The sequence below is a fragment of the Dendrobates tinctorius genome, unplaced genomic scaffold (assembly GCF_039654945.1).
Source record: "Dendrobates tinctorius isolate UK_male_01 unplaced genomic scaffold, ASM3965494v1 ptg000258l, whole genome shotgun sequence".
Lineage (NCBI taxonomy): Eukaryota > Metazoa > Chordata > Amphibia > Anura > Dendrobatidae > Dendrobates > Dendrobates tinctorius.
The window spans coordinates 2,193,332-2,265,420 of record NW_027361925.1 but is presented as its reverse complement, the minus strand read 5'-3'; the positions used below and the strand labels follow the sequence as shown (position 1 = coordinate 2,265,420).

Below are 72,089 nucleotides of genomic sequence, written 5' to 3'. Positions count from 1 at the left end.
AACCGACCATCACAGGGGAGGGAGCACAGTTTAGCTTTAGACTGCAGGTCTCCTGCATTTGATAATCCTGCCGCCCTAGCCGACAACCTCATGGAATCCGCCGAGGTGTCTGCTAAAAAAGCTGCTGCTCCATGCAAGTGATACATATCCGCCAATATCTTGTCTCTTGGAAACCTTGATGCTAGCTTTTCCTCCAACTGCTGCAGCCAGATCATCAGGGAGCGTGCCGTGCAGGTGCCTGCTATTGCCAGTTTTAAACCTCCCGCTGTTGCTTCCCATGCATGCCTCAGATATGAGTCTGCTTTCTTGTCTAGGGGGTCCCTAAGAACCGTTTTTTTCTCTCTTGGAGCCCCCCAAACATAACGTCTTCTAGGGTTTTTGCCGTTTCCTCTTCCTGTAGGCCCATCGTTGTTCTAATGGCCTTTAGGAGAGCATCTGTGTCTTCCACCGGAAAACACGGCTTTCCCCGTGTCGCTGTCTGAGGGCGACTGTTCTGATTGAGACGAGGCCGAAGAGGAATCTGAGGGAGAGCTAGGGGGATTCTTCCTACCTTTTTTCAATAGGGTCTTAATTGAACCCTCCATTTCCGATCTAAGGGCCGATATCAGATTAGCCGCGAAACTAGGCGCTTCTTCCGCCATAGTTCGCTGAATACAACTGGCGCAGAGGTCTTTCTGCCAGTCTCTCGCTAGGGCTGATTTACATATAGCACAGTCCCTATTATTCTTCTTGCTTCCTGCTTTTTTGGGCCTTCCCTATGGGATCAAACCTGCACAGAGAAACCCTATTAACATAAATGCTAGCATTCACGAAGATCACTCACCACCCGTAATCAAGGGTACCGGACTAGGAGGCTGCGTCAGAGCACGTGAGCTGTGCTCTCTTGATCTTGATGATTCTCCCGACCTGCGGCTGGGGTGGCTGCTGCCTGAGCGGTTTCCATGTCTGCGGCCGGAGGGCTGTGAGGGAGGCAGAGACAAGGACCTCTCCTGCTCTGACTCCATACTTGCGCCGTCTGCTCTGCCGCTGCTCATTTAAATATGCCTCTCTTCCGGTGAGTGCCTCCGTTCAGCTGGCTCCCCTCCCCCCTGCGACCTCCGGCCGACCGCTTCAGGAAGCCAGCCGGCGTCGCACCCGGCGCCATGTTACCGTCGCCTACTGCTGACGTCAGCCGGCGCACCCACAATCCTTTGTGGCGCCGACGTCAGAGGCCGGAAGGTGCCTGTCTCTCCCCTGCCAGACACTTCGGGGATGGAGATACGGGCGTGCGCAAGGGGAGGGCGGCGCGGTGGGGGCTTCCAGGAGCTACCGGGGATCCCACCTGCACCCACATGAACCCGGAGCCCCGGGGACTGTGCCTCCAGCACCCGACGGCCGGCGGTACAGACAAGATACCCATTCTTCCTGTGCCGGGTCTTTTTTTTTTTTTTTTCGCCCACGACAGGCACGGTCCGACAATGGGATTCCTTCCAGGACAGGAACCCAACTGAAGCGGGGGGAGAGGTGCCGCCCTTATATCTTAGTAGGTTCCTATCCTGGTGGGGCGGATCCCTCTCTCAGGTGTGCTGTCATGGGTGAAGGGAAACCACTCCTTTATTGAGTGTGTCTTGATAATTACCAATAATTTCCATCTGTTGTCTATTCCATTTGCACAACAGCATGTGAAATTGATTGTCAATCAGTGTTGCTTCCTAAGTGGACAGTTTGATTTCACAGAAGTTTGATTTACTTGGAGTTATATTCTGTTGTTTAAGTGTTCCCTTTATTTTTTTTGAGCAGTGTATTTGTCAACGTTGCTTCTTTTTCTACTCATTGCATTTTGGTTAGTGGTTAATTTAGATCAATATTATTTGCATTTATGAAGACATTGAAAATCTGACGTTTGGTAAGCATCTTAGTATACAATTTTTGCAAAAACGTATCAACCAAATACCCTGTTATCTTTTTACTAGCACTTGCTGTTTACTGTTACTTTATTACAACAGAGTATTTTTATACGTTTGCTATACTGTGTTTCTGTTTCAATCAGTCTTTCTGACCATGTTTTTTTTTTCTACTTTTTTTGGCAATATGATGAAAAGTTTTTTGCAAAGGTTTTTTTACACTGAAGGGGTTAACTAGTGGGAGTGTTTTATAGATCATGCCATTCTTGACAAGGTGATACCAAATGTGCACGTTTTTGTTTTTACGTAAAATTTATTCTGTAATATTTTTACTTTTGAACCTCTACAGGACTCCTCTAAGCACTGTTAATACATTGCTTTATACCGGTCCGTGTTACACTTACAGAAGCCTTAGACAACGCTCCTGGCATGGTCTAACATGCCACCATAGCTAAACCAACCTGAAGGTCCTCATGACAACAGTGAGCAGCAGCCTCACAATGCCGATAGCATGGGAGATATGGAGCTCCTGTACGATCAGTATGTGCAGGGAGGAAAGCTCGCCCCAACACACAATGTACTCTCAGTTTCTGTATGTGCAGGAACGCTCAACCCTGAAGCTGTATAAAAAGATCCGGTGAGCCCAAGATCGTTACCCCTTCATAACTCACTGGTGAAGCCACATCTAGAATACGGGATCCAGTTTTGGGCTCCACATTTTAAAATAGATATTCAGGCGTCCGTTCAAAGAGGGCAACTTGATAATTACACGGGATAGAGACCTCTTATATGATAAAAGCCTGGAAAAGTTGGGCTTGGTTAGCTTAGGAAATAAGACATCTCCAAGATCTAATTTACATGTATAAATATATGTGCAGTCAGTACAGAGGACGGCGTACGACTTACTCTTTCCAAGGACTATACTAAGGACCCAGGGGCAATCATTACAGGTGGAAGAAAGGCGATTTTGACATCTATATAGGAAAGGGTTCTTTACAGTTAGAGCAGTCAGACTGTGGAATGCCGACCACAAAAGTAAGTAATGGCCGACACTAACAGCTTTTATACAAGGATGGATGGTTCCTCAAACATAAGTGTTCATTTAGTGACAAATGTACAAGCGGTGCAGGAAAAGTTGAACTTCATAATCCAGGGTCTTTTTTCAACCTATGTGTCAGTATGGGCAGGGCTGGGGAATTAGATCAAGCAGTGGCTCCAAAGCGCTGACAATCGGAATAAAGTATGTGGCGGAGAACGGAAATTGAGGGGGCAGAACTGTGCACCAGGCATTTGGTTGTGCCACGCGTGCACCGAGGACCGCTCATTTACATTATGTACTATAAGTAGAAATTAGTATATTTTATACAGAAAAAAAATAGGAGTGCAATATCACATGACAGGTCTAAAGAGTTCAATGTCAGTGTTGGCAACAGCCTGACTTTAGTGGTTTAATAGCCATCAGCGCCCTGCTCCAATCATTGCTGCTAGAGGCAGGTGCTGACCTGTGTCTGCGGCTCCACTCCCATCACTACAGCATCGTCTAAAGAGGTGGTGTAAAAGAAAAGAGAAGTGTACGGGGCTGAGGACAGTTTTCTGTGAATATCACCCAGAATGTAAGGACTATAATATCATCATTATCATCTCTTCATATTGCCTGCACATTACACAGAATAACCAGATCAGCAGCAGTCAGAACAAGGTTTTATTGAACAGTTTATGGATTCATCCGCTGGACTGCTTGGCCGCCAGCCTCTTGTCTCTCTCCTCAGCGATGGTCAGGCGGATTCCCTTTCCACGTGGCAATGACACCCAGGGCTTGTTACCCTGCAAAAGAATAACATTGTTTAAAGTATAGAAAACAGTCCCCAATGTCACCCCCCGCATGTATCACACAGGCATCAATAGAAAGAATGAAATAAGTGTGCCATAAAGACATTATCCATCCCACCATCGCCCATCAATTCCCAACCGAAACATTCAGACACACTAAAAGAGCAGACATGGGGGAAGAGGGGGATAAACCACACTACACATGCAGGGGGCACTGACAAACTACAAGTGCAGGGCGCTGACACGAAGCACGCAGACAAGCGGGAGGTAGCTGAAACCCCAGAGAACATGATTCAGGTCTGTTTTCCATTAATTTCTCTCCTCTGTTATGCTCTAGCATACCAGAGGAGAGATAAGTGTGGCCCCCCCCAAGATCTGCCAGCCTGTACCAGGCAAGAATAGATTTTTCTTGACAGGACCCTATCACAGTGATCAAAATAAAAAAAAAATAAATCATACCCCCCTTATATAAAAATAAAGAGAGACTTTGTTATCCCTCGAGACCGTGACATCTCACGGTCATTCGTGCAAAGGATCACTGGGACCGGAGCGTGGAGAGAGGCAGGATGGCGGATTCTATTTTTTACAGCGATGCCGGGCGCTCGGCATCGCCGTGCTGATCGCTGGTGAAGCTGTGTGTGACAGCTCACCAGCGATCACATAGCGACTTACCAGCGATCCTGACACCTTGATATCGGTGTCGGGATCGCTGGTAAGTCGCTTAGTGTGACGGGGCCTTTAGGGCTGTGTTAGGGTTGGAGTTAGAATTGGGAGAGGGGGGGGGAGGGTCCACTGTTTAGGCACAATAAGGGTTCTGCAAACATGACATGACGCCCACCATTGATTCCAGACAATTTTGAGTTCTCAAAGTCAAACGGTGTTCCCTCCCTTATGAGCCCTGTGGCAGCGCAGCCTGTGGGGGTCTTCATGTGATTCTCTGATTAGATAATAATGCAGACTGCTGATGGGTCACTGATCCCTCACTGGGCTGCCCCCTAGTATATACCTCCCCCACTCATATAATCCCTTTTACATATACACCAGTAGCTGCTACTGCGCAGGTGACATTTTCAATTTTTTTCCCCATTTATCAGGATAACCTCAACCATAATACTTATAAACAGTACACATGCAGTTATGCTGCAGCACAGGAGCCACAGCTGGCAGCCACCTGAACAAGGTTTTTTTTTTTTAGTTTGTACATATAATATTCATTAGATAAAAACTAGGGAGCAGGTCTGTGAGGGATCAGGGACCTGTCAGAAGCCATACTGATGAATACCTAATCAGAGCACCACATGAAGACCCCCACAGGCAGCCCCAGAGAATGAGCATATCATCTCAAAACTGAAAATAAAGATTACCGTGTTTTCCGGCATATAAGATGACTTTTTAACCCCTGAAAGTCTGCTTAAAAGTCAGGGGTCGTCTTGTACGCCGGATGTCGTCTTATACGCCGAGTGCATATGGGGGGAGGGGGGGGGGGGGGAATGGTCCCGATGAACAAGGGAGGGTGTAAGTGGTGTTATCCCCCTTTTACGTCACTGCTGGCAGTGGTGCGGCGGCTCCTCCTTCAGCAGTGTGGCGGCGGCTCCTCTTTGTCCAGCGTGGGGGCGCTGTGCTGGGGGTCAGCTGCGGCGGCTCTCTGTCCAGCGTCGGGGCTCCTCCGGCATTTCCCCAAAGCCCGGAGGCCCAGGCAGCTCCATTGCTGCGATGTGGTGGCCTCCGGGAAAATGGCCGCTGGATCCCACGCGAGCTCAGATTCAGATCTCGTCCCGAGATCTGAATCTGAGCATACATGGGCTCCGGCGGCCATTTTCAGGGAGGCCACTGCATCGCAGCAATTGGGAAATGCCGGAGGAGCCCCGACGCTGGACAGAGAGCCTCCGCAGCCACCCCCAGCACAGCACCCCCACGCTGGACAAAGAGGAGCCGCCGCCGACCCCCAGCACAGAGACCCGCAGACAGCGCTGCTGCCACCAATGAGGTAAAAGGGGGATGATAACTCCACGCACACCCTCCCTTTGTCATCGGGACCACTCCCCTGCACCCGGCATATAAGATGACACATGGCATATAAGACGACCCCCGACTTAAGAAAATTTTCTATTTTAGCTGGAAAAGTTGAGGGGTCGTCTTATACGCTGGAAAATACGGTACATAACCACAAGACGGATTTCATCACCAGGTATCAGTGTAAGGCCGGTTTCACACTAGCGCTTTTTCAGCGCGCGCACGGCCGGGGGTAGCTCCGCCCCCGAGCCGGCTCTCTGCCCGGCGTGCCCGCCCCTTCCTTGTAGCGCCGCTTCCTAGCGGACAGCGGCGCCTGCGATCGGCGCACCCTATCTTTAGCATAGGGTGCGCCGATCGTGCGCTAGTTGCGCTTTGACCTGCGCTGCGCACTTTTGACGGTGCGCCGTGCGCGCCAAAATCCGAAAAGTTTGATTTTGGAGCGCACGGCGCACCGTCAAAAGTGCGCAGCGCAGGTCAAAGCGCAACTAGCGCACGGCCTGCGCACGATCGGCGCACCCTATGCTAAAGATAGGGTGCGCCGATCGCAGGCGCCGCTGTCCGCTAGGAGGCGGCGCTACAAGGAAGGGGCGGGCACGCCGGGCAGAGAGCCGGATCGGGGGCGGAGCTACCCCCGGCCGTGCGCGCGCTGAAAATGCGCTAATGTGAAACCAGCCTAAGTCAGTATAACAGCGCCGACCCAACAGTAACTACTGAGAACAATCCTGCTGACAGGTTCCCTTTAAGATCAAAATTGGCTTGGTCACATAGGTGCTGTATATTTTAACCCCTAACGCAGGGGTAGGGAATCTTTTTCTGCCAAGGGCCATTTGGCTATTTAGACCATCCTTCGGGGGCTGTACAAACTCCACCCACCAAGTACATCCTGACACTGGTGTTAGGATGTAATCTTTTACTGCATGCCCTTCAGTGTTCATTACTAAACACTGCGTGTGTGTGCTAACAGAGCAAGAAATTAATGAGTTTGTGGCAATCAAAATACAGATCCCTGCCCAAGAATGCGGTCCCTGAGAATCTGCCCGGGGGCCTGATAAAAGGTCATCGAGGGCCGTAAATGGCCCTGGGGCCTGAGGTTCCCCACCCCTGCCCTAACGCTTCAATTTTTTAAAACTTGCAGCACTCCCCCTCCTGGCGTAAAACCCTTGCACAATAATGTGTACACTAAAGTAAAAGATTTTTTATATCCACCACAGGCCATGGCAATTAAAAAAAAAAAAAAAAATTTCCACAGTGCTAGATGTGCATGTATATAATCCAATAACTATAATATATGGAGTGTTATTGCATAAATTATATATACATCCATAGTACCGTGCAGGGTTTTTAGCAAATGCGAGGGGAGGAAAAAAAAAAAAAGAAAAAGTTTTTAACCCCTTAACCGCCGATACACCTTTTAACAAAAGCAGCTACTTATTCCTCAGTAACTGGAGAACATGACTCCGGTCGGTTTGTATGTTCTCCCCGTGTTTGCGTGGGTTTCCTCTGGGTACTCCGGTTTCCTCCCACATTCCAAAGACATACTGGTAGCGAATTTAGATTGTGAGCCCCATCGGGGACAATCTAATGTGTGCAAACTGTAAAGCGCTGCAGAATATGTTAGCGCTGTATAAAAATAAAGATTTCTATTATCATCCCCAGTGTTGTGATCACAGTTATTCACCGAACAGCGACCGCAAATAATAAAAAAAAAAAAGAGTCAGATTTCCCATTTATTTCTCTCTCCTCCGATATGATCTAGCACATCGGAGGACAGAGAAACGGGGTCCCCCGAGCCCACGCCCGGTGTCTTCTTCCAGGAAGAAAATGGTGGGTGCATGTACAGTTGCGCCCACCGAGATCTGTCGGCCGCCACCAATAGGAGATTGAGCCAGTAGGAACATTTTGATCACTGTGGTAGACCTTATCACAGTGATCAAAATAAAAATAGTAAATAAACCCCCCCCCCCCCTAATCACCCCCTTAGTTAGGTAAAAATATAATTTTTTTTTTACTTTTTCCATTTGGGCTAGGGGGGTGGTGTTGGGGTTCCACTGTTGAGGTACATCAGGGGGTCTCCAAACACCTTGTTTCCATCCAATTTTGTGTTTAGAAAGTCAAATGGCGCTCCCTCCCTTCTGAACTCTGCGTACTTAAGAGAAATTGCACAACAAATTTTGGGGTCCATTTTCTCCCGATACCCTTGTGAAAATAAAGTTTGGTTCCAAAGTAAATTTTTTCGAAGTAAAATGATCATTTTTTCCTTCCACATTGCTTTAGTTCTCGTGAAGCAGCTGAAGGATTAATAAACTTCTTGAATATGGCTTTGAGGGGTGCAGTTTTCAGAATGGTGTCACTTTTGGGTATTTTCGGTTACATTGTGCCCCCCCCCCCCCAAACTCACTTCAAATGTGAGGTGGTCCCTAAAAAACGGTTTTGTAAATTGTTAGAAAAATTTGAAATTGCTGGTCAACTTTTAACCCTTATAACTTCCTAACAAATAAAATTTTTTTCCAAAATTGTGCTGATGTAAAGCTGATATGTGGGAAATATTTAATAACTTGTGTGACACCACTCTCTGATTTAAGAGTAAAAAAAAAAAAAAAAAAAAGCTTGAAAATTTTCAAAATTTGCCAAATTTCCATTTTTTCATAAATAAATGCAAGTCATATCGAAGACATTTTACCACTATCATGATGTACAATATGTCACGAAAAAAATCTCAGAGTCAGAGGGATCCGTTGAAGTGTTCTAGAGTTCTAACCTCATAAAGTGACAGTGGTCAGAATTGTAAAAATTGGTCCGGTCATCAAGTATCAAATTGGCTTTCACTAAGGGGCTAAAACCAGAAGTGAAAAGGAGAAATTTGTTTTGTTTTTTTATTGCCATGTTCTGTTACCAATAGAGAGGAGCGAATTTCTTTGGCTCCCCCCTTCTTCGGCAAGCTATAGCGCTCATCGAATATGCTGCGTTGGGAACCTGGATACATGAAGCGCGCTGGCTGATCAGCTCCGCAGCTGCGTGTGTCACTGTCACAGCACATGCATGGAGAGCCCAACACAGGCTCTTCTCCATACGTGTCGTGACTGACACAGCCGCGACACAAGAAGCTGCAGAGCCAAACAGCTGATCAGCCGGCGCGATCCAGGTAGCCAGGTTCCCGACGCAGCTTATTTGGCAAGCACTATAGCTTGCCGAATAAGGAGGGAGCAGAGCAAATTTGCTCATCTTTAGTTACCAATGAGTGGTGAATATATATATAAAAAAAAGTGCATTCCCCATGTACTACAGTCTGCCAGACCTCTGAACCACACACACCAAGAACAGACTCCTGGGACTTTGTTACAGCGCATTACTTTAGACAGCAAAGAAATAAAAAACAACTATGTAAAAAGCGACACGACGCATTACAGCGCAGAAGCGAGAGTGTCACCACTCAGGAGAACTTACTTTGCCAATGACGAAAATGTTGGACAACCTTGTGGCAAAGCTGTTCCCATTAGCATCCTTCACGTGAACCACATCAAAGGAGCCCGGGTGCCGCTCCCTGTGGGTGATGACTCCGACTCGCCCCAAATTAGCACCTCCGGTCACCATGCACAGGTTACCTAGAAAAAAGCCAGGACAGATTAGCGGAAAGGGAGGAAAAGAGAAACATGCACAGCGCCGGAGAAGGAAACGTCACTTTCACAGTGTTAATGACCAAGAAGTCTATTGTGCTTGCACTTTTGTCTCTGTGCCACCTTTGATAGACAGTAACTAAGTCTCAGCCTCAAAGGAGGATGGAGGATCAGTGGTCACCGGCCACATAATATGGTCGACATCTGCTGTGTGAGGAGCCAGCTCGGCTCGCCGTCTACTCCCAAGATGAGGAGACAACGTCCTTCTGCAGGAAGGAGGGAAGAAATGTATACAGAAAGGTTTGTGTGGGGCAGAAACACATTGCATTGTCCGCTGCATATCCACCAGCTTAATCAGCTCCAGCCTGAAGCACCACCATCATGCACGAGATGAAGAAAGCCCAGGCTGCAAATCAGCAGTGTGAAAGGACCGAAGCTTAGAGGGTTTCCACAAATAAAGTTACTGTTAATCAATAGATCTTGGAATAATAATTTCCACAATTGGATGTGACAAATGAAATGTTCCTGTGCTGAGAATCTTTTAAATGTGCCCCTGCTGTGTACTGTGTAATGGCTGCATCTGACCATACAGGAACATGGTCTGATCATACCACAGCTCCTGGGCAGGCGAGGACACTCAGGATATGTGGTATGATGAGGAATTTAATATATTACATTGTAATCTTTGTTTCAGCATTCTCAAAGATGCTTTTTTTTACAAAATATTTTTTAAATTATCTTTCTGTTGATGGACCTGCTGCATAACTTAATAGTGTTATTAAGGGGCAGGGGTGTGGAAACAGATTTCCAAAACATCCAGAGGTGAAAGCACCACATCGGTCTCCATCTTCAGAAGGAGAGTTAAAAGGAAACTACTTTCAACAAACTCTGCATAAATCAATTGCATGGGCAAATAGAAGAAACTATCATGTATTCTCAGAAAAGTCTGAATTTTTCTCCACTTAGGGGCTACCTCTCCCCTCCTGACACTGCCGGCTCACTGTGCTGGAATCTTACAGACTATTATACTCTATGTGCTGTGTATGGGACAGATCAGAGCAACAAGTCTCTTCGCACCAGCTCAGAGTCTATAGCAAATAATACTAGAGCCCACAGAGGGAAAAACTGTTGAAAAAGCATGAGTCATAATGGACAATACTAGTGGAATTTCTCCTGCACACACGACCGCTAATTCTGAAAAGTTACTTGAAAGTACAGATACCCTTTAAGCCATCAAAGTAAAAGACGAGTCGTAGACGTCAAACCCCCAACACTAATGCTGACAAGTAGTAAAGCAGAAGTAGTACCCCCAACACTGAACAGTGGGCGACAGAGGCGGCCCCTACCTTATAAGCGCTCTTCTCTGGTTTATATACCACCATTTACAGCTGAACACCACTGTGCCACACTTCATCACAATAAATTGCCACATTTTTAGGTTTAACACCACAACTTTTTTGGCCCTCCACCAGGTCTCTGAGGTACCGGCATCAGCTTTTTTGGCATGGACCAGTAATACATTTGTCCAAAATTCATTCACACCCCCACCCATAAAACTTCCGACACATTTCTGGACAATGGCCATGAATGTGGGCCAATATCTGTGCCATCAGTGCCGCACTTACCAGTATCAAACTTGATGAATTCTGTGATCTTGCCAGTTTCCAGGTTAATCTGAACACTGTCATTGACCTTAATGAGGGGGTCTGGGTAACGGATGGTGCGGGCATCATGGGTCACCAGGTGAGGGATTCCCTTCGTTCCCATCCAGATCTTCCTCACTTTGCAAAGCTTGTACTGGAATAGGTAACAAACCGTTAGTATTATCGGACATTAGAGAATAGACCAGAACATACAACAGCGACATGCAGATCCCAACATGAACACTTTACTGAGAAAAGTGGAGAAACAAACGTAAAACCCAGGAGCATTGTCCTGCGGCAGAACAAGGAGGAGCACACAACATCAGACACTCAAAGCCAGTCATCAGAACATCTGCCATGAACACTGGGAGCACCGCTCGACCGGTACCAAACACAGCAAGTGCTTTATCTACACTTTGTGAAACAAACTTTTAGATGCAGCTAGATCAGAGCAATGTGACAGAATGACATCTTAGGGTTGTTACATCATTGAGACACCAAATTCCTAAAGTTTAAGGCTTTAAGCCCCCGTTACACATAGCGATATCGCTAGCAATATCGCTGTAACGTCACCGATTTTGTGACGTAGCAGCAATACTGCTAGCAATATCGCTATGTCTGATACCTCCGACCGGCTCCCCCGCTGCTAATCGCTGGTCGCGCGAGAACGTCCTGGATCATTTCTCGTCGGGCGCTTCTTGCTGGGCTTCCTGTGGCGCCGACGAGCGACGCGGACGTCAGGATTGCCGCGTCTGACAGGTAAGTAGCGACCCCTGCTATGTCACTGGTGAGATCTGCCTGTGTGGCAGCTCATTAGCGACCACTTAGCGATGCACCAGCGATCCATATCGTTTTTGGGTTTCGCTGGTGCATCGCTAAGTGTAACAGTACCCTTACTATTTTGCAGAATAAAATCACCTTGAGGGAATGTGCAAACGGCGTCCGAGATGGACTGCGCCTGGAAGCAGCTCTGAAATGGCGCCCCACAACATGGATATAATGGACAGATGTTGTGAATTCTCTTTCTGGTCTCCCTCTGGTTATTACTGAAGGTAGTGGAGCTGGTCAGATTGACAGAGGAGTTGTGAGTTCTCTTTCTGGGCTCCCTCTGGTGGTTACTGGAGGTAGTGGAGCTGATCTGATTGACAGAGGCTGGCCACCTGACAATGAGGATGACGATTGGAGATCTGGGGTTTCAGATTGCGATTTAAGACAGCGGACTCCCTCTATTCCTGCTGGTGATTTTCTTCCTGAGCCTTCTGAGGTCTGATGTCTCCTGCTCTGTCCCTGCATGGTTCAGCTAAGTGGTTCATTTGTTATTCTGTTTGCATTTGATCTGGTTTTGTCTATCTCTACTTTGTGTGGGTCAGCCAGCTCCGGCTGGGGCTGTGCTGAATCACCGCCCATATGTTACTGCTTGTGCCAGTTTGTTTTGTCCCCTGTTATATTGGTCTCTTTTTGCTTTGCTTTCAGAATATACCAGAGTGCTGATATAGTGGGGGCGAAGCCGTGCGACTTCAGTGTTTTTTGTGCATCAGACGTGTTGGACCTTTTGCAGGATTTTTTGCAGACAGTGTCTTTCCTGTCTGCGTTTGTGTTTTCATCTTGTCTCACCGACTATATATGTTTGGGGGCTATCTATTCCTTTGCGTCTGCTCCGGGGCGGTTTAGATTTCCCCTTTCTTGCTTTAGGCTTAGTTGGCTCTCCGGCTGTGCCGAGGCATCTAGGATCATCATAGGCACACTCCACGGCTACTGCTAGTTGTGTGGATAGGATCAGGGGTCTGCAATCCGCTTAGTTACCAACCTCTCTGGTTTTCTGTGGCTTAGTCTGGGCTTGCTATCCTCCTTGGTGACCCATTCATAACAGACAGCAATGTCAAGCTGGTAGTGATGTGCACACGCTTCATCTTCTACCAGGATCAGAAACCCTGAAGCGGTTGTCTATTCTTGGCAGTATAAAGGGCAAGCGACTCCACCAACACAAATCTCTGAAGATTCTGTGACCAGCGGTAATTTCCTGAAGCAGTTTTCCCTACAAATCCCAACAGGAGTGCAGACATCCAAGAGACATTGGGCACTTGATGGGAGGAAGATTTATCATGAGAGGTTTGATGGCAGCCATGATGCAGTAATCTGAGCCAAATGTACCTGTGTTAAACAATGTTTGCTACATCCTGCCTCAAGGATTTTCCAGACTTTATGCCACACTGGAATGAGAAGTTCTGCTTCATCAGTCAGTCATACTTGTAAACCCTTCAGTATCAGCACTTAAGAGATGGGGTTCCGGCTGCACAGTACAGAGAGCAGCCCGACGTGATGACACAGGTCAGTGTGATAATATCACAGCATAATATTTCCAGCATGCAGGCAGCGGTGCCACAGTTTACGTGGATTGTGCTGGTGTTAGCGGTGCATACAACATACAGCCACAACCGCGGCCATCAGATGAACGTTACCTTTGCCTCTTCAGCTGTGATCCGGTGCACTGCGAATCTCCCCTTGGTGTCATACACCAGACGGAAGTGCTCACCAGTTTTTTCAATGCTGATGACATCTATAAAACAAGACGGGATAAATCGTATTTGTATTTAGGAGCAGCAGTTAGAGGAGATGTCAGGGTAAAAAAAAAAAAAAAAAGTTCCCAGGTGCTTGGAGCTGTAAAAAGACAAAAATAATCAAAGTGATGTCACCTAGCAGAACACACTCGGATAAGCAGTTCCATGGTCTGCACCAACGGAGGAAGCGTAGGCATCATCCTTCCATCAGCAGTAGGTGCGAACAGTCCTGCGATTGGCTGCAGTAGTCGGATGACTTGAGCAGCGCGACAACACAAGCTTTTCAGGTCACCGATCAGCTGCTGGAGTCACCCGACTGCTACAGCCAATCACAGGCTGCAGCTGTGAAACAGCAATTCCTCTCCATGTGTCAGCGCAAACATACAGAACAACCTGTGCCGGATCAAGGCAGGTGTCAGATTTTTTTTTTTTACAACTCCAAACGCCTGGGAAAGTTTTTTTTTTTATTTTTGCTCAGACAACCTCTATATGACATCTTGTTAAAACCCAATGAAACAGCTCAGTATACAGCATCAATGGCTGATCACTCAACAGAATATATAATTGTAGTTAGGAAAGGCCAAAAGCTAGATGCGCACAGATCTCCACAATGTGGACTGGAAAGAAAAGAAAGTAGTCTCAGAGAGGGCAGAGAACTACTAAAAAGAAGGTTATAAGAACAGTGGCTCAGTGGTTAGCACGGCAGCGCTGGGGTCCTGGGTTCAAATCCCACCAAGGACAACATCTGAAGGAGTTTGTCGTTTCTCCCCAGGTATTCTGATTTCCTCCCAAACTGCAAAAACTGATAGGGAATGTAGATTGTGAGCCCCAGTGGGGACATTGATAATGAGGTCTGTAAAGTGCTGTGGGATTAATGGTGCTATATAAGTAACAAATAATAAATACGTCCAGTATAGAAGTGATGCAGACTTGTTATTGGAGGATGGAAATGAAAGGTGACCACAAACATATGTAAATATATTTATTCATGTCAAAGTTTTCTGTAGCCTGTAAGACACAAGTGTCTGAGTCAACTGTTTGCATTGAAGGGGCACACAAGCTCTACAGAAGACCACCCCATCTCCTCTAGTTCTATAAAAGCAAAGCCCAGAGCTGCATGTTCCAATACCCAGACCCCACAACATGACTAGTAGGTGGTGCTCGCGTGGCCTCCACTCCCTTCATTGTCTACAGTTTTCCACCATCTTTAAAATGTCACGGGTTTCTAAAGCAGAGTATCTAACTCTAAAGAAGAAAACTACAAGTAAGGCTAGTTTCACACTAGCGTTTTTGAGCGCAGCGACGGCCTGCGCACGGCCGCAGCTAAGCCCCGCCCCCGCCGGTAGCTCCGCCTACCGGCACATGACGCTGCATGCGCCCTGCGTCCCCTATCTTTATCACTGGGGGCGCAGGCCGTGCGCAGTATGCGTTTGGCGGCGCATGCGTCCTTTTGACGGTGCGCCGACCTGCGCCAAACGCAACCTGCTGCAGTTTGGTTGCGCCGGCGCACCGTCAAAAAGGCGCAAACACTGCAGCCCCTCTTCTACCGTACCAGCACAGTAGACGAGAAAAATACATTGTGGGAGTAAAGTGACAGCAGAACTCACCCATGAACCCGGCGGGGTATGTAATGTCTGTGCGGACCTTGCCATCAATCTTGATAAAGCGCTGCATGCAAATCTTCTTCACCTCATCTCCAGTCAGAGCGTACTTCAGTCTGTTCCTCAAGAAGATGATGAGGGGCAGACACTCCCTGAGCTTGTGGGGCCCGGTGGATGGACGTGGCGCCTGTAAGGCAGATAATGTCAGTGATTACAAAGACATAAGTGGCTTGGTACAGAATGAGATCTTCAGATTGACAATACTCTGGAGCACGACATCCTGCAAGTTGTAGTACTACAGCGACTGGAGCACCATTAGGTCACTATATTAAAGATACTCACAAAGACACCAGTCAGCTTATCCAGCATCCAGTGCTTGGGGGCCGCCACGCGCTTCAAATGCTTTTTGGGTCCGCGAGCCTAAAGAAAAAAAGAAAAGAACAGAAACCGAAGGGTCAGCACAGGATCCAGCGAGCTGCACACTCGGGAATGTGTGTATGGAGTGCCCCCCCCCCCCAGAGGTCACGCAACATGGGAGAGGACAGCAGAGACCCCAATAACAAGGAGCAGCACACATGGGAATGTATGGGGCACCCACCTCCCCAGGTCACAACATGGGAGAGGACCGCAGAGACCCCGATAACAAGGAGCAGCACACATGGGAATGTATGGAGCACCCACCTCCCCAGGTCACAACATGAAGAGGATAGCAGAGATCCTGATAACAAGGAGCAGCACACGGGAATGTATGGAGCACCCCCCCACACACAGGTCACACAACATGGGAGAGGACAGCAGAGACCCCAATAACAAAGCAGCGCCCATGGGAATGTATGGAGCACCCACCTCCCAGGTCACAACATGGGAGAGGACAGCAGAGACCCCGATAACAAGGAGCAGCACACATGGAAATGTATGGAGCACCCACCTCCCCAGGTCACAACATGGAGAGAACGACAGCAGAGACCCCGATAACACAGAGCAGCACACATGGGAATGTATGGCGCACCTCACCCCACACACACAGTTCACATAACATGGGAGAGGACAGCAGCGATCCCAATAACACAGAGCAGCGCCCATGGGAATATATGGAGCATCCCCCCCACCCAAGTCAAAACATGGAGGGGATAGCAGAGATCCCAACAAGGAGCATCACACATGGGACTGTATGGAGCACCCACCTCCCCAGGTCACAACATGAAGAGGATAGCAGAGATCCTGATAACAAGGAGCAGCGCACACAGGAATGTATGGAGCACCCCCCCACACACAGGTCACACAACATGGGAGAGGACAGCAGAGACCCCGATAACAAGGAGCAGTGCACACGGGAATGTATGGAGCACCCACCTCCCAGGTCACAACACAGGAGAGGACAGCAGAAACCCCGATAACAAGGAGCAGCGCACACGGGAATGTATGGAGCACCCCCCCACACACAGGTCACATAACATGGGAGAGGACAGCAGAAACCCCGATAACAAGGAGCAGCGCACACGGGAATGTATGGAGCACCCCCCCCCCCCACACACAGGTCACATAACATGGGAGAGGACAGCAGAAACCCCGATAAGGAGCAGCGCACACGGGAATGTATGGAGCACCCACCTCCCAGGTCACAACATAGGAGAGGACAGCAGAGACCCCGATAACAAGGAGCAGTGCACACGGGAATGTATGGAGCACCCACCTCCCAGGTCACAACATAGGAGAGGACAGCAGAGACCCCGATAACAAGGAACAGCGCACACGGGAATGTATGGAGCACCCACCCCCCCAGGTCACAACATAGGAGAGGACAGCAGAGACCCCGATAACAAGGAGCAGCGCACACGGGAATGTATGGAGCACCCACCTCCCAGGTCACAACATAGGAGAGGACAGCAGAAACCCCGATAACAAGGAGCAGCGCACACGGGAATGTATGGAGCACCCACCCCCACACACCCAAGTCACAACATGGCGGACAGCAACACATACAGGGGTGTATAGAGCATCTCCCCAGGTCACATAACACAGAAGACAGCAGAGACCCAGATAACAAGCAGCCAAGGGGGTGTATGGATCATCCCCTCCCGCAAACCACATAACATGGAGAGGACAGCAGAGACCCCGATGGTGAGCACCACACACAGGGGTGTATGGAGTGGACACGAGGACATTATGGGGCGGACAGAGCCCCAGCACAGCGCGGTCACTACACCGGCTCAGGCCTGGTCACACTGTTGCGCCTCAGTAATGGCGGACAGGACCACCATCACCAATGGCGGCCTGGACCGGACGGCTTCGGCGTGTACAACGTTACCATGGGGGAAAGGGATGAGGGAGCGAGGCCGGGACGGAGGATGGGGATGGATACAGTGTCGGGGACGAAGAAGAACAATTCCTACCATGGCTGCGTCTGCAAAGGAAAGGACCTCCTTCTTCCGGGGCGGGCGGGATAACACTGCGCCACAGACGGAGAGCGAGGAAGGACAATACTTCCGTACGTGCTGTGCGGCGTAGCGGCCTCTACTGGAGCGGAGTGGTACTGCACCCTGTGATGGCGCCTCTCCGGCCGCGCCCCTTGGGATGGGAGGGAGTAGTGTGTAACCGCTGCGGCTCACACGTCACTATTCACACTGGTGTCTGACACCTGCAGGCTTTACACATCTTTAGTCTGGGTTATGTGCCCACGATCAGGAATAGTAGCATTAGGACGTTTTCTCGCTGCTTTCTAGTTCCCGCTCTTGTGCTTAGGTCCATATGGATTTCCCTGGTGTACGGACAGTCTATAGCCACGTACACGCTATCAGTATTTGGTCAGTATTTTACCTCAGTATGTGTAAGCCGAAACCAGGAGAGGAACAATCAGAGAAAAAGAATAATAGAAACACGTCACCACTTCTGTATTTATCACCTACTCCTGGTCTGGGCTTCCACATACTGAGGTAAAATACTGACCAAATACTGACCGTGTGAACGTGGCCTATGGGCTCCTTCCCACTGGTGAGCTATTCGGATGAGTGCAATCCAATAACCAGATAGCCCTCAGCCGGTGCTACGTGTGGGGCAGCTCAGATCTGCCATTGTTTTCTCATGAGACTCGGCACACGCGCACCGTATGAGGCGTGAGGCATCGCACAGCACTCGCGTCTCACCCGACTACTGTGCCACCACAGTCAATCAAAAATTGCACAATGGCACTTTCCAATACTATATGCAAATCAAATGGGCAGTGGTCATTCCACCACCTAAATGAAGAGAACCATAAATAGCCTAAAAATGGATATTTATTGGAAAAATAAAAATGTATAAAAAGCCCACATATCGATAATGCATATAAACATACCCCAAGGGGGCACAACAACAGACCAAGGTTACAAGATGATATCAAATTCAGAGAATAACGTAATGTTTTACCCTGAGGAGGTCACACGTGAATTGTAAAATAGTTACACAATTTAAACTCACAATGAGAAGTACCTGTCAGCAAAAGGTTAAATATGTGCTCAAAGCATCAATTCTGGTAATCATCCCAAAATGAAAGATTTTTAAAAAAAAAAATACATGTATACTTGAACCCACCTAAGTGTGTTTATGTGCATTATGGATATGTAGCCTTTTTATACATTTTTTTAATTTTTCCAATAAATATAAATTTTTAGGCTATTTATGCTTTGCTTCATTTAGGTGGTAGAATGACCACTGTCCCTTTGATTTGCTTACAGTGTGACCACAGCAGCCACCAGCCATGGAGGAGACGGAGAAACTACTTTCTCCGTCTCCTTCGCACTGTGATTCCCTCAAGGCGGAGGATCAGAGCACAGAGCACCAACACGCGGCTCACACTCACAGGAGCCGAGTGGCATTACCACATCACATCCCATGCCAGACATTAAAGGGACCCGACCTATCACTGAAAATTCAGAGAGGAGACTGAGCGTCTCCACCACAGAAATCACCATCTGGCGGCTCGTACTGCCACACCGTGGGGAGATTACACAGTGTCACACAGGAGCACAAAGGGCAGTGTACACAGTGTCTCAGGAGAACAGCGAGGAGTGTACACAGCGTCACATAGGAGCACAGTGAGGAGTGTACACAGCGTCACATAGGAGCACAGTGAGGAGTGTACACAGTGTCACATAGGAGCACAGCGAAGAGTGTATACAGCATCACATAGGAGCACAGCGAGGAGTGTATACAGCGTCACATAGGAGCACAGTGAGGAGTGTACACAGTGTCACATAGGAGCACAGTGAGGAGTGTACACAGCATCACATAGGAGCACAGCGAAGAGTGTATACAGCATCACATAGGAGCACAGCGAAGATTGTACACAGCGTCACATAGGAGCACAGTGAGGAGTGTACACAGCGTCACATAGGAGCACAGCGACGAGTGTACACAGCATCACATAGGAGCACAGTGGGGAGTGTACACAGCATCACATAGGAGCACAGTGGGGAGTGTACACAGCATCACATAGGAGCACAGTGGGGAGTGTACACAGCATCACATAGGAGCACAGTGGGGAGTGTACACAGCATCACATAGGAGCACAGTGGGGAGTGTACACAGCGTCATATAGGAGCACAGCGGGGAGTGTACACAGCGTCATATAGGAGCACAGCGGGGAGTGTACACAGCATCACATAGGAGCACAGCGAAGAGTGTACACAGCGTCACATAGGAGCACAGTGAGGAGTGTACACAGCGTCACATAGGAGCACAGCGACGAGTGTACACAGCATCACATAGGAGCACAGTGGGGAGTGTACACAGCATCACATAGGAGCACAGTGGGGAGTGTACACAGCATCACATAGGAGCACAGTGGGGAGTGTACACAGCATCACATAGGAGCACAGTGGGGAGTGTACACAGCATCACATAGGAGCACAGTGGGGAGTGTACACAGCATCACATAGGAGCACAGTGGGGAGTGTACACAGCGTCATATAGGAGCACAGCGGGGAGTGTACACAGCATCATATAGGAGCACAGCAGGGAGTGTACACAGCATCACATAGGAGCACAGCGTAGAGTGTACACAGCGTCACATAGGAGCACAGTGAGGAGTGTACACAGCGTCACATAGGAGCACAGCGAAGAGTGTATACAGCATCACATAGGAGCACAGCGAGGAGTGTACACAGCGTCACATAGGAGCACAGTGAGGAGTGTACACAGCGTCACATAGGAGCACAGTGAGGAGTGTACACAGTGTCACATAGGAGCACAGTGAGGAGTGTACACAGCGTCACATAGGAGCACAGCGAAGAGTGTATACAGCATCACATAGGAGCACAGCGAAGATTGTACACAGCGTCACATAGGAGCACAGTGAGGAGTGTACACAGCATCACATAGGAGCCCAGTGGGGAGTGTACACAGCATCACATAGTAGCACAGTGAGGAGTGTACACAGTGTCATATAGGAGCACAGCGAGTTGTGTGCACAGTGTCTTATAGGAGCACAGCGAGGACTGTACACAGCGTCACATAGGAGCACAGTGGGGAGTGTACACAGTGTCACATAGGAGCACAATGGAGAGTGTACACAGTGTTTTATAGGAGCACAATGGAGAGTGTACACAGTGTCTTATAGGAGCACAATGGGGAGTGTACACAGCATTACATAGGAGCACAGCGACGAGTGTACACAGTGTCACATAGGAGCACAATGGGGAGTGTACACAGTGTTTTATTGGAGCACAGTGGAGAGTGTACACAGCATCACATAGGAGCACAGCGACGAGTGCACACAGCATCACATAGGAGCACAGCGACGAGTGCACACAGCATCACATAGGAGCACAGTGGGGAGTTTACACAGTGTCACATAGGAGCACAGTGAGGTGTGTACACAGTGTCTTATTGGAGCACAGCGAGGAGTGTACACAGCGTCACATAGGAGCACAATGGGGAGTGTACACAGTGTTTTATAGGAGCACAGTGGAGATTGTACACAGTGTCTTATAGGAGCACAGTGGGGAGTGTACACAGTGTCACATAGGAGCACAGTGAGGTGTGTACATATTGTCTTATTGGAGCACAGCGAGGAGTGTTCACAGCATTACATAGGAGCACAGTGGGGAGTGTACACAGTGTCACATAGGAGCACAATGGGGAGTGTACACAGTGTTTTATAGGAGCGCAGTGGAGAGTGTACACAGTGTCTTATAGGAGCACAGTGGGGAGTGTACACAGTGTCACATAGGAGCACAGTGAGGTGTGTACATAGTGTCTTATTCGAGCACAGTGGGGAGTGTACACAGTGTCACATAGGAGCACAGTGAGGTGTGTACATAGTGTCTTATTGGAGCACAGTGGGGAGTGTACACAGTGTCACATAGGAGCACAGCGGGGAGTGTACACAGCGTCACATAGGAGCACAGCGGGGAGTGTATACAGCGTCACATAGGAGCACAGTGGGGAGTGTACACAACGTCAAATAGGAGCATAGCGGGGAGTGTACACAGCGTCACATAGGAGCATAGCAGGGAGTGTACACAGCGTCACATAGGAGCACAGCGGGGAGTGTACACAACGTCACATAGGAGCACAGCGGGGAGTGTACACAGCATCACATAGTAGCACAGTGAGGAGTGTACACAGTGTCATATAGGAGCACAGCGAGGTGTGTACACAGTGTCTTATAGGAGCACAGCGAGGACTGTACACAGCGTCACATAGGAGCACAGCGAGGACTGTACACAGCGTCACATAGGAGCACAATGGAGAGTGTACACAGTGTTTTATAGGAGCACAATGGAGAGTGTACACAGTGTCTTATAGGAGCACAATGGGGAGTGTACACAGCATTACATAGGAGCACAGCGACGAGTGTACACAGTGTCACATAGGAGCACAATGGGGAGTGTACACAGTGTTTTATAGGAGCACAGTGGAGAGTGTACACAGCATCACATAGGAGCACAGCGACGAGTGCACACAGCATCACATAGGAGCACAGCGACGAGTGCACACAGCATCACATAGGAGCACAGTGGGGAGTTTACACAGTGTCACATAGGAGCACAGTGAGGTGTGTACACAGTGTCTTATTGGAGCACAGCGAGGAGTGTACACAGCGTCACATAGGAGCACAATGGGGAGAGTACACAGTGTTTAATAGGAGCACAGTGGAGATTGTACACAGTGTCTTATAGGAGCACAGTGGGGAGTGTACACAGTGTCACATAGGAGCACAGTGAGGTGTATACATATTGTCTTATTGGAGCACAGCGAGGAGTGTTCACAGCATTACATAGGAGCACAGTGGGGAGTGTACACAGTGTCACATAGGAGCACAATGGGGAGTGTACACAGTGTTTTATAGGAGCGCAGTGGAGAGTGTACACAGTGTCTTATAGGAGCACAGTGGGGAGTGTACACAGTGTCACATAGGAGCACAGTGAGGTGTGTACATAGTGTCTTATTGGAGCACAGTGGGGAGTGTACACAGTGTCACATAGGAGCACAGCGGGGAGTGTACACAGCGTCACATAGGAGCACAGCGGGGAGTGTATACAGCGTCACATAGGAGCACAGCGGGGAGTGTACACAACGTCACATAGGAGCATAGCGGGGAGTGTACACAGCGTCACATAGGAGCATAGCAGGGAGTGTACACAGCGTCACATAGGAGCACAGCGGGGAGTGTACACAACATCACATAGGAGCACAGCCGGGAGTGTACACAGCGTCACATAGGAGCATAGCGGGGAGTGTACACAGCGTCACATAGGAGCACAGCGGGGAATGTACACACAGTGAACTTGCCCCTCCATGGATGAGAAGATGAGAAACCCCCACACATTGTGAGTGAGCCCCTCCATGGATGAGAAGCCCCCACACATTGTGAGTGATCCCCTCCATGGATGAGAATCCCCCACACATTGTGAGAGAGCCCCTCCATGGATGATGAGAAGACCCCACACATTGTGAGTGAGCCCCTCCATGGATGATAAGCCCCCACACATTGTGAGTGAGCCCCTCCATGGATGATGAGAAGACCCCACACATTGTGAGTGACCCCCTCCATGGATGATGAAAAGACCCCACACATTGTGAGTGACCCCCTCCATGGATGAGAATCCCCCACACTGTGAGTGATCCCCTCCATGGATGAGAATCCCCCACACATTGTGAGAGAGCCCCTCCATGGATGATGAGAAGACCCCACATATTGTGAGTGACCCCCTCCATGGATGATGAAAAGACCCCACACATTGTGAGTGACCCCCTCCATGGATGAGAATCCCCCACACATTGTGAGTGATCCCCTCCATGGATCATGAGAAGACCCCACACATTGTGAGTGACCCCCTCCATGGATGATGAAAAGACCCCACACATTGTGAGTGACCCACTCCATGGATGAGAATCCCCCACACATTGTGAGTGAGCCCCTCCATGAATGTTAAGACCCCACACACGAATGATCTCTGGAGGCTTTACTGTCGGCAGATACAGGACTCATGGCAGCGTCACCTTGTCTTCTCAAGGACAATCATTTTTCGATGTTCCAATCTGAAGGGGCTTTATTAGTGGAAATAACATTACCCCCCCGTCCCCTGCAGTCCTATCCTTGTACTTCCTGCAGAGTTATTTATTCTTACGAAGCCCCCATAAGGTTGTTTGGGACATCTGGGAGAATGGAACCCAGAAACTGTTATGTATGTAACAAAACTGTATCCAGAGGTTTATATTGTACATAGAGCTCAGCGATTGGCTGCAGCGGTGATGTGAGCTATCTACGGTATATGATGCCAAAGCGCTGGGACTGATACCCTGCAGGGCCTGCCCGAGAGATTACGGCATCCTAGGCGAAACTATTTTGTTGCGCCCCTACTATTTTTGGCAGTAGATGAAAACTTGGGATATAAATTTAGGAGCAAAATAAACCACAACAACAATGATTAATTAACTCTCTCCTAACTCTTTAATCTTCTGAGAAGTTGTATAGGACAAATATATACAAAGTAATCAATAACACAAAACAAAAACGACCATAGGTAATTAAAATTTTTGTTTCCTTGCCTTTTTTTTTGAAAAGGATGACACTAAGTCACCGAGATGAATTTGTTTAGCAACTTCAGATTCTATCGAAATTGTTGCCAACCCAACCAACCTCTCTTGCGTCATATTTGCCCTTAAATATGTACACTTTTCTTTCCATCCCTAAAACTTTTTGCCTTTTGGAAATATTTTTTATAATTTTTTCTATTTTTTCTCTGGCGCCCCCTTTGGGTCGGCCCCCTAGGCGGCCGCCTAGTTCGCCTATACGTTCGGGCCGGCCCTGATACCCTGGCAGAGAGCCAGGGCTTGGTCCTGGGAGGAGACCACCTGCGTGATTTGTTTTGTGACGTATATAAAAGCGTTTGGGTACCACTATTCTGACAGTGCGGACCCCATAACACAATCTCCAGCAGTAAATGCCTTTGGGTTGAAGTGCTGTCAGCGGCCAACCCCCAAGTACAGAGCTTCTGTACCTGGGGGATCTCGAGAAAATGTTCTTTCTTTTGACTTATGAGCAGTTATCTCATACCTAGCCCACTATGCAGGATTAGAAAATTAAAAAGAAGCCATCTAAAGTAAACTGCTTTTTTTGGAGCATATTTTAATTGGTGTGGAACTGAATGGGTTAAACGGGCAGGCCTTGTCATAGGCACCATGCGGAATTCATATAAGGCAGGACCAGGCCACCACTCTCCTCACCATGTCATACCGGGGCAATTAACAGCTTTCTAAAATAACTTGTTTTAAGAAGATAAAAAAAAAGTAACTTCCTAAAAAGCAGCTCAGCTCCCAAGTATCTGCTACATGTCCTCTATAGGGGCATTAGCTGATCCATCCTCCTCCCATTTTCAGTAATGGCTGCACCTGGGTGAGAAAATGTTGATCCTGCCGGGCAGAGTCTTTCCTTCCACTCATGATCCTGCAAAGACTTGCTCGCTGTACCCCCCCTCCATGAAACGTCCGACCCATAGACTGCTGCCATGATGACCGCATCTCAAAACTTGCTGCTCCTCTGGCTGGTTTTGGTGGTCTTGCTCCCTGGTAGAGGTATGAATGGATTAAGTGCGATCATGAGGTCTCATTCTTTGCCATTGATTCGGACATTGATGGACCATGGGCCTCTGAAGTCTCACAATGCAGCGAAACACGAGCTGAGTGTTCCGCATTTACGCTTCATGCTACAGTTGTACAAGAGGTCTGCGGATGGCGATGGAAGACCGAGAGCCGTGAGGCCAGCAGGAGCCGCCGTCAGACTTGTAAGACCTGTCAGTCCAGAGCCTTTTATTACGGGTGAGCGACTGGATGTATGGCCTCATTCACACTAGTGCTGCTTTGTGTCTGGTGAATGGTCTGTGTATTGGAAATCAAATACTAAATCCATGGATACTTGATGACAACTGTACTTCGTGTTTCAGAGATTTGGGTGTTTGTTAAAAGAAATTGAAAATGTGATGAATTTTGTGCCCAAAATATCAAGTCTCCACACTCTGGTTGCTCTCCAATCTTTTGGACCCTCTGGTTGCTCTTTACACCTGATTTGTACTTATTGATTTTTCACTAGAAAAGATCATGGATGATATTTATATTTCCTTAGTTTCTGAAATCACTCAATACATAAACTAGGTCAGGCCACAATTGGGCCAAGGCAATTGTGAAGCCAAAACCTGGTGTGGGCCATAAAGGGAAACCAAGTATAAGGCTATGTTCACATGCATTTTTTTTTTTTTTAGCTGCATTTTTTTTTGGGGGGGGTTGGGGGGTTGGATTACATGTGTGATTTGTATACAGTACATGTTTTATTTTCCAAAAATGCAGCAAAATCTGTTTACTGTGTTTTCTGCAGCATATTTGCACCTTGTCATTGCTTTCTATGGGTGCAAAAAACGCAGCAAAAATTGAGTTTATGCAGTTTCCAAGGTCAGAGCGTGAGATTTTTGAAATTGCATAGCTTTTGGTGGTTGTGTGTGCGGTCAAAAAACTTATTTGCAGAAAAAAAAACATTGCATGAGAACATAAACTGAGGCCAGGTTCAGACGGATAAACCATAATTTGAGCCAGTCAAGTCTGCAAATTTCAGCCGTGACTTAGTGTTTGCATGGGTGCAGGAGCTGCCCGCTAGTTACATGCACTAGTCTGCCCTCTAATTTATACCAAAACCAAATGAGCTCATGCTGCAGACTGTTGGCTCATGTGGATATGTGGCCAGCTGCACATTTGGTTATGATGGCTGTGTGAGCTTCCAATGTCCAGTCCGTGGTAAACCTGTCCGTATAAAGCGATGGTCTGAATCGGCAGATACCGCGGCTTCTATTTTATTTTATTCCTGTTTGTATCAAAAACATGGTTTGTTTTTTTTGCAAATTGTTGTGGGTTTGCAATGTGGTTTTCTTTTTTTCTTGTTTTTTTTTTTTTTCTAAGTGAAATGTGAGGAACAAAAAGGGTTTCAACTGTTAAGATCCACACAAAAAAATGCAGCCGCAAACCACAGGAAAATAATGATCTGATGCATAATATTGATGTGACCAGTAGAGTTGAGCGACTTTGGTCGGATCGGGTTTCATGAAACAAAATTTGTTTCAGATGAAACTGGACCGACTAGGTTAAAAAAAGTCGGAGTTTTGTCTGAAACCCGACCCCAATGCAAGTCAATGGGGAATAAAAGTCTGCATTGAGTGGATGAATGTCATCCGCTCAATGCCGACTTTTATCCCCCATTGACTTGCATTGGGGTCGGGTTTCGGACGAAACGCCGACTTTTTTTTGCCCTAGTCGGTCCAGTTTCATCTGACTAAAATTTTGTTTCATGAAACCCGATCCGACCAAAGTCGCTCAACTCTAGTGACCAGGGGTCACATTTGCATGGATATGGATGATTTTTTTTGACTGGAACACTTGGACTGTTTGTGTGTTTTTTTTTGTTTTTTTTTCTCCAGCCATGTGCTAATCAGTTTTTCACCAATGATGGCCTTTTGTTTTTTTTTCGCATCCATGTGGCATCCATTTTTCTAGTAAGCAAAAATGAAATCGGTTGATAATTCATGGTTGATAGAAGCTTGGGAAATCTCAATCGTTTGGTTAATAATCTGTGAAAAATGACTAGCAGATAAGTCATCCTTTATTCATTGCCCAACCCCCATCATCCAGTTTGGTCAGTACATGGACTATAGTAGTATAATCCTCCACTCTTTTGAATAAGATCATTGGTCTGCAAAACGATGGCTATGTGAAAAGCCCCATGAGGTGAAAGAAGAGACGCTGCAGTGTGAATAAGCCCTTGTTCAGACAATGATTTTTTTTTTCAAATGGAAAAACTGGTCTGCGTTTCTTCAGTATCTTTTTTCATTTTTTATTTTTTGGTCAGTTTTCACCATCAGACGTTTTTCTCGCATAAAACCAAAACTGTAGGAGGTTTCTCAAGCCTCATGTCCCTCACATCTGAGTACAGAGCCATTTTTCATGGAGCCATAGATTTGAGCGTTGGATTTGAGTATCTGATCACAATCGGACATGGCCACTCATCTCCAGATATGCTCCAATCTAAGCTCCTCACAGACATATGGGTCTGAGAAAAACTCAGGGATGAAAATAACAAACTCTGGTAAAAAAAACGGTGCTCTGACCCTGGGGTTCATTCACACATCCATGTCCCTGTTATATCTGACAAAGGCACGGCTCTCATCTGCCCTGCGTTCTTGTCACATCCAGTTTTGTGTTCACATCAGTCTTGATAAATCAGGGCCTCTGGATCCGTGTGCTGTCCCAGAAAAAAATGGCCAGCACACAAATATTTTTAACGGATGTGTGTGAGCGCAGCCTTAGGCCTGCCTTTATAATGTGCCGCAATTTCTGTGGTGCAGAAGTGATTTGCAATTGTGTGATCCCGTCTTTAAAGGGAACCGGTCATGTAAAGTAACGTATTAACCTGCAGATACAAGGGCCATAACAATCGCCATGCGGCCCATTTCTGCTTTTCTATTTTCCCATATTTCTTTTCTGTCCTCATAGGTATGAGTTGTACTTGTGAATGACCCCATTCATTTTACCACATGGAATCTTTTCCCCCGTTTTCCAGTATACCAAGTGCGGAGAAATTGTAAAAAATCCAATTCTGCATTGTTTTTTGGGAATTGTTTTTATGGTATTACGCCGTGTGATACAAATGATCTCCGAATATGAACCTGCTGATCAGTACAATTATTGCAGTCCCAAATGTGTCAAGTTTTTATTATTTTAGTGGTGAAAAAAAATCGTAAGTTTGCAAAAGAAAAAAAGCATTGTGGAGGCTGTATCGCCATTTTCCTGTAGCATTTTTTGTCAATGGAGCTGCATGACAGCTTTTTTTTTTTTTTTTTTGTGGGATGAGATGAAATTTTTCTTACTACCATTTTGGGATAAATGTGACTTCTTTTTTTATTCCATATTTATTTTCTCTTCATTCTACTTATTAGTCCCCATAGGGTATGTTTCCATGTGGCGTATTACATCCAGATTTGCTGCAGATTGAACGCTGCATCCTGCCACAGTGTTTAATCCGCAGCGTCCAGATGTTACAGCATAGTGGAGGGGATTTTATGAAATCCCGTCTCCACTATGCGTCCTAATATGCGGGTGACACATCCACCAAACCGGCCATGCGGCGCATCTTTTTGGAACGCAGTATGTCTGTTTACCTTGTGAGACTGCTCTATATGATGCGGCGATTCCGGATGTGTTCAATGAGCACATTTGGAATCACCGCACGATCAACAGGGGGCGGCACTTTGGGCGTAGCGGGCATTCCGCTCCGTCCAAAGAGCAAGGAATGCGCTACATGGAAACTCGCTTGTGCTGTATACCTGCGATCACAGGTGCACGAATGGGCGCACAGAATGACGCCCCCCCTTGTTAGCGTGTTAAATGTCCTATGCACATTTTGAGTGTATTCACACTTGCATTTCTCACAGTAAGTTTCATTTTGTAAACTATTATTCACCTTTCAAAAAGTGATGACATTTCACACAAACTATTGTACTTTTTAATGAATTTCATAATGTTTTAACTCCTTTACCCCCAAGGGTGGTTTGCACGTTCATGACCGGGACAATTTTTACCATTCTGACCACTGTCCCTTTATGTGTTAATAACTTTGGAACGCTTCAACGGATCCCGGTGATTTTGAGATTTGTTTTTTTTTTTTTTTTTTTTTCATGACATATTGTACTTCATGTTAGTGGTAAAATTTCTTCAGAATGAGGTATCCTTTCCCACATGTCTACTTTACATCAGCACAATTTTGGAACCACCTCACATTTGAAGTGACTTTGAGGGGTCTATATGACAGAAAATACCCAAAAGTGACACCAGTCTAAAAACTGCACCCTTCAATGTGCTCAAAGCCATATTCAAGAAGTTTATTAACCCTCCAGGTGCTTCACGGGAATTATTAGAATGTGGAACAAAAATCAACATTTAACTTTTCACAAAAAATTTACCTCAGATCCGTTTTTTTTTATTTTGACAAGGGTAACAGGAAAAATGGACGCCAAAATGTGTAATTTCTCCTGAGCATGCCCGATATCCCATATGAGGGAGAAAAAACATTTTGGGCACATGACAAAGCTCGAAAAGGAGGAGCACCATCTGACTTTTTGAATGCAAAATTTGCCGGCACAGTTGGTGGACACCATGTCGTGTTTGGAGAGACTCTGATGTGCCTAAAAGGTGAAAATCCCCCAAAAGTAACACCATTTTGGAAACTATACCCCTCTGGGAACTGATCTAGATGTGTGGTGAGCACCATGAACCCCCAGGTGCTTCACAGAAGTTTAAAACGTTGAGCTGTAAAAATTTAAAAAAAATCAAATTTTCCCAACAAAAATGTTATTTTGGCCCCAAATTTTGCATTTTCATAAGGGTACCAGACGAACTTGCACCATAAAGTTTGTTGTGCAGTTTCTCCTGAGTACACAGATACCTCACATGTGGGGAAATACTACTTTTGAGGCACAGTGCGAAGCTCAGAAGGGAAGAGGTGCTATATTGGAGTTCAGATTTTGCTGGAATGGTTTGAGGGTGCCAAGTCACATTGGCAGAGCCCCTGAGGTGCTAGAACAACACAAACCCCCCCCATATGTGAGCTCATTTTACAAACTATACTCTCCAATGAATTCATCTAGGGGGTGCAATGATCATATTGACACCACATGTGCGTCACAGAATTTTATACCACTGAGTGGTGAAGAAAGAATAAATTTACATTTTTACCACTAAAATGTGTTTTTTACCCCAAGTTTTTAATTTTTCTACGGGCTAATAAGAAATTTTACAACAAACAGGTCCATGTTTTCCTGAGTGCGCCAATACCCTACATGTAATTGGAAACATTTTTCAGGCACAGTGTAAAGCTCAGAAGGCAAGGAGCGCCAGATTTTACTGTTATGGTCTGCAGGTGCCATTACCCACTGGGTGAGCCCATGAGGTGCCAGAACAGCAGAACCCCCATAAGTGACCCCAGTTTACAAACTACACCTCTCAATGATTTCATCTAGGGGTGCAGTGATCATATTGACTCCATGGGTGTTTCTCAGAATTTTATACCGTTGGGCAGTGAAGAAAAATTAATTACATTTTTACCAACAAAATATTGTTTTAGCTCCAGAATCTACATTTACCCACTTCTTGTGGGAAAAAATGGACCAAAATTTGTCCCACAGCTTCTACTTAACGTGGAAATACCGCATATGTGGCTGTACGTTACTGCTTAGCCATACAGAGACACTCGAATGGAACAGAGCACCAGTTGCCTCCTGGAGCGCAGATTTTACAAGAACTCTTTGTAGACACCATGTACAGAGCCCCTAATTGCTGGAAGAGCAGAATCCCCCCCCCCCCCTCAAGTGACCCCAGTTTGGAAACTATACCACTTGGGGAATCTACAGCTCTGGCAAAAATTAAGACACCACTGCAACATTTTCATTTTGAGTTTTCTCTTTATAGGTATATTTTTGAGTAAAATGTAAATTGCTCTTTTATTCTATAGACTACTGCCAACATGTCTCTGAATTTCCAAGCAATACATTTTGTATTTATTTTCTGACAATGAGAAGTGGTCAAAATAACAAAAAAATGCAGTGCTTGCAGACTGTATGCCACTCCTGGTACAAAAATTTAAACGGTTCTTTGTTTGATGGCTTGTGACTATCCATCATCCTCTTGATTACATTCCAGAGGTTTTCAATGGGGTTCAGGTCTGGAGATTGGGCTGCCCATGACAGGGATTTGATGTGGTGGTCCTTCATCCACACATTGACCTAGCTGTGTGGCATGGTGCATTGTCCTGCTGTAAAAAACAGTCCTCACAGTTGGGGAACATTGCCTGAGCAGAAGGAATCAACTGTTTTTCCAGGATAACCTTGTATGCGGCTTGATTCGGCTTGTGAAGGATACATCCTTCACAATGAATAACCTGCCCAATTTCAGCCTTGCTAAAGCAGCCCCAGATCAACACCGATCCTCCACCAAGTTTCACAGTGGGTGCAAGACATTGTGGCTTGTATGCCTCTCGAGGTCTCCGTCGAACCATTAGACGACCAGGTGTTGGGAAATAATGCTTAGTGCAAAAAGGAGTCTAGTTAAAGGCAATTTATCATGGACAGCCTATGACACTGGCATGCATAAGGGGGAATAATCCCATTTATTATCATAAGTATGCAAAAAAACAAAGGTCATAGTTTATTAAATGTCATCTTAGTGCTAAAGGACAGAAGGAAAAAAACTACATCACCTGAGGGTGTTAGAAGTAAGGGACACCAGGAGGCAAGGACAGCCACACATCCCCAACCCCTGGTTGGTTTTTTATTTGCATTATGCTCTTGTTGTCACTTTGCACTTTTTTTGGAGTTAGTAACGAAATGGGAAACTTTTTTGAATGGACTTGACTTTCTGACATCTATGAGTGGATTTTTTGAAGACAATTGGTTATGACAAGCAATGTCCTTGTACATCATTTTAGAATTCTTTGGCATCAAACTGACACGAACTTTACCTTATAGTGCATTAGAGGCTCAGCCTTACTGTTGACTTATACATATCCTCATTTTGAAGGTTTATTCCCACCCTGTTTTTTAGTCTCCCTTCCTTTCTTTTTCTATGTATATTTTTAAATAATGTGTATAAATATATTGTAATTAAAAAAAAAAACAAAACTATTGCTGGCATCTTTCTATACTCTATGGCGGTAAAAGACCGTTACGATAAAATGTGACTTATTATTTTCAATCAGAAAACCCTTAGGCGAATCCTGTACCACAATAAACCTGAAACCATTGACTTTCTGGATAAGGTACAAAAGAATCAGAATGGAATCAATAAAGTCAACAGTTCCCTTATAAACAGGGATGCAGTTATGTGAACCCTAGATCTAAAAAGTGCGAATTATCAGGTGCCAATACATCCTGTTTCACAGAATTTCTTAAGATTTGCAATAAAAATTCAGAATCGAACCTACCACTTTCAATTCCAGTGCCTTCCCTTTGGTCTATCCTTGGCCGCACGGGTCTTTACAAAATTGATGTCAGAAATCGTGGCCTACCTAAGGAACATGGGAATAATTATAATTCCATATCTGGATGCTTTCCTCCTGGTCGTGAATTCAGTGGAAGAACTCCAGTCCCACAAGGAGAAGACAAATATCTACCTTGGAGTAACTAGGTTGGATCCCCAATTGGAAGAAGTCTGACTTGGTGCCGGGAACCAGAGAGGTTTTGCTGGGAGTCCTTGTTTCTCCTCTGTCTTGCCAGGGGAGAAACAAGAAACCGTGAGAAGTAGAATCCAGCTGTTCCTGAAGCGTCAGGCTTCAATCAGGTCAGCTATGAAGATTCTAGGTCTGCTGACAGCTTGCATTCCCTGTGTCTGGTGGACCCATTTCCACTCAAGGGTGTTGCAGACTGGCGCCAGATATCGCTCAACAGAGGAGTGTGCTTATCCCCTGCAGTAAGGAGATCGCTACTCTGGTGGACTATGCCATAAAATCTTCAGTTGGGCATCCCATGGACGTCTTCACCTTGTGCATTGATCACTACAGACATCAGCAAAGAAGGATGGGGAGCGCATTTTGAAGGAAGGATTCTTCAGGGCAGATGACAATCAGAGATCCAGTCCCAATCGTCGAACCACAGGGAGCTTTATGCCGTGTGAGAGTCCCTAAGACAAAATCAACGTTAAAAGGACAGCATGTCAAGATCTTATTGGACAGTGTAACTGTGTCATTCTTGCACCACCAGGGAGGCCTGAGACACCATGCACTCCAAGATCTGACATCAAAATTCTTTTCCTAGGCAGAGAGAGAGAGGTCCTTCCGGTAACGGCGGTTCATCTGGAAAGATCCCAGACGTAGTGGCAGATTATTTAAGCAGACAGAAGATCTGGCATACAGAGTGGGAACTGAACGAGGAAGTATTCCAGAAGTTGTCAACTTTGGGGTACACCTCAGATAGACCTGTTTGTGACAAAGAACTCAAAGGTGTATAGATTTTACTCCTGAATCCCGAGGGCAAACCAGAAGGGGTCGTCATGTTGAGTCAGAAGTGGAGCCGGACACTGTCATATGCCTTCCACCCTGATAGCACTTATCTCAAGAGTGCTCAGGAAGATTCAGTCGGATCAGGCGAGGGTACTTCAGATCGTTCCATTTTGGCCAAAGAGAAGTTGTTTCCCGCTACAAAAAAGCTATAGCTTTGGAAGATCCTGTTATACTTTCCCAGAGAAGTGGATTTGATTCATCAGGACGCAGTCTTTCACCACGACCTGGAAAGACTCCATCTATTGGCTTGGATCCTGTGAGGAACATCCTAAGGGCTCAGGGGCTATCTGACCAGGTTATTACTAAGATTCAGGCTAGTAGAAAGCCAGTCACCTTGGCAATCTATAATAAGATTTGGAAAAGGTTCTGTTTGGAATATGGCAGGTCTGATATAGTGCCCGGCAAGCCTGATATTCCAAAGATTTTGGATTTTCTTCAGGCGGGATTTAACAAGGGTCTTAGACCAAGCACCCTTAAGGTCCAGATATCGGCTTTGAGCATATTTTTTGATCATCTGTTGGCTTCTCATCTGTGGGTAGCTAGGTTTAAGGCAATTCAGAGGTTGAGACCTACTATAAGGTGGTTGGTGCCCCTGTGGGATTTGAACCTAGTCCTTAAGGCCCTTGTAAAGACCCTTTTATGTACTTGTGGAAAATTTGTCCATTTTGTGTCAGACTATTAAAACTGCGTTTTTAGTGGCTATTACTACCCTGAAAAGGGTAGGGGGGGGATCCAGGACCTGTCCACCCGGGATCTGTATCTCCAGATATTGGACAATCTTATAGCCCTTAAATTAGAACCTGCTTTTTTACCTAAGCTAGTGTCTACTCAAAATCTAAGCCAAGAGATAATCTTACATTGCTTCTGTGAGAATCCGACAAATCAGAGTACCTCTTTCACACGTTGTATGTTAGGCAGGCTCTCATTGAATACTTAGATGCCACTCTGAGTTGGGAGCAGGATGCTAATCTGTTTATTTGGGGGCAAAAGTAGAGGGAAAAAAGCCTCCAGAGACACTATTGCAAGATGGATCATTTCAGCAATTTCCCTAGCTTACGGTTCAGAAGGGATTGCCTCCCCCTGAAGGCCTAAAAGCTTACTCAGCTAGAGATGTCTCCACCTCCTGGGCTGAGAGGGCAGGGGCATCAGTCAAGCAAACTTGTAGAGCCACAACCTGGGCCAGATTAAATACATTCTGTAAACATTATAAATTGGATGTGCTGTCAGGTTAACAAACTGCCTTCGGGAGAAAAGTTTTCCAGACAGTGGTTCGACCCTGAGGAGGTACTTTGGTACTCTTCATGTTACTGTCAGGAGGGACATCCTGGAAAATGGGTATTAAACCTACCCGTAATTATGTTTCCGGGAGTCCATCCTTCCTGATGGTGTTTGTTTCCATGATGTCTTAATGTGGAATGTAATAAATTCGTTTAGTTGCATCAATCCTGGTGTGGTACTTGGAAAAGCACTTGGAGAGGTGGGTGGGAGAGGCCTTTTAACCTGCTCGTGTTTCCTGTAGCTGTGAGGAGGAGGATGACATCCATGGTGCTGTCAGGATGGACTCTTGGAAACATAATTACTGGTAGGTCAAATTCCTATATTTTTTTTTTTTCTGTGGGACGAGGTGATTTTTTTTTTTTTTTTATTTTTTTTTATTGGTACCATTTTTTTGGCACGTGACCCTTTATGATTGCTTTCTATCCCAATTTTTGGGAGACAGAATGAACAAAAAACAGCAACTCAGGAATTTTTTTGGGTGTGGGGAGGTTTGTGCCGTTCCGTGTGTGGTAAAATTGATAAGGCAGCTTTATTCTTCTGGTCAGTACGATTACAGCGATATCTTTTTTGGGGGGTCGGCGGACATCCAGGTTCCGCTAGCCAGAACTGCATGGACCAGGGATCATCCCGCCTAACGCCCGCTCTCCCATTAATGTGGGCATAACGCTACTCACACAACGCAGTGGGAGGGTAAAGCAGTGTGGCAATTCTTTATTGAACCATAAAACAGTCCCAGCAAAATTCCCCAAGGTGGTGCACATTAGAATGCATCGTGTGCACATGGCCTTATGGTGTTCACTAAACGGGTTAACAAGTGGGACAGTTTTATAGGTTGGGTGGTGGCAGATGCGGTGATGCCAAATATGTGTCCTTTTATTGTTTTATTTTTTCACACAAATATTTATCGGTACAATCGTTCCTTTTTTTTTTTTTTTTCACATATCTTTTTTACTTTGTCCCACTATGGGTCTATATTTTTTTTTTCAGGTTGATCACTTGTATAGCAGCAGCATCCCCATGCTGTAGAAACTGTCAGCTCTGCACTGACATAGAAAGTTGCTGGTTATGCACATGCGCATGATCATCATGTTTCCAAGCTTTGGTGACCCGGATATCATCATGACGACGTGGGGTCACCATGGCAACGATCGGGACCCCGCATCACGCCACTAGGTTTCTGATCCAAAGCAGAGAAGCTGTGATCCCTCAGCTGGCTCCCGGAATGCTGCGATTGTGTTAGATCGCAGCATTTCGGGGGTTAAAGTGCCAGGAGCGGTGTGCGGGCGATCGAAATGACGTAATAATAAGCATCACTGGTCAGATAGGCCCAGGTCACATGGACAGATTATTACGTCTGATGTCAGAAAGAGGTTAATGTTGGGTCAATGGTAATAATTTATAATAATAATAATAATTAATAATAATTTTTATTTATATAGCGCCAACATATTCCGCAGCACTTTACAATTAAAATGGTAATTTTAATCCTGTCGTCTCAGTGGATGGAGCTTGCGGAACCCTAAATGCAACGCCTACCTTTGCAGATATAAATCTTTAATGGGAATCTGTCACCTGTCATCTGTTTTTTCACCTAATCTCAGAGCAGCGGGATGTAGATACAGTTGTAAGCAGGTGACCTGATGCAACATGGAGACGGGGCAAGTTCGAAGTAACCAATGGACCTGCTTATTTCTCTAGTATGGTGAGAAATTGCACTATAGCAATGGTGAATAATGCAAAACAGGGTAATTACAGCATGAAATATACACTATCAGAATTGTAATGTGACAACACAGCATTTAATCTTTAATTATTCAGATGTCTTCAGTAGGCAAAGAGATATAGGCTATTCTTTTTATATTGACATTTGAATTTGTGTTTTTTTGGTTGGCCAAGTAACAGATTGTTTGTACGAGCCTGGATGTTGACTTATCGGTTGCGGTTTGCTGCAACTCATCGTCTGCCATCTTTGAGGGTTAGGGACATGGGGTAATTGAACAATAGATGTGTTTGTTAATAAGTTGTAACACATTGTACCAGGCCAGCTAGTTGGTTGACCTGCAAAATAGAGGAGGAACTGTGCAGATTGATTAAATACTCAATAATAGTTATTCATCCCACCTTTCCCCTGTCCTGTGGCTGATGACATGAACCACAGCTGTGGGTATAAAAGAGATTTACTATTCTTCGGAAAATTTTTACAAAAATAACAGCCAGGGCAACATGACTCCATCAAGAAAGACCTTGCCCACTTTCATTTTTGGGTTTGTTTTCCACTCCCCTTCTTCCCAGAGCCATAACTTTTTTATTTTTCCATCAATATTGACATGTGAGGGCTTATTTTTTGTGGGACAAGTTGTACTTGTGAACAACACCATTGGTTTTACTCTATCGTGTACTCAAAAACAGGAAAATAATTCCAAGTGCAGTGAAATTGCAAAAAAAGTGCAATTCCACTTTTTTTTTTTTTTTTAATTTTTTTTTTTTTTTTTAACCATGTTTACCAAATGCTAAAACTGACCTGCTATTATGATTCGCCAGGTCATTGAGTTCATAGACCCCAAACATGTCTAGGTTCTTTTTTTATTTAAGAGGTGGAAATAAAATCCAAAGTTAAAAAAAAAATTGCGCCATTTTCCGAGACCTGTGGCGTCTCCATTTTTTTGTGATCTCTGGTTGGGTGAGCGCTTATTTTTTTCATGCCGAGCTGTTGTTTTTATTGATACCATTTTGGTGCAGATATGATCTTTTGATTGCCCATTATTGCAATTTAATGCAATGTCGCAGCAACCAAAAAACATTATTCTGGCGTTTTGACTTTTTTTCTCGCTACGCTGTTTAATGATCAGGTTAATCCTCTTTTTTTTTTTTTTTTTCTTGTTTTTATTGATCGGGCGATTTTGAACGCAGCCATACCAAATATGTGTATGTTTGAGTTTTTTTTGTTTTTTTTTATTGAATGGGGTGATTTAAACTTTTAATATTTTTAAAAACCTTTTTTTTTTTTGTTTACGTCTTGGCATGCTTCAATAGTTTCCATGGGAGACTAGAAGCTGCCATAACCCGATCGGCTCTGCTACATACAGGCAATGATCGGATCACCTGTATGTAACAGAATTGCTGACTTGCTATGAGCACCGACAACTGGGCGGTGCTTGTAGCAATCTGACACTGGCAACCATAGAGGTCTTCAGGAGACCTCTGTTAGACATGTCAACCCACCGGTGATTCACAGTCATGTGACAGGGGCCGATGGCCAGAAGTGCGCGTTAAATGCCGCTGTCAGAGTTTGACAGCTGACATGTACCGGGAAAAATATGGGCTCACCACTAGAGCCCACATCAAGGAAGGGAAGCAACCTATGCAGTACTAGTATGGTGGAAGTCGCAAAGGGGTTAAAGGACCACGGCCCTGGCTGGAAGAATACAGATCTGCTCCATTGACTATCAGTGAATCCTCAGACATTTGGAGAATCCAGGCTGGGACAATCTATCACTTAGCCAGTGCCTCAATGGACTGTCAGCTTCCTAAACTTGTCAGTACCTCCTTTCTTTCAGTGCCCACCAAAAGCGGAGTGCTACAGGTGGGGGTAGTCAGCCCTGCAAGCCCCAAAGTCGCAGCTGCTCTAATCCAGGTGAGTCAGCGGAAGGGTAAGAATCTGTAATTTGCACCATCTTGTGTATTTGCTTGGACAGTTCTATGTTTTTGTGGTTCAATAAAGTATTGTCATACTGTTTTACCCTTACCCTGTGTTGTCTGAGTAGTATAATGCCTATGGGAAAGGGGCCACCCTGTGTTTCCACATGTAAGGAAGTAGACAAGAGAGAAGACGAGTATGGTTAGTGGCGGAGTATCTGTGGGCGAACACCGCCATCTGCTGGTCAAAGGTGAAAGTAAAGAGAAAAAATTGATAAAACCCAAGAATTAAGTACATGGTTCCCCCAGAGAAGAGTTGAAAGAAGACACCTGTGTTGCAGTTACTAATTTATAGAAAGGCCTGGTAGGGTCGAGAAGGGACGAATTGGTACCAGAACTTGGACCTGGCAGGTCATGTGGCTACAGAGTGGGCTTACAGCCACCATTTCCACAGAAGGGTCAGAGAGCAATGAGATGCCGGAAAAAGCCTGAGCTGTGCTAAAGATCCATGAGCAGTGCCAGTAGAAGACCACAACCAGATGGATAGAGATGGCCAGTGCGACAAGCACACTTTATACCCAGTGACTTGCCTTTCTAGGACTCGTGACATAGCAAAAAACACCAGTAACCCCAGCTAGTGCCAGTGTAATGATCATAAGAGTTTACAGAGACTACGCCTGGGACGGGACTAGTGCTGAGTCTGTGAAGTTGAGAGATAAAGGCCAGGGCTGCCACCAAAAATTTTAGGGCTCTATACTGGCAAAATTTTCAGGCTCCCTCGTCCAGGTTTCACCCTAGCTCCACCTCCACCTCTGAAACCTTCCACAGTCCCACTACCCACTCTTAAAAAACAAACAAAAAAACTCCACTTATGCGCCACGGTCTCACCAATCACACTAACAGTTCCCATGGAACACCACATCACATACATAGCAGTCAGCTTTTGTTTTGGCCAAAAAGAATTACTTTTTTCTTAAGCCATCACCACGACAAGGTACTCTTTTGATCGGGCCCTACTCTGCTCTAACCTATTAAACATTTCATAGAAATATACCTAGATAAAATATCCAATAATTTTTTTATTTTTTTCCCTTCCCCATGACAGCACTGCAAGTGAGAGATGACATCCGCCCCCAGGAACAGGAAACCTGTAGCAGAGATAAAAGAAGGGGGCGGCACCTCTCTCCTCAGTTTTGGTTTCCTGTTCCTGCACGTGGATGCCTGTGGCAGGCCTACATACCTCCAGGGGGATCCCCCTCTGATGAAATCCGTTCAGGAGGCCGAGGTCCGTATGGGGGAAAAGGCAGCTGGGCGAGGTCGCGCACGCCTCTAATTTCAGCCAGGAAGGGGGCTTTCAGTGCCGCACTCATCCCCCCCCCCCCGCTGGAATCTCTCGCGACCGCTCCTGTCAGGAGGCTGGGCCGGGAGGAGGCGTGCCCATCATGAAGCTGGCGCTGACTGGGGGACGGCTTCCGGTCGCACTGGAAGTGACGTTACACGTCGGAGGAAGCCGATGCGCGGGACACTTCCTGGAGGGAGCTGTTCCAGGAGCACGCACACCGCTCCTCCCATATAAAGAAGCGAGACGCACTCAGGCGGCAGCAGCTCTCAAGCATGGCGGACCCTGCAACCAAAGTGCGCACACCAGATGAAGACCCGGAGGCTACCGTGGTACCCAGGGGGTTTGGGTGAGTGCCTTTGTAAGGCAAAAATGTGTAGGTAATGATGCCCTCTGTCATGTCTTCCCTAGGCAAAAAAGGCCACATCCAAACAAAAGAATAAAGAATGTGCATTATGCAGAAAAACCCTCCCTAAAGCATACGACAAGCAACTCTGTCGCTCGTGTATTAGGAAAACAGTGGCGGAAGAATCACCGTCCCTACTCCAGAATATTAAAACTATTATCCGGGACGAAGTTAAAGCAACATACTGCGCTCAGCCCCACCTACAGAAAGCGGCAGGATTCCTAACAGATGCCGCAGTGGTCTCCATCCGAGGTGCTGCCCTTGCATGCACCCTTTCAAACTCAGGTCGCAGAGCGCTATGGTAAAAATATTGGGCCGCAGATTTCCAGTCGAAGGTCAAGCTCTGTGCAGCCCATGTGAGGGACCGTACCTCTTCAGAAAGGCGTTAGACAAAATTTTGGAAAAAGCGTAAGATAATAAAAAAACGGTTCCCACCACTCCCCTTCTCTAGGCGCCGTTGGGGTGGTGCTCGCTCGTTCTTTCGTGGATCGGGGAATAGAGGGAGCCGGGCTGCTCAGACGACAGGTCCATGTGGGGCAGACCCTGGAGAGAGAGGAAGGAAAAGGGATTCCTCTTCAGCAAAGCCACCCCAAAGTCCGACACTAAACACCAATGACACCAGAATGCCGGTGGGGGGAAGACTTTGTTTTTTTTATTCACCAGTGGACAGTAGAGTTGAGCGACTTTTGCTTTTTTAGGGTCGAGTTTCGTTTCATGAAACCCGACTTTTACAAAAGTCGGGTCGAGCAAAATTGGCCGACTATAGGGAAAAGTCGGGGTTTCGTCCGAAACACGAACCCACGAATACCACAACTCATGATGCTCCGATACGGCAGAGAAATAGCGGTATAGTACAATGAAAAATACTTCACTTTTTACATCTCATGACGAGGCCCATCTATTTCTCCATACAGAATCATTGGTCCCATATAATGTTTGAAAAAGTATATGATGAGCTCCACATAATGCTACAGTATATGTTGGTCCCCATGGATGAAGCTCCACTGTCTTATGGGCCCAAATAATGCTCCAAACATAATGGGCCCCATTTCTAATGCTCTAGTGTATAATGGGCCCTGTAAATGCTGCTCCAGTGTCTGATGTCCACCTTTGGAATGTTCCAGTGTATGGCGGGCCCCATCTATCATTCTCCAGAGTATAGTGCTCCCCAAAAATTGCTGTCCCAACATTGAAAAAAATGAAATAAGTCTCCTCGCTAGGGAATCCCTGTACTAGTCTGGACTCCTCGTCGTCCCCATCTTCCATCTGACTGCACAGTATTTCAACCTTGCAAGTGCTGTGATCCTGAGCAAGCAGGGGGGGCCCACTTGTTGGAGATGGCACTGGCATAGGGCCCCTGATAGTACGGTGGTGTGTCTGACGGCGGGTGTGCCGAACCTGCACTTTCATCTGCAGCTTCCTCTTTGTCACCGTGTAAAATGGAACTGTATATGGGAAGGGTAACCTGAGTTTCATCAGGGTCAGATTCAGGCCGTGTAGCGTGCGAGGGGAATGTAGTGGTCTGGGTCAATGTACCAGCAGATTCATCGAGCAGTGGCTGGGTATCAGTGCACTTGTGTCGTCCCCAGGAGTACGGTCGCCACAGTGGCATTACCTTCCTCCTAGGGAGTGTGATGTCATGCTTGGGAGCAATGAAGGATCTCTCTAGCAGGTTAACTTATTGGGCAGCGTTATTTCCACGAGTCACGACCCTCCAAACAGCGTTCATGAAGGCAAAGTGTTTGTTTTACGTGGGCAGTATGGTTGCAAAGCTGAACCTTAAAGGAATGTCCAGAAGGGCACCACCAGGAGTGGAGCCTATGGCGTAATTTGACTCAACATGGGCAACCTCAACCATCCAGCCACAAAAAAGATGCACACATTGCAAGCTTAATTCCGTTAACGAATGAGACTCCATCATGCCCCGCGGTCCGAGTCCGGCTTACTAGAGGGACACGCGAGGCTCTGGCACGTGAGATTGGCCAATAACTGGTGTGTCATGCCCTTACATGTCCGTGGCTGCATGTGCGCTACACTGAAAAGGTCAGCGTTTGTCGCTTACAGGTGCAGATAACCCGCTGAACAACGTTAGTGATGGGGATCTGGGATTACAATTATTACCCGCGAACGATGATTTCCCAGTAAGTGCAGGTCAACCGCAGTTCCGGAATTAGGCCTAACCGTCATTCCTGAAAAAATGAAAAACTTACGTGTGCAAACCACAGGTGCTGTAGCTTGCTTAACAGCTCGCCAGCCGTTCTCAGGCCCAGTATGGATTACACGTGATTGCACAAAGGTGAGAAAGGGTACCGTATCCCCGGATAACATGTATGGATAGCATAGTGTACACATTCAAAATATATGTCTATAGATCAGGAGGCAGGCTCAGACGGTGTCAGGCCTAGTATGGATTACATGTGATTGCACAAAGGTGAGAAAGGGTACCGTATCACCGGATAACATGTATGGATAGCATAGTGTAGACATTCAAAATATATGTCTATAGATCAGGAGGCAGCCTCAGACGGTGTCAGGCCCAGTATGGATTTGACAGCCCAGACTACACAGCGGAGGAGCAGGGAGAGGTAAAGATTGCAAATGCTGGGGCCCTGCCCAAACAAGGGGGGCCCACTCGTGGGCGTCGGTACTGGCACTGGGCCCCTCATAGTACGGCGGTGTGTCTGACGGCGGGTGTGCACCACCACCGTCAGAGACACTTGATTGCACTATGAGGGACCCTGTGCCAGTGCCCGCGCCCAAGAGTCGGTCTACCCACATGTCCAGGGCAATGGCACTCGCACGATTTCGTGCACTAGGTGGTGACCCCGGCCATGGTGGGGAGGCAGCACAGTTAGGGAGTTTTAGAAAGTGGCATATGTTGATGTTGGACATTCAGCTGATGCAAAAGGCGAAATTGTTCAAGTCCCAGGAAGAGGAGGACCAAAGCAAGCCATTTTTCTGACACCCTATGTGTCATCAGGGGAAGGTGGGACAAAATCCTTGGAAACCCATGCATGGTTCATTTTAATGAAGGTTAGATCATCCACATTTTGGGTTGACAGACGGGTCCTTTTTTCTGTCAGGATTGATCCAGCTGCACTGAAGACTCTTTCCGATAGCACACTAGCAGCAGGGCAAGCGAGCTTCTGTAAGGCATATTGTACCAATTCAGGCCAGGTGTCCAGTTTAGCAGCCCAATAGTCAAAGGGAATGACCTGTGCGGGAGAACATCGATATGGGAGGAAAAGTAGTTTGTAACCATAGTTGACAACTGCTGTCTCCTGTCACTTTCCATCGATGCAGTATTACCAGTTGTGTGAGCGGTACTTGAAAAATCAGTCCACAACATTGTCTCCAACGCCACTTCTGCTGTGTGCACCACGAACACCTCTGCCAAGCTGCCCCCGGCCCGTACGGCTCGTGTGAGAACCATCACCGCTGCTGTGTGCTGGGAATGCCTCAACCAACCGGTTTACCAGAGTTGATTGTTTATTAGCCAATATTAGGTCAAGGTTCTCGTGTGGCATGATGTTTTGTAATTTGCCTTTATAGCGTGGATCCAGGATGCTGGCCAACCAGTAGTCGTCATCGTTCATCATTTTGGCAATGCGGGGGTCCCTTTTTAGGATCTGCAAGGCATAATCTGACATGTGGGCCAATGTTCCCGGTGTCAATGATGCACTGCGAGTGCTGGTTGGAGGAGCACTTTCTGGCAAATCCACATCCCTCCAGTCACGCACAAACCCTGTACCAGACCTTGCCACGCCAACATTTTCACTTGCCCCACGAGATGCATCCTCCTCCCCTAAGTAATCATCCCCATCATAATCCTCCTCCTCCTCTTCTTCCTCCACCTCGTCCAGGAGAGGTCCCTGAGCAGACAATGGCTGAATGTCATCAAGGATTCCCTCCTCCTCTTCCTCCTCATCAACATTGGCTGCAGACGCCTGCTCCTTAAGGTGCGTCAAAGTTTGCATGAGCAGACGCATACGTGGGATGCTCATGCTTAGGATGGCGTCGTCTGCGCTTACCAGCCGTGTGCATTCCTCAAAACACTGAAGGACTTTACAGAGGTCTTTCAGCTTCGACCACTGCACACCTGTCAACTCCATGTCTGCTCTCAAAGTGCCTGGCCGTGTATCCTCCCACAAATGCATTATGGCCTGCCTCTGTTCGCACAGCCGCTCAACCATGTGCAGGGTGGAGTTCCACCTTGTTGCAATGTCGATAATGAGGAGGTGGTTGGGAAGGTGGAGCAATTGCTGCAGCTTCTGCATACGAACGGAGTGTACAGGCGACCGGCAGATGTGCGCGCACAGTCTTCGCATCTTCTGGAGCAGGGCTGTTAACTCCAGATAATTGTTGAGGAAGCACTGCACCACCAGGTTCAAGGTGTGAGCCAAGCAAGGTATGTGGCTGAGTTTTGAAAGGGCTATGGCTGCCACAAAATTACGGCCGTTATCACTAACTACCTTGCCTGCCTCAAGATGTATACTGCCCAGCCATGACTCAGTTTGTCGCTGAAAGTACTCGGCCAGCACCTCCGTGGTGTGTCTGTCGCCCAAACACATCATCTGCAACACAGCCTGCTGACGCTTTCCACTAGCTGCTCGATAGGGGGACACCTCGTGTGCAACAGTGGCAGCTGCAGATGGAGTGCTCGTACGACTGCGCTCTGTGGACGAGCTTTCGCTTTTGGAGGAGGAGGAGGGTCGAATGCCTACAGCCAACTGTTTCCTATACCGTGGGCTAGGCAGCACTGTCCCACCACCGCTGTCCCCTGTGGACCCTGCATCCACCACATTAACCCAGTGCGCAGTGATGGACACGTAACGGCCCTGGCCATGCCGACTGGACCATGCATCTGTTGTGAGGTGCACCTTTCCACTCACTGACTGCTTGAGTGCATGGACAATGCGGTCTTTCACATGATGGTGGAGGGCTGGGATGGCTTTGCGAGAGAAGTGGGACTGGGTAGGTCATAGCGTGGTACTGCATAGGCCATGAGTTCGCGGAAAGCTGCGCTTTCCACCAACCGATAGGGCATCATCTCTAACGAGATTAGTTTGGCAATGTGGGTGTTCAAACCCAGTGTACGCGGATGAGAGACTGAGTACTTTCTTGACCTACTCATAGTCTCTGGGAGGGTGAGCTGGACTTGAGAGCTGCATATGGTGGAACTAGCAGTGGACAGGGCGGACTGAGAGAGGGTTGATGATGGTGATGGAGTTGGTGTTCTTTCTGATGGCCTAGATTCAGTCTTTCGTTGATATAACAGTGGGATTCCCTGACTGCTTTGGCCTTGCAACGACACCTCAACATTTGCTGCTGTGCTAACCGGTGGGCTTACAGTGGGGGGAAACAATGTAGCGTTGCTGACTACCTTCTTTGTGATCAGTTGCACATGTGGTACTTGAGGTTTGGTTTTGTGTCCACGCTTGCAAGTGCATGCTGGTTAAATGTCTAAGCATGCAACTGGTATTCAAATTTTTCAGATTTTTCCCTCGGCTAAAGGTCTTTGCGCACTTCTTGCAGATAACCTTGGCCTGATCATGAGGATTTTGTTCAAAAAAGTGCCACACTGCACTCTTCCTACTTTGGAAGACATTTTGCGGCCTAGCACGCTGTGCTATTTTGACCGTCTGGACAAGCTGTCCAGCAACTCTTTTGATTTTTGGAACCTGTCTTTGGAGTGCTCCGGGCCTGCCAGATAACAGCTGTTGCGATGTTGATGTCTGCTGTGGATGCTCCTCCTCCTCATCTGAGCTATTGGAAGCAGCACCCTCTTCCCCCAATGGATGCCAATCTGGGTCAACAACTGGGTCATCCATCACCTCCTATTCAATGTCATGTGCACCTTCCTCTGTGTCACCGTGTATGGTGGTATAGTATGCGGGAAGGGGCACCTGAGTCTCATCAGGGTCAGAATCTGGCTCATTACACTGCGAGGACAATGTAGTGCTCTGACTGAATGTACCAGCAGAATCATCTATCAGTGGCTGTGCATCAGTGCACTCCATGTCAGATTCATATTGGCCTGGGTAATTCACCATTTCACTTGATAACCCAGGCATGGTATGTGAAAACAGCTCCATGGAGTAATCAGTTGTATGGCCTGCATCATCCTTCAATCTTGGTTGGGATGAAGGACACAAGGAAAGGTGTGGTTCATGAACATGAGCCTCCAATGACAACTCAGTGCTTTTATTTTTTACAACTTCAGAAGAGGAGGCGATAGAGCTGGAGGCTGAGTCAGCAATGTAAGCCAAAACTTTTTCCTGATGCTCTCGCTTTAAAAGCGGTTTGCCAACTCCTAGAAAACTAAGCCTTCGAAGCCTTGTGGAGCCAGACGATGACGCAGGCTCAACACCTCCTGCATTCGGTCCTATTTTGCTTTTGCCACTACCATCAGATTCACCACCAACACCATCATTACCAGCTGGCAACCCCTGCCCAATTCCACGGCCTCTTCCACCAGCCTTCCTCATTTTTGGTAAAAATGTACACAATCCCACAAACTATATAGTAATGTAAAACAAGGTACAAGGTGTATGTAGGACAGGGGAGATGTAGAATTTCTCAACACACTTGTGGACACTGTTGTGTGAGGCCCAATTAATATCACACCGCTATGTCACAGGCTCAATGTCGCAGGTGTGAAAAATGTCACTATAGGACAGGGGAGATGTAGAATTTCTGAACACACTTGTGGACACTGTTGGATTGTGTGAGGCCCAGTGAATATCACACCGCTATGTCACAGGCAGAAATTGGCTAGTGTATAACAAACTACAAGGTGTATATAGAATTGGGCAGAATAGGAATCTCCCTAGAGTGTAGGTCTGTAAGAACGGAATATGTCCTCGACTTATCCTTACAGAGTGACACACCGCTTCACTGTGGCCTTGATAACAGCCGTTACACGGTACTGAGAGAGGAGCGTGCACGTCCACCACTGTCCGGTGTCCGTAAAATTGTCAAGCTCCGTGTTTTTTAAGTATACGGACTGACACACGCTGTCTCTCTATAGTTTTGAATGTGATCAAACAGCAAATATACTTAACTGTTTGCAAAGCAGACAAAACTAGAAGGTGTAGGTCTGTAAGAACGCAACATGTCCTCGACTTATTCTTACAGAGTGACACACAGCTTCGCTGTGGCCGTGATAACAGCCGTTACACGGTACTGTGTGAGGAGCGTACACCGCTGTATGGTGTGAAAAAATGCACGCTCAGTACCTCACCAGGACAAAAAAAAAATTTGGATTGCTTTTAAAAAAGCAGTTTGCAGAGCAGTGGGAAAACAGCAATGCAGCTATCAGGAAGCCTTATAAGGCAGCCTAACAACCAACACAGCTGATACCGCACAATATAGCCTCCACTTGCACTGCACACACAGTGACTGGTGTGTTGTACAGGCAAAATCGCTAGCAGCAGAAGCACGTTTTGGTGTCTTCTTCCCTGCCTAACGCTCTCCCTACAGAATCAGCAGCAGCAGCAGCAGCTCTCCCTATTCTGAGATCAGCATGAGTAACATGGCGGTCGGCGTGCACGCCCTTTTATACCCCCTGTGACGCCCCCCAAAGCAAGCCAATCACTTGCATGCCCTTCCCAAAGATGGTGGTGACCCCTGCCTATGTCATCACGTTGCCCACAGTGTTCGTGGATCCTGATTGGCTGAAAAAGGTGGAAAACAAACTTTTGAAACGCGACTTTGGCGCTAAAATCGCTGAGCTCGTGGCCGACCTCACCCTAGGGTCGGGTTTCGTTTCATGAAACCCGACTTTACCAAAAGTCGGCGACTTTTTAAATTTTTCGACCCGTTTCGCTCAACTCTAGTGGACAGCATTACCTGCCTCAAAATGGGTAACCAATTTGTTATCCGAAGGTCTACGACTAAACTTCCTCAGTTCCCCGCCGCAGGGAATAAAAATCACTCATGTGGCCAAAAAGAACCAGGCCACGCTAGAGAAGGAGGTTCAACTTCTCATACAAAAGGAAGTACTGATAAAAGTACCACACCACCAAATAGGAAAGGGATTCTACAGCACCCTGTTCCTCACACCAAAGCTGTACAGTTCAGAGAACGATATTCAACTTAAGAGCATTGAACTGATATATATGGGTGGAGCGCTTCAAGATGGAGACTTTAAAATCTGCAGTAAGGTTACTCGACCCGAGCTGCAAAATGGCGGTAATAGAGCTAACTGATGCTTACTACCATGTGCCCATATGGGGAGAACATCAGCAATACCTAAGGTTGGTAGTGGAGATTGCTCAGGTCCCCACTCACCTTCAATATCAATGTCTTCCCTTCGGGGTGTCAGTAGCCCCTCGCATATTCACAAAAATCATCTCAGAGATAGCATTCTTTGTGAGAAAAGAAAACATACTGATAGTATCCTATTTGGATGATTTCCTCGCCTTGGCGAACAACAAGGAAAATTGTGGAGAGGCAGTCACAAAAGTACTAGAGATAGTAACCAGGCTAGGCTGGATGATAAACTTAAAAAAATCAAGGTTAGTTCCGGTTCAGACACAAGAATTCCTCGGAATGCAATTAAATTCGGTCAAGCAACAATGTGTCCTCCCAGAGAGAGAGATTCGGACCATTCATCAAAGGATACATCAAATACAACCCGGTCAGGCCATATCAGTAAGATGGGCGATGTCACTTCTGGGTACCTTAACAGCGACAATCCCAGCGGTCCAGTGGGCACAAAGCCACACAAGAGAATTACAGTGGCAGATCTTGGCTGAGCTGGGGAAGGACCCTTACAACTTGAATCGGAAAATAATCTTGTTGCCAGAAGTTCAGGACTCATTAAAATGGTGGCTGAGCACTGAAAACTTAAGCAGGGCAGTACCCTGGTCTGTTCAGTACACGGTGGTGCTAACTACGAACGCAAGTCCGTTAGGTTGGGGAGCACACCTGCCAGACCAGATTCTACAAGGCCAATGGGAACCCTCAATTAGGACAGCATCCTCCAATTTAAAAGAACTGGCAGCGGTAAGGCGGGCATTTCTTCAGGTAAAAGAAGAAATTCAAGGCAAGCATGTTGCAATTTTATCTGACAAGAGCACGACCATAGCTTACATAAACCGACAAGGGGGTATATGGTCAAAATCCCTGATGGAAGTGGCCAGAAAATTATTCATATGGGCAGAAAGCCATCTTTTGTCCCTAACGGGAACACATTTGAAAGGGACAGACAATCTTCTGGCCGACTTCTTAAGCCGACATGTATTACACCAGGGGGAGCGGTCGCTAAATCTGGAGATATTTGGTGAAGTCTGTGCCGTCTGGGGCACACCAGAAGTGGATCTGTTTGCCACAAGAAGGAATCGGAAAGTAAACAGGTTCTACTCTCTAAACCCAAGAGAACACCCAGAAGGGGTGGATGCACTGCTACACTGCTGGGAATTTCGCCTAGTGTATGCATTTCCCCCGATTCCGTTAATCCCAATAGTCCTTCTGGCCAAAAAAGGCATGGTTCACATGGCTCAGACGCATGTCTCTCGGACCGATGGATCCTCCCGGATATCCCGAATCTCCTTCATTAGGTCCCAGTACTACATCCTCAAGTGCACAGATTCCATCTCACCGCTTGGAACTTGAGGGGACTCCTTTTACCAAAAAGGGGTTCTCAGGTCCCTTGGTGACCACCCGGCTTGCTAGCAGAAAAAGGTAACCTCAGTCAAATGCTAAAAATTTGGGAAAAGTTCCTGGAGTTCTCAGGCCGACGGTTATCCGAAACAAGCCAGGAATCCCAATAAAAGAGATCCTGGAATTCCACCAAAAGGGGCTAGAAAGAGGATTGTCCATGAGCACCCTAAAGGTGCAAGTATCTGCCCTGGGTGCGTTGTTTGACCAAAAACTTGCCGATCACCCTTGGGTCTATAGGTTCATTCACGTGTTGTGAACACTTTTGACCTAACTTCTGAGTTTGGGCTCCCTCTGGTGGTTGCTGTGGGTAATGGAGCTGGTCGGGTTGACAGAAGTCAATCACCTGAAGAGGATTATTGGAGGTCAGGTGTTGCAGACTGGGAAGATTTGTCAGCAAGCCTTCCCTCAATTGTTGCTGGTGATTTTGGTTTTCTTCCTGTGCATTTTGAAGTCCTCTTGCACCCTGCTTGGTCCTGCATTGTTCAGATAAGATATTTGTTTGCTGGAATCTTTTTGCATTTGATCCAGTTCTTGACGCTTTCTGCTTTGCTGTGTGGGTTCAGCATTGTTCCCTGCTGGGACCTGTGCTGGACCCCGTTCCATATGCCACAGCTTATGTCAGTCTGTTCAGTATTGCTAGTCCCCTGTTATATCAGTATCTTTTGTTTTGCTTCCAGTTCACACCAGAATTCTGATCCAGTGGGGGAGAGGTCATGTGGCCTCAGTATTTTTGCATATCAGATGTGCTGGATTTTTCTTAGGGTTTTTTACGTGATTGCAGACAGTATCTTTCCTGTCCTGTTCTAGCTAGACAGTTTGGGCCCCATCATTTGCTTACTCTATTTTCTTCCTGTGTTTGTGCCTCACCTTGTCTCACCGGCAATATATGTTTGGGGGCTATCTATTCCTTTGGGGTTCTACTCCGGGGCAGTTTAGCTTTCCCCTTTCTTGCTTTAGGCTTAGTTAACTCTTTGGCTGTGCCAAGGTGTCTAGGGCAATGTTCCCTAACTCCAGTCCTCAAGGCCCACCAACAGGTCATGTTTTCAGGATTTCTTTTGTATTGCACAGGTGATGGAATTATTGCCTGTGCAGGTGATGCAATTTTCACCTGGGTGAAACTAAGGAAATCCTGAAAACATGACCTGTTGGTGGGCCTTGAGGACTGGAGTTGGGGAACACTGGTCTAGGGCATCGTAGGTACGTTCAATTCTAGTTGTGTTGTTAGTTTTAGGGGTCTGCAATCTGCTAAGTTACCAACCTTTCTGGTTGCCTAGCTTATTCCTAGGCTATCCTCCTCGGTGACCTAATCATACCAGAATCACCAGCCTAAACTGTAGATTCTAGGGTACTCTACAGAAGGAAAAAATTGTGAAAAAAAGTCAGAATTTTTTATATATTTTTTCCTCTTTTTCTCTGGTGGCCGTAGGAGGATTTTTTCTTTAATGGAGACTAAGCAATTGTCTGATCATGTTGAGCAGCTCGCTGCTGAAGTGCTGGGAATTTCTGCCTATTTTGCTCAATCGTCTGCTGTAGAACCAAAAGTCCCTATTCCTGATGTATTTTCTGGGGATCGGTCTACATTTTTGAACTTTTAAGAATAATTGTAAACTGTTTTTTGGTATGAAACCTAATTCCTCGAGGAACTCGGTGCTGCAGGTTAAAATTGTCATCTCCCTGTTGCGCTGCGATCCCCAGGACTGGGCTTTTTCTCTGACACCTGGGGATCCTATTCTGGCTAATGTGGATGCGTTTTTTCAAGCTCTCGGGTTGTTGTATGATGAACCTAATGATATTGATCAAGCTTAGAAAGCTTTATTGGCATTGAACCAGGGTCAGGATTCTGCAGAGTTATATTGTCAAAAATTCCGAAAGTGGGCGGTCCTTACTAAATGGAAGGATGACGCCCTAGCGGCTCTTTTTTGGAAAGGTCTGGCATAAACCGTGAAAGATGTTATGGTGGGATTTCCTGTCCTCTCTGGTCTTAACGACTCTATATCATTAGTTATTCAAATTGATCGATGTTTACGTGAACGTAAAACTATGTGAGAGGCGGTGCTGCCTTTCAAACAAACTTCTGAGCCCATGCAATGTGATAGGGTTTTGTCTAGGGCGCAACGTCAAGAGTTTAGAAGGCTTAATAAGTTGTGCTTTTTTTAGTGGGGACGCCTCTCATACTATTTCTGTTTGCCCTAAGCGGGAAAAACATTTTGCTCACTCATTTGCTGTGGGCAGTGTACAGCCTAAATTCCTTTTGGCGGTTTCCTTGATCTGCTCCTTATCTTCATTTTCTGCTAAGGCTTTTGTTGATTCAGGAGCAGCCCTGAACCAGATGGATTTTGACTTTGCCAAATGTGGTTTTCCCATGGTACCCCTGCAGACTCCTATTCCTTTAAGGGGTATTGATGCTACCCCTTTGGCGGAGAATAAACCCCAGTTTTGGACCCTGGTGATAATGCGGGTAGCCCCAGACCACCAAGAGAATTGTACATTTTTGGTGTTGCATAATATACATGACATTATTGTACTGTGTTTTCCTTGGTTGCAGACCCTTAATCCTGTTCTGGATTGGAAATCTGTGTCTGTGGTTAGTTGGGGTTGTCAATGTGTTCTTAGTGACACTCCTGTTTTCTCCACCTCTCCCCAGTCTCATGATGTTCCTGACTATTTGGCTGATATTTCTGATGCATTTAGTGAGAGTTAGTCCGCGTCTTTGCCTCCTCAAAGTTATGATTGCGCGATCGAGTTAGTGCCCAGTTGTAAATTTCCCAAGGGTCGGCTTTTCAACTTATCTGTACCTGAACATAATGCTATGCGATGTTATATCAAGGAGTCCTTGGAGAAGGGTCCTATCAAACCGTCCTCTTCACCTTTTAGGTGCTGGCTTTTTTTTTTTTTTTTGCCAAGAAAGATGGCTCATTAAGGTCATGTATTGACTATCGTCTCCTTAATAAAATTACTGTTAAATATCAGTATCCGTTACCCCTGATTTCTGATTTATTTTCCAGAGTGAAAGGTGCTAGTTGGTTTACCAAGCTTGACCTTAAGGTGGCGTATAATCTTATTCGCATCAAGCATGGTGATGAATGGAAGACGGCGTTTAATACTCCTGAGGGACATTTTGAGGACCTAGTGACTCCTTTTGGGCTCACTAATGCCCCTTCCGTCTTCCAATTTTTTATGAACGATATTTTCCGGGACTTTGTGGATAAGTTTTTGATCGTTTATTTGGGCGATATTTTGATTTTTTTCCAGTGATTGGGATTCTCATGTGGAACATGTTCGGACTGTGTTCCGGATTTTGAGAGCAAAAGCTCTGTATGTTAAGGGATCGAAATGTCTCTTTGGTGTACAAAAGATTTCGTTTTTGGGATTCATTTTGTTCCCGTCTATTGAAATGGACCCGGCCAAGGTCCAGGCCATTTATGATTGGGTTCAGCCCACTTCCTTGAAGGCTCTCCAGAAGTTTTTGGGTTTTGCTGATTTGTACCGTAAAGTCATAAGTAATTTTTCTGGTATTGTTAAACCACTGACAGATTTGACCAAAAAGGGCGCTGATGTGGTGAATTGGTCTCCAGAGGCAGTCTCTGCGTTTCAGGAGCTTAAGCGGAGATTCACTGCTGCTCCTGTCTTACGGCAACCTGATGCTGTTTTACTCCTATTTCAGGTGGAGATAGATGCTTCTGAGATTGGTGCAGGAGCCGTTTTGTCTCAAAGAGATCCGTTAACCTCTAAGATGAATCCCTGTGCCTTCTTTTCTCGAAAATTTTCCCCATCTGAACGTAACTAAGATGTGGGGAATCAGGAATTTTTGGCTATGAAGTGGGCATTTGAAGAGTGGAGACATTGGTTGGAGGGAGGCAGACATCAAGTTGTGGTCCTCACCGACCACAAGAACTTGATCTATCTCGAATCAGCCAAGCGATTGAATCCTAGACAGGCTAGGTGGGCCTTGTTTTTCACACGTTTTAAATTTGTGGTCTCCTTTCTTCCAGGCACTAAGAATGTTAAGGCGGATGGCCTCTCTAGGAGTTCTTTTGCGGATTCTCTTGATGTGACCTAGCCTACTACCATTCTAAATGAGGGTGTGGTTCTTTCTGCCACTTCACCCGATTTGAGACTTGCCCTGAAGGAATTTCAGGAGGACAAACCTGAACGATGCCCTATGGGGAAATTGTATGTCCTTGACCAGTGGAGGAGAAGAGTAATGTCTGAAATTCATTGCTCCACGTTTGATGGTTGTCCTGGTATTTTTGGTACCAGAGATTTGGTGAGTCGGTCTTTTTGGTGGCCTACTTTATCTAGTGATGTCAGGAATTTTGTGCAGTCCTGTGGGACTTGTTCTCGGTCCAAACCCTGTTCTTGTTCTAGTGGTTTGTCAATGCCCCTGCCGGTGCCCAGGAGGCCATGGACTCATATCTCAATGGATTTTATTTCTGACCTCCCTGTCTCTCAGAGAATGACGGTTAACTGGGTGATCTGTGATTTTCTAAGATGGTCCATCTTGTAACAGTCCCGAAGTTGCAATCTTCTTCTGAGTTGGTGCCCTTGTTTTTACACCAGGTGGTTCGTTAGCACAGTATTCCTGAGAACATTGTGTCGGACAGAGGAGTCCAGTTTGTTTCCAGATTTTGGAGAGCTTTTTGTTCTAAACTGGAAATTCAGTTGTCTTTCTCCTCTGCATTTCACCCTCAGACCAATGGGCAGACTGAGAGAACAAATCAGACTTTGGAAACCTATTTGAGATGTTTTATATCTGCTGATCAATATGACTGGGTCTCATTTTTGCCCTTGGCTGAATTTGCTCTAAATAATAGGGCTAGTTCTGCCACTTTGATGTCTCCTTTTTTCTGCAACTTTGGGTTTCATCCTCGATTTTCTTTAGGGCAGGTGGAGGCTTCAGCCTACCCAGGTGTGGATTCTGTGGTAGAGAGAATGCAGCAGATTTGGGATCAAGTAGTGGATAAGTTGTCTCACTCTCAGGAGAAGGCCCAACGGTTTGCCAACTGGCATAGGACCATTGGTCCCCGGTTTAAAGTGGGTGACATGGTTTGGTTGTCTTCAAAAAAATATTCCTATGAAAGTTGCGTCTCCAAAATTCAAGCCAAGTTTCATTGGACCTTATAAGATTTTGGAAATCCTTAATTCCGTTTCTTTCCATTTGGCTCTTCCAGGAACGTTTAAGATTCACAACGTTTTTCATTAATCTTTGTTGAAAAGTTTTGTTCCCATGGCTGCGCCCCCTGATCCTTTATTGGTTAAGGGTAATCTGGAGTATGAGGTAGAGAAGGTATTGGATTCTCATCTGGCTAGACGGAGACTCCAGTACTTGGTCAAGTGGAAAGGTTATGGTCAGGAGGATAATTCTTGGGTGTTTGCTTCTGACATTCTTGCCGAGAGATTGGTTCGCGCCTTCCACCAGGCCCATCCTGATCGGTCTGGTGGCTTGGATGAGGGTTCGGTGCCCCTCCTCAAGGGGGGGTACTGTTGTGAACACTTTTGACCTGACTTCTGAGTTTGGGCTCCCTCTGGTGGTTGCAGCGGGTAATGGAGCTTGTCGGGTTGACAAAAGTCAATTACCTGAAGAGGATGATTGGAGGTCAGGTGTTACAGACTGGGAAGATTTAAGTCAGCAAGCTTCCCTCAGTTGTTGCTGGTGATTTGGTTTTCTTCCTGTGCATTTTGAAGTCCTCTTGCACCCTGCTTGGTCCTGCATCGTTCAGATAAGTTATTTGTTTGCTGGAATCTTTTTGCATTTGATCCAGTTTCTGCCTTTCTCTGCTTTGCTGTGTGGGTTCAGCATTGTTCAATGCTGGGACCTGTGCTGAACCCCGTTCCATATGCCACAGCTTATGTCAGTATTTCTAGTCAACTGTTATATCAGTATCTTTTGTTTTGCTTCCAGTTCACACCAGAATTCTGATCTAGTGGGGGAGAGGTTGTTTGGCCTCAGTATGGCCTCAGTATTTTTGCATATCAGACGTGTTGGATTTTTTTAGGGTTTTCTGCGTGATTGCAGACAGTATCTTTCCTGTTCTATCTAGACAATTTGAGCCCCATCATTTTCTTACTCTATTTTCTGCCTGTGTTTGTGCCTCATTTTGTCTTACTGGCAATATATGTTTGGGGGCTATCTATGCCTTTGGGGTTCTACTCCAGGTCAGTTTAGATTTCCCTTTTCTTGCTTTATCTTAGTTAACTCTTTGGCTGTGCCGAGGCATCTAGGGCATCGTATGTACGTCCCACGACTAATTCTAGTTGTGTTGTTAGTTTTAGGGGTCTGCAATCTGCTAAGTTACCAACCTTTCTGGTTGCCTAGCTTATTCCCCAGCTATCCTCCTCGGTGACCTAATCATAACACTAGATCCTTTGAATTACTGAATAAGGTAGCTCCCTGGGATCTAAATTTAGTATTAAATGCCATAACGTCTCCTCCTTTCGAGCCTATTACTTCTATTTCGGTAAAGGCCTTAACATTGAAAACAGTGCTCCTGGTTGCCCTGATGTCAGCTCGAGTCTGCGAGCTGCAAGCTATCTCTGTAAATCCCCCATATACTACATTTCTAGATGACAAAGTAATCATAAAGACTGACCCATCCTTCCTCCCGAAGGTTAATTCCAAATTTCACAGGGACCAGGAAATAATTTTGCCCTCGTTTTGTGCCAACCCAAAATCCCAGGGAGAGCAAACCTTTCATTGCTTTGATGTCAGACATTGCCTCCTCCAATATATAGAGGTCTCAAAATCATGGCGACAGTCATCAGCCCTTTTTGTCTCCCTCCCGGGGACAAACTGGAAAAAAGGCTTCAAAATCAACCATCGCATGATGGATTCGTATGACTATTTCACTATCCTACTCCTCCTCAGGTCAGACTCCCCCACGGGGTGTAATGGCTCACTCTACAAGGGCCATAGCCACATCCTGGGCTGAAAGGGTGAATGCATATGTAGAACAGATTTGAAAAGCAGCAGTATGGTCTTCACCATCCACTTTTTTCCATCACTATAGGCTAGATTTAGGGCTCTCGAATCTTGCCTTTGGGAGAAAGGTGTTATCTGCTGTTGTCCAACCCTAGGAGTCTACTCTATATCTTACTCTCATGTTCGGTGCTGTCATGGGGAAGGGAGAAATAATTACTTACTGGTAATTTGATTTTCCAGAGCCATGACAGCACCGCATTGATTCCCGCCCTATCTTGGTGATGGTTGTGTGATGCACAAATATTCTGTATGTATATAGGGAAAAAAATATATATAAATAAATATATAATGTATAATATAACAAAAAAAGGTGGATAAGAGTGACTTAAATAAAATACACATGTCAACTAATGAGGCGGTTACCTTGAATACTCTGAAACAAACTGAGGAGAGAGGTGCCGCCCCCTTCTCTTATCTCTGCTACAGGTTTTCTCTTCCTGGGGGCGGAAGCTATCTCTCATGTGCGGTGCTGTCATGGCTCTGGAAAATCAAATTACCGGTAAGTAATTATGATTTTTCTTTAAGGGAATTTGTCGCATACATTTTTTTTTTTTTTTTTTAATGACCAATAATGCCACATACAAGGGACAAATATTGTTACATCATGGCTGGAACTACATATTGCCACCACATAGTGACTGAGTACTATAATACTGATCATTAATAAAAAAAACACAATGCTTATATTACAAAAAGTGCCATTATACCCATAAGCTCTGTGTATAGTGTACAGGTATATCCAGTGACATTACACACGAGCTCTGTATATAGTGTACAGGTAATACAGTGATCACTAGTGACATACACAGGAGCTCTGCATATAGTGTGTGTGTGCAGGTATTAAAATTAATACATACTTATACAGTGTACAGATGTCTGTGTACATGCATGCATACATATACACACATATATAAAATATACATATACACACACATACATACATACAGCTCTGGCATAAATTAAGAGACCACTGCACAGTTTCATAAAAATTAGCTTCTCTACATGTCTGACAGCCATCCATTGCAGTGTCAGTTGAATTCCAACCAGAGTACACCTCATTCTACTTATTGGGCTTCTGATTAGGTGATCACCTGAACCAAATCTTTAATAATGAAGTATAAAAAAACCCTGCTATGGTGTTTACAATCCTCTTGCAATAGGACAAGCTCGATGGCAAAACAAGTGCTAGTAATATCCCAAAAGTAATAGGAATGATAAAATAACTTTAACCATGTCAAAGGAGTTGAAAAGAAGTCTTGAGTGAGGAAAAGTGCTCAATTCTGGCTTTACTAGCAGAGGGATACAGTGAGTGTCATGTTGCCTCCATCCTTAAAATTTCTAAGACGACAGTCCATTACAACAAGGTCAAGCAGCAGACATTGTGGACATAAAGCTACAGACAGGCAGAGGGTGAAAACGACTCTCCACTGACTGGGATGACTGTCATCTTATTTGAATGTCACTGAGCAACTGCAGGATGACATCAAGTGACCTACAAAAGGAATGGCAAATGGCAGTTGGGGTGAAGTGCACGATAGCACAAGCAATCGGATGATCGCAGTTTCTAGTCTCCCACGGAGACTATTGAAGCAAGTGAAAAGTAAAAAAAAAAATAAATAAGTTTAAATCGCCCCATTCAAAATAAAACAATTAAAATAGATACACATATCTGGTATTGCTGCTTTCAAAAAAATCACCAGATCTATCAATATATAAAAAGAATTCACCCGACCGGTAAATGGTGTATCAAGAAAAAAAAGTCAAAATGCCAGAATTACGTTTTTTTGGTTGCAGCAACATTGCAGTAAAATGCAATAATGTATCTGCATGAAAATGGTATCAATAAAAACGTCAGGTCGGCATCCAAAAAATAAGCCCTCGCCCAGCCCCAGATCACAAAATATGGAGATGCTATGGTTCTCGGAAAATTCTTTTTTTTTTTTTTTTTTTTTTACAATTTCAACACGCTTGGATTTTTTTTTTCTGTTTTCCAGTACACGATATGGTAAAACCAATGGTGTCATTCAAAAGTACAACTTGTCTTGCAAACTCTCAAATGGCCTAATTGACAGAAAAATAAAAAAGCTATGGCTCTGGGAAGCAGGGTGCAAAAAGTGAAAATGTCCCGGGGGTCAAGGGGTTAAATAGTGTTGTTGCTAGACCTGCAGCAAAGAAAACAGTGATTTTTATTAAAACTGCAACAAGCAGCCAAGTAAGTGACAGATCGCTGGCATCAGGGCCCCTTCGCCTAAATTATACTCCTCTGATGGGGTAACAAAACTGGTGCTGGATTCCTTTTAATTAGATAACTGAGTGTAGAAGGCAGGCTGCGGGTTGGGCAGGCTATTGGGCTGTGTTGGGCAGGCTGTGGATTGAGTACAGTTGATGACCACATAAGATTTTGTTGTAACATCTAAGTGGCCCAGTTCATTCATACCCACCTTTCTAATCTGCCAGCAGATTCTTCTTTATTGCATGGTTTGTAGGTTTTGTTAATCAAGCATGTATTCCCCCATCGGGGCTCGGTGTACGGAGTTCAGTAACTCCCGTGCAAGCTGTTTTGCACTTCTAAAAGTCTCATGAGTAATTACTAAGCATGAAATTCCTCCTGCGTTCGGGGGGCAGGTTTGTACAGTATTTAAAGAATTATTCCCATCTTCATGGAAGGGTATTGTTGGAAAGTTCTTATAAAAGCAAGAACTTTTTGTAATTTACGGTTTACAAAAATTAGCAGCCATTTTTTCAGATGTTAACACTTTTATGGTCTTTTGTTCTTAATTTGTAACCTTGGAGACCGACCACAGCTGCTGGCTAGCTTGTAAGCTCTAAACTGAAACGGTCTGGGATTGGATAATGCTAACTACACACTCCAACAATCCCAGCTAGCTTCAAAACTGTGCTTACAAGCTCAATAGAAAAGAGCTCGATAGCACTGCATATGTTTGACCCCTTGTGCTATTTCGCAGCGGTGGTCAGAATCCTAGACAGTAAGCTATAAATAAAATGAAGATTGAATCTCAAGTAGTTGAAAATGTTAATAAAAAGTAAATTGCAATACCATCTATGAAGATGCGAATAACCCTATAAATCAGGTGGCTGCTGCCCTGTAAAAGCTTTCATTTACTGGAGTATAAACTTTCCTGTCAACTGACACAGCACTTCACTAACCTTGCCTTAGGCTTCCAGTTCTCCGCCATGCACCAAACCGGCATGAGATAGACAACTCTGCTACATCTGTGGTCTCTGATTTTACAAAATTGTAGTTTTAGAGAAGACTGAAGCACAAAGGACTCTACATAATATGCTTCAAGGAGAGCGCTCCGATGTTGCAGGTTCCAGTATATACTGCAGTCCTAGATGAAGTCACACACATTCTAAAATCGTGTACACCGATAGAGGTGGTTGTGTCGAGTTTAACTGTTTGCTATATGTTACATTAAGGTAAGGAAGTGGGGATTTTCTATAGTCCTATGTGTGTGTGCTTGATATAAGCAGATACAACACGGACAGATGTAATAGAGCTGGAGAGGCACATCACAATGATTGTATCATGTTTTCAAAGTAGTTTTACATTGGACTGCCCATGATTTATCACAACAATGCAGCCCCAGATTAAATAGAAGCTGCAGGTAATTGACGGCAGGGCCATCATCCTGTGATGCCCTGCTGTAGCCACACATCACTGCAGGGCCATCCTCCTGTGATGCCCTGCTGGTGCCGGACATCAAGCGAAAAATCACAGGATATAAAGAGAAAAAAGCACATATCGAGATTAGCTGTATAGAGGGAATTGGAAGGGAATCATATATAAAGCAAATTACAAACCTGGTTAGGTCTTTAAGATAATTATAAAGGACATTATAGGTATGGGACGAACCCTTAAAGGACCCCATACACATTAGTTAAGTGGTCCGAACACGCTGATTTGGGTGGGATGGGCCCATAATCCTATGTATGGGAAGTCTCCTGACTCCTCACCCCCCCGACAGAGGAACATAAAGCCCCCCTTCACATTATGTCAGCCAAACTCATTGACATTGATGGGTTTGGCCAATAGTCTGTGTATGGGAACTCTAGTCAATTAATTGTTGGGGTGGGATATCGATCAGGAATATCCTAATTTGGATGGTTGATGGTGTTGTCGGACAACGACTTATTTCCTGGATACATGTCTAGCACTGGCTCTATCAGTGGGTAAGGAAGAGCTTGGCCGAACGGGGGATCGTGTGTATGAGAGAGACAGCCAAACCATCATCAATTCATCCATCATTATCCATCCAATAGCCATCTAATGTGTATGTGGCCTTAAGGAACTGACCTGTTACATTTCAATGGCTAATCCATTTGTTTGCGCTAAGCAAATTAAAGAGAAGTGTCGGTCACTTCTAGAGACCACAGGAGCCCATGGTTTAGCTGGGGGTCAGGAGAGAGCTCTGTCTGATGAGTGATTGTTCATCCAACAGTTATCCAATGTGTATGGCAGCTTTATGTAACCAGAGACAGGTGCGCAGGAAACCGGTATACTGAGCATGTGCAGGGTGTCAGGCCATGCCCCAAGCCACACCTACTTGCTCCTCCTTGAATAAGCATACTCAAAAATCCTCTGAGAAAATGTTGTATAGACAGACTCAAAAATCCTCTGAGGATATGTGGTATAGTCAGTCAGTGTCCGGTACCTCTGATGGGGAGATGAGCATGAGAAGACCTCTAGGACAGTTGTGTCGTGTACGTGACTGGTTGTTGTGGGCATGTGCTTGTACTTTTGTACTATTACAAGTTAAGGCACCAGTCCTCAGTGGTAATAAGGGTATATCTGGCAAAAGTTTTACAAGAGGGTTAAACCGGAAAATACTTTACTTTTTTTTTTCCCTCCAGTTTTTTGCATTTGTGGAATAAGGGGTAGAGAGTAACCAATTTCCTGATGGTGTTTGTGGGAATATGGCCAACTGCTGTTCTTATATGATTCATGTTGCCCAAAACACGATTGCAGGTCTGCATGATTGAAAGCTCTCTCGTTGTACGTGACACCAGTCAATCACCGTGAGTGGCGCTGGACTAGTCTTCTCTCCAGCTCTAATGTTCTTATGCTTCAGAGAGTAGACCTGGCAACAGTTGTACAGTCCGGCTCTTATTTTGATGCCCCTGTTTGGGGGGTATGAATCGTGTGACTGGATCCCTGTAAGATCACAAATGTTACTATTTAACACTGAACCACGTCTTTGCTGTACTAGGAGATTTAGAAATTGTAAGAATTCATGTTTTGCCTTCTGTGAAGCAAGATGTTTTCATTTTTTCAGAAAAGAAACGGAGAATACAAAACCTTAAATTTCTCTTACATAACCTGACAAGAGAGGAGCTGATCAAAGCGACGGTGATGTATCCACGCACAATGCATTTTGGAGAAACTTATTACATATGTAATGTGGATTTTCTGCCAAGCACCAGCCACTTCTCCAAGACAAGAGTTCCCCCTGGAATTTGGGTGTGGACCGAGACTGACGTCACTCTTCACATCAAATCTGTACTGAAGGCTGCAAACCAAAGTTTACATGTCCAACTCGTATGCCAGAGTATTGGGAAGCGCAACGCAAGATCTCTGGCTGTTTCAGCCTCCCATATCCCTTTCTTACTTATTGACTTCAGCCCAAAATTCCAGAATCGGTCCAGTGAGAAAATTTTACCTGCGGTTTCAGAAAAGGCTGCTCCACATGTGTTGAGACGGAAACCGCGTCAAGTGGGGACTATTGGCATTAAGCTTCCAAAACTTGGCAACCAAAGCGACCAACTCAAGAATCATTGCTCGCTCCGGCCATTCTGGGTTAGTTTTCATCAGCTAGGATGGGATCACTGGATTATTGCACCACACAGGTACAACCCTGGATACTGCAAAGGAGACTGCCCGAGACTTCTTCACTCAGGGTACAATTCGCCAAACCATGCCATTATCCAGAACTTTATTAATCAGATGGTTGATGGAAATGTCCCACGTCCTTCTTGTGTCCCATATTCCTATGGTCCCATCAGTGTCCTTATGATTGAACCTGGAGGAAATATCCTGTATAAAGAATATGAGAATATGATTGCAGAATCCTGCACCTGTCGGTAAGATAACCGGGACTGTTCCGTGAAAAGCAGGAGAGAATCAAGCACTTTATGAAGGCCACTTTGTCGCCAATTGAAAATGTGTGTAAATATTTGTGTGTTATTTAAGCTTATAGATGTGACTATCTAGCAGGTCTTTTTCTATAGTTGTACGACTTTATTCCTCTCCACCCCAAAATGAAAATAAAACTTTTTTCACTTTTTGTAATTCTATGTATAGATTTTAGAGGTTTAGAGATGCTGAACCCCTTCCCAATATAGCGTAAAATGGTGAGATTCCTAAAATATCATCAGACGTCATATATGTGAACAGCAGGGATCATGTCTGGTTTTAATAAAAAATGATAAAAAAAAAAATTGCGGCAACACTATTGACAAGTTATGTCTCTATAACCCTGACACAGCTGGGTTCTAGAGACTGATTTTTTTTCTTTTAATTTAAAAAAAATATAATCCATTTATGTACATTTTAAAGGGAAGCCCAGATCCAGGTGTGTGATAGTAACCAGGGATGTTTTATTTGAAATTGCTGCTGCGTTTCATAGAAATCACACATTTCAATGCTATTATGTATCTTGGCCAACTAGTCCGAGGCAAGTCAATGGACACCGCCCGGATCCAATGGACGGACTTGTCTTCCCCTGTGTGTGCACAAAAGGAGAAACCAGTCAGCCAAAGGGATCAGGGTGGGCCAGGCGACCTGAGACTGTCTCTGGTCAGCTGTATATCATGTGTACTCTGAAACACCCAGGATTAAAACAGCATGACTGATAGGTTCTCTTTGAAGGGTCCACTTTGTCGCTGTTTGACACTGTGTACCCCTTTGTCACACCGTGAGTGTGATTGTGGACCTGCAAGTTCAGAGCTCAGCTGTTCACTGTGAAACCATTTCCATTACTCAGCTTTATCTGGGCCTTTTCCCCCTTTATGACATTATAAATGCTGTGATTTCAGAAAATGTAGCTTAAAAGTCTCCGTAAATATATAAAACAACTTTTTGTAAAATAAATTAATGAAATAAAATAAAGCCAAGTGTTGTGTAATAAACAGGACTGTCCCCGATTTTCTTCCTGTCTTGCCGACTCTGAAGTTCCTTCCTTTGCGTCTGCACAATGGAGACACATGGGGCCTTGGAGGAAATGCTATATCTTACATAATATATTTTATATCAGTTGCTGAAATGTGCATTGCTTCTGTGTGCATCAGTCGCTGTTACTGCCTCCTGTTTCCGCTTGCGAGAGACAAAGAGGGAACACGTAGAAGGAATGCTAATTGGAGGTTTAATTTGTACTGTATAATGAGGCAGTGACCCATTTCTGAGGACGTGTCCTGCACGCATGGGGCATATAGCGCAAAATAAAAAAAACTTTACATTTTAATTTGGTCTCGCATAACCGTACCACGAGAGAGAGGATCCGCCCTTCAGGGATAGGAAACCTCAAGGCATAAAAAGGCGGCACCTCTCCCACGCATCAATTGGTTTCCTGTCCCTGACAGGGAACCTCGTCGGACATACCTGTAAAAAGAAACATTGGATTCCCAGGCCGGTCAGTCCAGGCAGTGGTGGTCCCTTGCCTTGGCCAGTGCATGATGGTGAGCGGAGCAGATGGAGCGGTGTCTGGGAGGATTACTGGAAGGTCAACACCGGAAGACAGGTGAGTATAACCCCGGAGCTGGCTGGTGCAGTCTCCGGCATGGCATGCCCTGGAGCATCCGGCCCTGATGGCAGTGTGTGCTCCAGTGATGCGTCTGAAGACACCCAGGGGGGTGCACCGCGTGACGCGGCCCGGGTGATCCTGGATGCTGGCCGGGGGGCTGGTCTGGTGTCCGGTCCTAGGTGAGCCGGATGACGCATCTGGGGCTGTGGCCGGGGTCTCCGGGGAGCATCTGGGTCCGTAGGCATGCGGCGGCAGTCACGGGCCTGCAGAGAAGGCAGGGAGCTCAGGGGGGGTCACATCATGGGGTTGTGGCGGGTGAACTCTGGGGGAGGAAGATGGCGCCGAGTACCAGGGACCTGCTTACCCGGATATCCGGGGGTACTGAATGGAGGTGTACCCGGAGTTTAAAAATGGCACTGGCACAGACCTCCTTGCTTCTGGGCCTAATCCTTGATCAAGAGGATGGAGTCATGCCAGCAGCAGGAGCAGGTACACCCTGCACAGCAGCAACATCAGCAGCAGGTAGGTCAGAAGCCCCATGCATCCCAGCAACGACTCCGTGAGAGTGCGGGAAGTAGCCATACAGGTGAGAGTCTGGATTCTGCAGAGAGGTCCAGGGAGGATCCACTGTCTGTGCCCCCCTCATAATCCGCTACCTACTCGTTTAGCACCGTGGTAAGTGATCTTTGTGAAAGTTCACTCGGTGATGTAGTCTTCCCCTTATTTTCTCCTGATCCTGTCAGGGAAAGAAGTGTACAGAGAAGTCAAGACATAAGGAGTGTGCCCTTTGCAGGTCCCCCTTGCCAGACTCCTATCCAAAAAAATTGCCAGTCGTGTCTGACAGACGGTAGCTGTGGAGATGCCTAACTTGCTATGAACCTAAAGGAAATTATTAGGACTGAAGTGAGGTAGTCCATGATGTCCCTATCCCAAGGAGAGTGCTCTAAGGGGAAGGGAAAAGAACAAAAGACTTGGTCCCCGGAATCGGACACCTCTAATGACTTTATTAGGGACAAGGACTCTTCCGGGTCATCTCCTTCAGCATCCTCTTCTTCGGAAGATGACTGGCTGCTTCTGTTTCCCCATAGACCGAGTGGATAAATTGGTGAAGGCTGGTCAGGAGCACTATGGGGATAGTAGAGTCAGTCAAAGCCTGAGTGAACTATTCCGGATGTTATGTTTGGGGGGCTAGACCAGAGGAAGCACAGGTCCTTCCCTTGAACGATAAGATCCACTCTCTGGTACGCTTGGCGTGGAAGAGGCCGGAAAGGTTCCCTTCCCACAGCGTTTAAAAGGAGGTACCCTTTTGATGACTCAGTAACAATTTCCTGGGACAAAGCCACAAAACTCAATGTGGCAGTAGCCAAAGCGTCAAAGAAATCCTTGTTGCCATCTGAGGACCTGGGGACCTTAAAAGACCCTCTGGATAAAAAGGTGGATACTTTCGTTAAGGGGGTCATAGGAGATGTCGGCAGGAGCTCTGAGTCCAGCAGTGGCATCTACATGTATGGCCAGGTCAACTGAAGGAAGGCGCCTCAAGAGCATCTATTCTAAGCTTGTTATCAATGATACAGGGAGCTGTGGCCTTCTTATCAGATGCCTCCATGGACTCGGTCAGGTTGGTGGCAAAAGCAGCAGGCCTCTCAAATGCTGCTTGAAGAGCATTATGGCTGAAGTGCTGGCCTGGGGATACCTCATTGGACCAGTTTTGGATGAGCTTCTGGAAAAGGCAAGGGATGCTAAAAATAATTTCCCAGTCTGTCGGGGCTCTCCTACAGGCATCCCTTCAGTGAGAGGATGTTTAATCGTGTAAAACCTTCCATGGACTGGGCCAAGTGGGTTGAGCAAAAAAAAGAAAAGGTATGGGGTTCATGCTTGGGAGCTCCTCGCAAGAGCGTAAGAAACCACCCAAATGAATGTATGCCCAGGTAGGGGGTAGGCTGTTGGCCTTCTATCCGGCCTGGTCAGAAATAACTAATAGTGACTGGTTTAGTAGCCTGATAACATCTGAGCTGAAGTTAGTCATCTTCGATCCCACTGGACAGGTTCATGACAACCCCTTCATGGTCGTCCCCCTTGGAACAGCAAGCCGAGGAGGCAGAGGTCCTGGAGCTGTGGCGTAAGGCAGTCCTGGTGGAGGTTCCCTGGCCAGAAAGGGGCAAGAGGTTTTACCCACCCCTCTTTCTGATTCGGAAACCAGATTGCTCCTTTAGAACTATTAACCTTTTAAGGCTCTAAATCGGTTCTTGGTAGTACGCCCCTTTTAAAATGGAGTCAATTACATCAGCTAACCTTTAAAAAGTGTTTTATGATGGTGATGGATCTAAAGGATGCATCCTATCACGTGCCTATTCAATCAGAACATTAGCGGTTCCTCAGGGTGGCGGTAGTCATAGAGGGCACTATTGGTCATTTCCCATTTAGAGCTCTTCCCTTTGGCCTTGCCATGGCCCCTCGAGCCTTCATGCAGGTGGTAGCTGAGGTCATGGCTCATCTATGTGAAACCAATGCCTTGATTATTCCCTACCTGGACGATTTTCTTATTGTAGGCAGGTCAACTGATCATTGCTCATCGCAAGTAAGGGAAATAATGGCCACCTTGGAGCACTTGTGATGGCTGCTGAACACTTAAGAAATCGCGACTAGAGCCCTTAAGGGTGCAGCAGTTCTTGGGGCTTATTGTAGACACAGATTCAGGAGTGTTGTCTACCGTCTGGTAAATTGGTTAGCCTTCGACACCAAGTGTTAAGAGCATTGAACAGTCCCACTGTGTCCCTCAGGAAGGCAATATCCCTGTTAGGGTCGCTATTCACCTGCATGCCAGTGGTCCGGTGGGCTCAGTTTCATGCAAAAACCTTGCAATGGGATATATTGCTTAATGACCGATCCCTTATGGGGTACCTGCAGTGACTGATGACCTTGTCCCCTTCTTCTGTACATTCACTAAAGTGGTGGTTAGACTGGGATACTATGTCCAGGGGTGGTCACCTGGGAAAATCGCATATCTCGATCTGTCACTATGGACGATAGCCCTACAAGATGTGTTGCGCATATGGGTGAGGTCATATTCCAGGGAATGTGGGAAGAACATAGTAACATAGTAATTAAGGTTGAAGGAAGACTTTAAGTCCATCTAGTTCAACCCATATCCTATCCTAACTTGCCCTAACATGTTGATCCAGAGGAAGGCAAAAAAAACCCTTGTGGCAAACCGTAAGCTTCACGGTGGGGAAAAAAATTCCTTCCCGACTCCACATACGGCAATCAGACAAGCTCCCTGGATCAATGCAATAGTAAGGAAACTAGTGTATATTCCCTGTAATGTTATACTTTTCAAGAAAGGCATCCAGTCCCTTCTTAAATTTTAGTAGGAAATCACTCATTACAACATCATATGGCAGAGAGATCCATAGTCTCACTGCTCTTACAGTAAAGAATCCATGTCTGTTATTATGCTTAAACCTTCTTCCCTCCAGACGTAGAGGATGCTCCCTTGTCCCCGTCACAGGTCTAAGAGTAAAAAGATCATTAGAAAGGTCTTTGTACTGTCCCCGCATTTATTTATACATTGTAATAAGATCCCCCTAAGCCTTCGATTTTCCAAACTAAATAACCCCAAGTGAAATAACCTGTCTTGGTATTGCAAACCCAATGTCACGAAGACACGTCCTGTCTGACGCGACCCGCAGGCCGGTAACTAAAACAACAAGACGCGGCACGTGATACTGTCCTGTGTGACACGGCCCGCAGGCCGGTAACTAAAACAACAAGACATAGGGAAAGGGGACATGGAGACCTCCTGCATTCCCGAGTCAGTGTCCCTAACGCTCCTAACGTTCCCTATTCCGGTTTCGCACCGGGCGCCGATCAGGAACCTGTCGCCCTAGCACACCCTACACCTATTCCTTGCTAGGGAGCTGGGTGGCGCAGGCACTGGCCCCATCGCTGTACTAATACACACTAAGGAAAAACACAAACAGGGAAACACCACTTAGCTTTACTCTGTTGCACTTGCTCCTGGCAACAGAGTCCACCACCAGAATGCAGCTCTCCTCGTGAATCGCTGCCACCAAGCTCTGTCAGCGCTACAAGGAAATCCCCTATGACTCCTTCCACACCAGGGCTAAGACAGTGCTGCAAGGAAAGCTCTCCAGCTCCTTCCTCCACCAAGGATGGTTGAAATGAACACTATCACCAACACTGATTGCAATACCTTTGACTCTTTTATAGCAGCCAGAGCAATCACACCTGCATTATAAGTAAGTGCACTTAACTAAAGAAACCAGAGTGCAATGACGCTCACCACCACCGGGGGCAAACTTAGAACAAAAGACACCACAGTGCAATAATCCTAATGGCAACTGGGGACAAAAACCAAACTTAAGCACAGCTTAAGAAAAAAAAAAAGGTTACCTGTGCTTTTTATCAGTCCCGATCCAGCATGGATCATGACAGTACCCTCCCTTTAATGAGGGGCCTCTGGACCCTCAACACCACTCCTCATCACGGAACCACCTACAGCGGGGACGCCCAGACCCAGAGTTTACCCCAGCAACTACCCGCACATCAGGTTGATGACAAACGAGCCCGCTGGTATTGGCAACGTTTCTGGAGGGACCACACATCTCTGAAGCGCTGACCTGGGGAACGAGTTGTGTATGTGTGTGTTTGGTATGAGCTGGTAACATTCCACAACACACTTCCACTGGATGTTTTTTGGTGGCCACCCATACACGCTCGTTCACACACAGGTATGGACCTGAACATTTATTGCCACTCGTTCGTTTGTCACCATTTGGAGAACTCTTTCTGGGATTGACAACAGAGGCATCCCCCTGTGTCACCACACTCACACCCCCGCACTTCACCAAGGGGTACACCCCCCTCCAACCCCTTCCACCACGAGGTCTGCGCCTCCCAGGGTTGGCCAATGGCGAGGGTTGAGACTTGCCCCTACTCTCCTGCAGCACATCTGCTGCTCTCACCGAAGAGGAAGGGGTCCGTTGAAGAGAGACGGCAGAGACAGTAGTTCTTAGGCAGCAGCCCTCGCACGAGTGCCCCCAGCTAACCACTTCCCTCGCCCGCCAATCTATTACCGGGTTGTGTCTTTTCAGCCAAGGGAGGCCTAAAACAATAGGTACTGGCATTCCCTCCAAGACGTAGCATGACAAGGACTCCTCATGATGTCCAATACGCAGATGGATATTCTCTACGACTTGGGTCAAGCTCCCCTGGCTCAGTGGAACAGAATTTTTGGCCTGGACGCTAATAGGTTGGGCTAGCGTCCTACATCTCAGACCATGAGTCTGGACAAAGCGAGCATCCACCAGACTGACTCCTCCGCCGATGTCCAGAAGCACCGGTATCGCCTCCGGTACCCCGCCAGCCAAGACCTCTGCTGACATGGTACCTTGGGAGGGCAAAATGGAGGAAATGTATACTCCCTGGTCACCTCCCTCCAAGCAACCAGGGGAATGCGGCTTCTCAGATGGCACAGATAATTTGGCGTGCAATGGGCAAACCTTCAGGACATGATCAGTCTGCCAACAGTACAAACATGCCGACACTACTCCCTGAACTGTAGGCAGCTCCGAATACAAACTAGCTTTTCCTACTTGCATTGGCTCATCAGGAGACTTGGCATGAACTGGCCAGGCTCTACTAAAATGGCCAGGCTTCCCACAGGAAAAGCATACCCCCCACCACGACGAGCCGCAGACACCCCCTTTTTTGTATCAACAACACCGGGCTGTCTGGGTCCCTCCGTCCGCACTGGTGGGTCCTCCTCCCTAATGAGGACATCAGGGGGCACTTTTTGTATATGTCTTTCCCTGAGGTGTCTATCCACCCGGATGACAAGGGACATGGCGGCTTCTAGCGACCTGGGGGCGGCGTACTGCACCAGAGTATCCTGTAACTTTGGAGACAAACCCTGCACAAGTTGACTCCTAAGCGCAGGGTCATTCCACTGAGTGTTAGTGGCCCATCTCCTAATCTCTGAGCAGTACTCCTCAGCAACCCGGGCTCCCTGTTTACACCTACGGATTCAGGATTCCGCCAGGGCGATGCCATCAGGATCCCCATACATAAGCGCCAGAGCCGCAAAAAACTCGTCCACGGACACCAATGATGGAGAATCGTCCAGTAGGGAGAAGGCCCAGGATTGGGGAACCCCTTTAAGAAGAGACTTAATGATTCCCACCCGTTGCTCTTCACTCCCTGATGAACAAGGGCGCAGCCTGAAATATAATTTACAGGCTTGTTGAAAGACCAAGAATTGATCTCTCCCTCCAGAAAATCTGTCAGGGAGGGATAACTTGGGTTCTGGCTGAGCCTGTCTCTGAACCAAGCCCCCAAAGCCCACCAACTGCTGCAGTTGCTGCACCAACTCACCGTGCAGCCCCCTAATCTCCTCAGTAAGGGTCTGCAGCATTTGGGCAAAGGTCTGAACTGGGTCCATGGCTCAGCAGAAAAAAAAGTTATTGGTTGGTGATAATGTCACGATGACCCGTCCTGTGTGACGCGACCCACAGGCCGGTAACTAAAACAACAAGGCACAGGGAAAGGGGAAACAGTTACAACGGTGGGCCCTGTGATAGGGGAAGGGGATGTGGAGACCTCCTGCACTCCCCTGAGTCAGTGTCCCTAACGCTCCTAACGTTCCCTATGCCAGTTCCGCACCGTGCACCGATCAGGAACCTGTCGCCCTAGCACACCCTACACCTATCCCTTGCTAGGGAGCTGGGTGGCGCAGGCACTGGCCCCACTGCTGTACTAATACACACTAAGGAAAAACACAAACAGGGAAACACCACTTAGCTTTACTCTGTTGCACTTGCTCCTGGCAACAGTCCACCACCAGAATGCAGCTCTCCTCCTGAATCGCTGCCACCAAGCTCTGTCAGCGCTACAAGGAAATCACCTATGACTCCTTCCACACCAGGGCTAAGACGGTGCTGCAAGGAAAGCTCTCCAGCTCCTTCCACCATCAAGGATGGTTGAAATGAACACTATCACCAACATTGATTGCAACACCTTTGACTCTTTTATAGCAGCCAGAGCAATCACACCTGCATTATAAGTAAGTGCACTTAACTAAAGAAACCAGTGTGCAATGACGCTCACCACCACCGGGGGCAAACTTAGAACAAAAGACACCACAGTGCAATAATCCTAAAGGCCACCGGGGGCAAAAACCAAACTTAAGCACAGCTTAAGAAAAAAAAAAGTTACCTGTGCTTTTTATCAGTCCTGATCCAGCATGGATCATGACACCCCCCAGTTCCCTAATAACCTTGGTCGCTCTTCTCTG

The 72,089-nt window shown here is 46.4% G+C and overlaps 2 protein-coding genes across 3 annotated transcripts; one reads left to right on the top strand and one right to left on the bottom strand.

Annotated features, from left to right (window-relative positions):
- Positions 1–3,567: 3,567 nt before the first annotated feature.
- On the bottom strand, positions 3,568–17,699 carry RPS4X (ribosomal protein S4 X-linked). 2 transcript variants are annotated; one of them, XM_073558772.1, is made up of 7 exons: positions 17,536–17,699; positions 15,485–15,562; positions 15,149–15,329; positions 13,443–13,540; positions 10,966–11,137; positions 9,171–9,328; positions 3,568–3,707 (listed from the first exon to the last, which is right to left on the bottom strand). In XM_073558772.1, exons 1-7 carry the CDS (start codon positions 17,536–17,538, stop codon positions 3,606–3,608), a joined length of 792 nt encoding a protein of 263 aa, XP_073414873.1. In that variant the 5' UTR covers positions 17,539–17,699; the 3' UTR covers positions 3,568–3,605. The 2 variants fall into 2 exon arrangements, with proteins under 2 accessions (XP_073414873.1, XP_073414874.1); XM_073558773.1 differs by lacking the exon at positions 17,536–17,699 and adding an exon at positions 17,451–17,528.
- Positions 17,700–24,822: 7,123 nt separating this feature from the next.
- On the top strand, positions 24,823–64,166 carry BMP15 (bone morphogenetic protein 15). Its single transcript, XM_073558771.1, has 2 exons — positions 24,823–25,444; positions 62,315–64,166. Exons 1-2 carry the CDS (start codon positions 25,135–25,137, stop codon positions 63,121–63,123), a joined length of 1,119 nt encoding a protein of 372 aa, XP_073414872.1. The 5' UTR covers positions 24,823–25,134; the 3' UTR covers positions 63,124–64,166.
- The last annotated feature ends 7,923 nt before the right edge of the window (positions 64,167–72,089 follow it).

Coding starts and splice junctions, on each gene's coding strand:
- BMP15 (XM_073558771.1), top strand. CDS start 25,135: ATGATGACCGCATCTCAAAACTTGCTGCTCCTCTGGCTGGTTTTGGTG. Junction 25,445..62,314: donor TCCAGAGCCTTTTATTACGG/GTGAGCGACTGG, acceptor TCATTTTTTCAG/AAAAGAAACGGAGAATACAA.
- RPS4X (XM_073558772.1), bottom strand. Junction 13,541..15,148: donor ATACCCCGCCGGGTTCATGG/GTGAGTTCTGCT, acceptor CTTGTTTTATAG/ATGTCATCAGCATTGAAAAA. Junction 11,138..13,442: donor TCACAGCTGAAGAGGCAAAG/GTAACGTTCATC, acceptor TACCTATTCCAG/TACAAGCTTTGCAAAGTGAG.